At 34.0% G+C, this 72089-nt stretch overlaps 1 pseudogene; it reads left to right on the top strand.

Moving 5' to 3' along the window:
- The first annotated feature begins 42480 nt into the window (after window positions 1–42480).
- On the top strand, window positions 42481–52074 carry LOC141499715 (zinc finger FYVE domain-containing protein 21 pseudogene; annotated as a pseudogene).
- Window positions 52075–72089: the final 20015 nt, after the last annotated feature.

The following is a 72089-nucleotide window of genomic DNA, read 5'->3' as shown; positions in this document are numbered from 1 at the left end:
TGAATCAAAAGGACTATATGGGAACTGATAATCCAACAGTTATTTTATAGACTCTTTCTGGGACTGATCTCAATTGAGCTCTATAAGAAATTGGATAGTGCTAAATCCTATTATATTTGTAAATCCTAGCAATGAACTAAATGAAATAAATATTTTAAATATGAAACATGATAGGATTTGTAATATGAGTATTAACATTTTTATTATTATTATTATCTCTGCAATTAGAGAACTGGGTTTGATCATCTGTACAAGGTAATTTAAGAATGCATTTAACTACATTAGGGAATTTTAATTACTGATTGACTATTTAAAATATTAATATGCAATATAAGACCTCAAGAAATTATAATGGACCTTAAAATTATTTTTCTGATCACTTTTAATGAGTATGATTAATAATAATAATAATAATAATAATAAATGTATATGTGTATATGTATGCATATATTGAAGTATATATTTTATATCAGAGGTCTCTGTATTGATCCCAGCAGCCCTTCTCTCCTCTCAACTGAGGAAAAGAACTGAGAATACATCCCTGGACTTTTTCTTGGGGTTTAGTGGACTGGCCAGAGTCCCTAAATCTCACTACACAAGTGAACTAGTGTGTAATCTTTGTTCTAATGAGAATTGGGTCTGTGTGTGTATCATTTTAAGAACTTGGGGCCTAGTTACTTGCTAGAGAATTTTAATAGTATAAACCATTTGACTTCAGCTAGAAACTACAAAGACAGCATTTTCCTTTATAAATCAAGTTAGTAAATTGGATTTAAACTAGAGAAAGGGTTCTAGATGAATATCTATAGGAAGCTTTTTAAAGCAAGCCACACCTTGTTAGCAGAAAAACAAAAAAGACAGAATGGTATCCTTTTAATTTATCCCTTTAAATTAAATGTAACTACTACAAAATTCAAGCAACCTGCATTGGTAAATTTTACTTAATTTAATGGACTCCTTAAAAGTTCAGCTCAATCATCAGATGTCTGGATCTCAATGGCATAGAAAAGCGGAGCCCTCATTTGTCTTTGAAGTATAGTGGTTTGCAATTGAAGGCATGGATGTTTGTGTATATAAAAATCTTACTTTAACAAAGAGGATGTGGTATTTGGAAACTTTGTGCTAATTTATTGTGATGTTAATTTTAATTAACAACAGTTAATTAATTAATTAAGGGATGTGGGATGTAGCAAGGAAGAGTAGTACCTCTGGTACAAGGGCTGATTTCAACCTTTGATGTACCCCTCAGCTCTTAACTCTCACCTGTGCCATCCTAGTAAACCATTTTGACAGACCGACTAAACCAAGTTGAGGGTAACTGAGGGAGTTTCAAACTCATTGGTGAGTTGTGGGAAGTATCTACCTCAAGCATATGAAATCTTCCACTGGTGGAATGGGTAGATGAGAACACTCCATTGTAGCAGCCATGAAGGCAACTGAAGCAGATGTTGTGAAGTGCTTAGACCTTGGTTAGACATCCAAGGTCATCCACTGCACCTAGAGTCATCATCAATTACCTTGACTCTGTCTTACCACTAGACAATGATGACCTTTAAAGAGAAAATGAGGTAGATGACTTCATGTAACTCTACCTCACTTAAATCCAATTTATGCACACATTGAAAGACATCACCCATGCTTTACTATTTCTCAAATTATTTGGTGATAGACCAGTGATGAAGCAGGTGTGGTCACAACGCTGCACACAGGCAGTCCAGGTCATAGGATTGTTTTCCACTGAAAGCAGCCATGAGATTTGGGGGCACCCTGGATAACTGAGCAGTCCCTTTAAGGAGTGCACTATTCACCTCCTGATGTGAGTGAGGGGCTAGAAAAAGTGCCCTAAAAATTTTCTGCTTCCCCAATGCTGGTCTGATTATTGCAGCAGGCAGGGATCCCACAATGAGGTCAAGACACAAAAAAATAGGCAAAAAATTATTCAAAGATTCCCTTCACCATCAATGAGTGGACCGTACACCCACTCATAGACAACACAGGATCCAATAGACCTGATAGATAAACATATCCAAATGGCAAGTCTGAGTGAAACAAGACTGGCACATGAAGGCTTGCTTATTGAGGTCAGAGTTGTGATACACATTTTTTCTGGAATATTTGCAGTGAAGAGTAGGACTTATGAATCAAGGGTAGGTTTTGCAATCAAAACTAATGTAGTCAACAGTTTTGAATGCCTAACAAAAGGAATGACTGGCTGGCTCATGACAATGAGATTGCCACCTCAGGAAAATGCAATGCTACCATCATCAGTGAACCCTAAAGAAGTCAAAGAAACATTTTATGAAGACAAAAAGAGGATAAGTTTATAATTCTGGGTGACTTTAGTACTAGAGTAGGATCAGATTGCCAGACAGGTAGTACTTGGCAAGAAATATTTGGGAGGAATGGAGTTGAAAACAGAAACAGCAATGGTCACTACTGAAGACTTGCACGTCTCATGACCTTCTCATCACAAAATGTTGTCTTCTGTTTTCCTAAATGCAACAACACTTCCTGAACATGCCCTTGTAGCAAACATTGATAGCTAATAGATTATATGTTTATAAAGAGAAAAGACAGACAGGATGTAAGAGTTACAAAGGCAACGTGTATAGTACAGAGTGCTGGACTGATCACAGACTCATCCTCTCCAAGCTAAATATTCACATTCAACCAAAGGGATGGCCTCAAGGCAAAATAAATATATGAAGAATTAATGTCAAGAGATTAGAGTGTCTCTCCAAGCAGGAATAGTTTGCTGCCAAAACGGAGGGAAAACTGACCCAACACACAGTTGACAACAGAGGAGCAGAAAAAAGAGTGTTCAGCTTTCAGAGATCTCACAAACAGTATTGCATTTGCTCATCTGGGTAGGAACACTTGCAGACATCAAGACTAGTTTGAAAAAAATGACAGGGAAATACAGAAGCTGCTAAATGAAAAACAAGAATTCCACAGGTTTATCAGCCGGATGGCACATCAATTTCTAGGAAGACAACATTTAATTCCATCGAACATAAAGTGCAAGCAATGCTTAGAGAGATGCCAGTCTTGACTCAGTAAAAAGGCAGATGAAATTCATTTTTTATACAGATAATTAATAAACCAAAGTGCTTTTAAGATGCCCTGAAGGCTATTTATGGGTCAAAGTTCTATGGTGCATCTCAATTGCTCAGTACTAATGATCCACATTGATCAACAAAAGGGTCATGATCCTAGAGAGATGGGCTGAACTCTTTCATAGTATTCTTAACAGGCCATCATCAATCAATCAATGCAGAACACTTTGACCATTTACCTCAAGTTAAAGTCCATCAGACCCTAGCTGAAATTTCAACTGAAGAAGAGGTTTTGAATATCATTGGACTCCTTTCAAAGTGCCTGATGCTGATTCTATTCCAGATGAGATCTACAAGATGCAGGTAGGGGGTCCATTGCTGAGCCAAAAGTTGACTGAAATTTTCCAGGATATATGGCATGAAGAGGTTATTCCCCAAGAATTCAAGGATGCCTTCATCATTCATCTCTATATAGGTAAAGGGAATAGATAGTTCCATGGCAATCACAGGGGTATTTCTCTTTTAGTTATTACTGGTAAGATTCTTGCTAGAGTTCTTCTCAATACACTGATCCTTCACCTAGAAGATGGTCACTGCCCTGATAGCCAGTTAGGTTTCAGAAAAAGTTGAAGAACAGTTGATAAGGTGTTTTGACAGCTCCAGGAGAAATGCATTAAATAGAACAAAGGTTTGTGTATAATATTTGTAGATCTGACCAAAGCCTTTGATACTGTCAGTAGTGAGGATTTATGGAAAATTATGTCAAAATTTGGTTGCCCAGGGAAGTTCATCAGTATTGTATGTCAATTTCATGATGAAATGCTTGACTGGATTCTGGATAGTAGATGAACTCTCGAGATTTCCTAGTCACCAACGGAGTGGAACAAGCATGTGTCCTTGCTCCCATATTTTTTACCATGATGTTTTCAGCCATGTTATCGAATGACTTTACTGAGGATGAACACAAGATTGAGGTTAGCTAACACACTGATGGTAAAATTTTCAACTTGAAAAGACTACAAGCCAAAACCAAAGTTCAGGGAGTGTTGGTACATGATTTTCTGTTTGCAGATGATTGTGCATTCATTGTAGCCTCTGAAATTGAGGCGCAACAAAACGTGGATCAATTCTCTGCTGCTTCTACTAATTTTGATCTAACAATTAGCACCAAGAAAACACAAGTGCTGCATCAACCAGCACCAAACTATCCATATGTGGAACGATTGATTACAGCAAATGGAAAAGTTTTGGGTACTGTGGACAAGTTCATTTTCCTTGGTAGTGTCCTTTCCAGGGAAGTACACATTGATAATGAGGCTGATACACACACATTGACAGAGCTAATTCAGTATTTGGGAGGCACCAAGAGAATGTTTGGTAGAGAAAAGGTATTAGACTGAGTAACAAACTGATCTACAGAGTCATTGTGCTGACCTCAATGCTATATGCTTGTGAAACCTGGACAATCTGCCAGCACCATGTCAGAAAACTGAATCACTTCCATTTAAATTGTCTTAGGAAGATTCACCTTAGATCACCTAGCAGGAGAAGATACCAGACACTGAGGCCCTTTCTTCAGCTAAACTGCCTAGCATTCTAACATTTCACCATAGAGTGCAACTATGATGGGCTGGACACATTGTTAGAATGACAGACAAATGCTTGCCAAAAAAACTATTTTATGTAGAACTCACACAGGGCAAATGGTCACAAGGGGTCAGAAGAAGCAATACCCGGACACCCTGAAGGTCTCTCTTAAGAATTTTAGTATTGATTATAAATCATGAGAGACACTGACACAGGACTACCCTGCATGGCATGGCCTTATTGGTGAGGGTGCTGCACTCTATGAGGAAGGCAAAAATTGAAGCATCTTAAAGGAAACACGACATACTGAAGAGTAACTGCCCCAGGTATTCACACAGACTATTTGTATCTGATCTACTGCAGAGAATTCTGAACTTGTATTGATGTGATCAACTTCTGTCCGACACACTGTAATTTGTCTCAGAGTAATATCATTTTGATCTTCTTTGATAATGAAAAACAAGAACCAACCAAGCAATCTTAAAGAGAATTGTGACTTTGAGTACTCTCTTGGGTGAAGTTGTGGAATGTGAGTGAGGTGTTATAATTTATGTGTTCTCTGAATAAGGTAATATTAAAGTTTTTGTATAAGGACTGATTCAAACTAAACTACTGGGAATTTAAAATTGGGTTAATAGCAAACAGAATCAATGAATTAAGGTTTAAATTCATTAATTTTTTTTTTTAGTATTTTTTTTTTGCAAAGCAATGGGGTTAAGTGGCTTGCCCAAGGCCACACAGCTAGGTAATTATTAAGTGTCTGAGGACGGATTTGAACCCAGGTACTCCAGACTCCAAGGCCACTGCACCACCTAGCCGCTCCTAAATTCATTAATTTTTATCAGTTCTGTTGTCAACTTTTGTAACTTCCTTAATTTCCCTTCAACTTTATTTAAAGTTTAAAGATATTGCACCTGTGGTTAATTGGTGATCTTTTGTGAAAATATAACATATTTGTGGTTACTGTAATAGTTTTGAAGTATAAAATTAGAAATAAATAACTTTATAGAGATAATGACAGGGAGTATCAAAGATCATGGCCCCTCTCTGGCATACCTGAAATTTCTAAACAAAGTACTGAATTTTCTATTGATCTGTAGGCTTATGTATAATATCATATAATAATGGAAAGAATGTTTAGTAAAATCTAATAATTCATGTATTACTCAACTTGAAAATCTGGTTGTTTTTACTATTGTCTTGTTACATTTGGAATGAACACAAGTTGAAAATTTAAAGTCACCCAAGTTGTTCTAATGATTTGAAAGAATTATGAAAGCAATGATTTGTATTTAGATCTATTTTAAGTATGGTTAATAATTAAATAGGCTTATTGTAAAGAATTTTCAATTTACAAAAGCAGTTCCAAATGAGATTTAAGATTATTGTATTTTTACCTCCCAAGTTTTGCTTATTATATTTCATTTACAATGAAATACAATTAGGTACATTTGCAGCAATTTATAGAATTAGTTGTAATTTTTCTGTGGATATCTTTGCTGATATTGATCATAATCATGGCATGATATACTCTGATTCCTTTAGAGCTCAAGCTACCTGAAGGTCTGATTGTAGGAAATTTCTATATTACAATGTATTGCTAATTAGTCTGACATCAAACCCTACAGGTTTGACTTTTTAATACTCCAGGTGGACTAGCCTTTGAGGGAATGGCCACCAGAATCAGTTGAGATAGGATTCCCTTATAAGAATGTTTCACCTACCAGACCTGGAGTCTGGCTCATTGAAAAGGATAATCTTTATGACCTCTGGAACAGAGATCCAAATCATACCAGTTACTCATTAATTAAGTAAAAGAGTGAGCCATTGAATCTACCATCATCTAAATCCTTAACAGCTGGCAAGTATTTCATCTTGGCTTTTTCAAGAATTGTGACATCAGGATATGATTCTTTAATCACAACAAGTTTCTTAAGGAAAAGAAACATCAGCATGACTAGTTATGTCAGGATGATGACCTTTGGCCTATTTTAAAATGTTTTAAAAAGAGATTCATTCTTCTGCAAGAGGTTTTTGTTCATTCTAAACATGGCTAAAATTAAAACAGAAAAAATTGTAGCAAATTATCTTTTGTATAATGTGGTGTTCTAAAGTGATTACCCAATACATTTGTTTAATACCTTTCTTGAGCCTTTGGTTACAATCCAATTTGATTTGGTAATCATTAATGAATCCATGTTGTATTGAAATCCATACTCTTATCTTAGTATTCTGATACTGGCTTAGGATCAAGGAGCATGATTTTTATTTTCTATGAACTTCCTGGCTTTTTTTCCTTATTGAGCCTCTTTTTTTTTTTTTAAAGATTTTTGCAAGGCAAATTGGGTAAGGTGGCTTACCCAAGGCCACACAGCTAGGTAATTATTAAGTGTCTGAGTCAGATTTGAATTCAGGTACTCCTGACTCCAGGGCTGGTGCTTTATGCACTGCACCACCTAGCCGCCCCCTCCCATTATTGAGCCTCTTAATTGCCCCTCTTTGGTTTTGTTTGCTTAATCTTTTTCTGAGGTTTGTTTCTACAGACTACAAGCTGTGTATCTCAAATGGTGGCCTCAGTCAACAAAGTTTAGGAGATGCTGTCCCAGCCAAATTGACACTTAGGACTAGATCAATGTCCCTTCCCTTTTCAACTCTGAAGAGGTTCCAGAACAAGAGAACTATGTCCTAATCCCTGAAAGAATTCCAGTCCCCCAAATTTTCTGAGTGGGGATAATATGCAGAAGGAGATATATCTGTTTAGTTTTTAATATTAAGAAAATGTTTTTTGTGCTTGTCTGATGTTTTCAGAAGGCTCCCTCAGCAGCTAGGACTGTAATCAGATGTAAATTCTCTCCTATTGTTCAATGTAACTTCATTGCCTATGTAAATTCACCAAGATAAAAGCAACTTCAACTCATCCCTTTACCCTTTCTCTAGGTTCCTACCTTTCACAATGGTTATCTAACCTCAATCTCTCACAGGGTGTGGAATCCCCTTTTACCTGGATGTATTGCTCATGGGATGTGGGCAAGACTATAAAAATCTGGCCTAAACTCCCCTTGTGGCCAGACTCACTTGGGTCTTAGCCCACTAACCCTTGTGGTTTCTGTACTTTCTCTCTTTCTCTCAGGCACAGTCACCTAGAACTGTTATTCACCCTGTCCTCAAGTAATTTATTATCTATCTAGGAAAAAAAATAATCTGTGAAATAAAAATCGTGAGCTTTTCTATCTCCAGGATTAGTCATGATTTTTTCACTTAATGAGCTCTCATCTTTATGATGGCATCACCAATTTTTCTCACATCAAGAAGATGACTCCAAATCTCAATTCTGATACATATCATCTTTGTGGTCTTTGGCAAATCACTTTTCTGACCTTTTATTTCCTTCTCCATAAATTAAAAGAGTTGGTCAACTAGATGTCCACTCAGGTTTCATATCTAAAGTCTATCATTCAATGACAATGGAAGAGTTAAATGGAGAAGGAAATAAATCCCTAAGGGCTTGGCTGGCAAGGGAAGATTTCATGAGAAAGCTAGACCTTTAACAATGGGAATTTTCAGAGGGATTAAAAGAAAAGGACAAGGATGAGAGGTTTTATGAGAGAGGAACTATCTTGAGCAAAGGAATGCTTGTGGAACTACTCAAACTGAATCCCTAGGACAATTTGGCTGGAGAGAAGTTTGTATACTGCACAATTCCATGAATATATTGGGAATGTCCAGGGTTTTTGGGTCTGTGAGATCAACACTATTATCATAATGATACAGGGAAAAGATGTAGAGAATTGTGAACTAGTAGAAACAAAATTTGCTTCTTAAAGGCACTTAAATCTTTTTAAATTGGATGGAGGTTCCCTACTCTTCAGATGTAAATTGATTACTAAGGAAAAGATGTAGAGAATTATGAATGTAGCAGAAAGAAAATTTCTAATTTTAAAGGCTGTTAAGTCTTGGTAAATTGGGTGGAGGTTCTCTACTCTTGAGATGTAAATTGACTGCCATTATTTCATTGTTTAAATGTAAAATTTGTATCCTGGTCCAATTAGGGAAAAGGGAATTCATCTTTTGCTCTCTACTTAAGGAGCAAGACCATAAAAATCTGGGTTGGACTCAAGGCAAGTCATCTCTGACTCTGACCCAGTCAATTCTGCTTGATCATTTCTCTCTCTCTCTCTCTCTCTCTCTCTCTCCCTTTCTTTTTATTTTGCATTGTAACTTCTTTTAATAAATCTTTATTTTTCTTTCCACATCTGAATTCCCAGGTCTGAGTCATGATTCTTCGAGTGACAGTAATTGAACCCAAGTAACCAACAGCTACAATAATAATAATAGTAATAATACTAAAACATTTTTATTTCTAATAAAGTAAAGATCAATATATTTAATTCACAACAACTGAAGCTATTTCTTGAGTCTGCAGTAGATAGGAAAAAACTACTTGGAATCAGAAAGACCTTCATTCTAACCTTGATTCAGATACTTAACTATCTTTGTGACCATGGGGGAATCATTTTATCTCTCTTTGTCTCAGTTTCAGAATCTGGGAAATCAGAATAATAATAGTACCTGCCTTGCAGGATTGTAGGGAGGATTAAATGAGATAATAAATGAAAAAAACTTGGCAAACTTAACAAGCTATGTGAATAAAAGTTACTGTTAATACTTATTATTTAAATTTTAAGATTGTAAAATGTTCCTTTGATCAAAAAGGTGGAGAATTATTGGTCTATGATAGGGAAAAGGACTGAGAGGCTACCTGGAGACTTCATTTTTGAATACCCTGAAGGACTTCTAATGCCTTATCATCCCTTTGAAAGAGACAGTGAGATGTAGAAAGAAGAGCTCAGCCCTTGAGGTCATGTGGAAATCTGACTTTGAATTCTGATTCTTTCATTTATTAATTCCAAGATCATAGACAAATAATTGAACCTCACTTTGGTAGCAATATTCCATCTATAAAATGGAATTAAGGCTTCCTATAGTAATTACTTCAGGGGTTTCCAAGAGGCTCCAGTGAGGTGATGCATGCCAAATCTAATCTAAAAATGCATTAGCAGCATCAAATGTATTATTGTCTCAGGTAGCAAGGTCAACTATTTTTAATTTTGTCATGATGATGATGATGATGATTATAATGAGGCCTTAAGAACATCCCAAAGGTATTTAATGAATTTCACTCTTCTCTAGCATGACTTTTTATCTTGTCTTTTACAAAAAATAGTTCATACAATTAAGGTGAAATTCAATGTGACAAAATGGTAGAAAAGGAATGAGATAGTTTTCAGATTACATAGATTTTAGATCATGTATAAATTTTAACTTACCCATTGCTTCTCTAAAGTTGAGTTTCTTAAGACTTACCTGAACTTGTGCTGAATGAAATGAGCAGAATAGGATAACAACTATACACAATAACAGCAATATTGTGTGATGATTAGCTATGATCCTTAGGTTTTCTCAGCAATACAATGATCCAAGATAATTACAAAAGGCTCATGATTGAAAATGCTATCCACATTAGAGTAAGAATTATAATCTGAATGTAGATTGAAGAATATTATTTTTTCTTTTTTGTGTGTGATTTTTCCATTTTGTTCTTTTTCTTTCATACATGATTAATGTGGAAATATGTTTAACATGAATATATGAATTTTACCTGTATTTCCCCTATGTATAAGATGCACCTTAATTTTGGTGCCTGAAATTTGAAAAAAATGTATTATACAAAGTTATTGAACTCAAGTTTTATTCATCATAAAATTCAAGGACCTTTTACTCATAGCTTCCAGGCATCTTTTGGACAAGTTTGGTTCATGGATGCATGCTTAGTCCATTCCATTTCATGAACCTGAAGCACCAATTGTGTCCTCTTTTGAACTCAGTCACTTCTTTTTCATCAGCAATTCTTCTTGCCTCCTGCTGAACCATCTTTGTGGAGACAGGAATTCCAATTGCCCTTGGCTCTTCAGTCCATCTCTTCAGTTTCCTCTCTACATCAGGTCATTTGGCTGGCTCTCCTCTCTTGGCCTTCTTCTGTGGGGGTGTTTTCAATGTTTTCAGTAGGGTTCCTTCTTCCTGGAGTGAGTCTCAAATTGTTTTCTCAGTTGGAGAAGGGCCAAATTGACCTTCAGCAGCACAATTTCCATTCACTTTTGCAAACTGGATTACTTTAAACTTGAATTCAGTACTGTGCAAAAAATATTTTCTGAGTCATTTCTGGGCAGAATTGCAAAACATAACCTAATATACTAGTAACAAATGTGAAACAATGAGTGCAAAGACAATAAGTACTAAAAAGTGGAAAGTGCAAGTAAAAAACATCTATAACCATTATAACCAGTTATTAGACCCCAAATTTTTCAGTATGTGTCTTATATATGGAGAAATATGGTATACCTGATTTCTTGCCTTTTTGGGTAGACAGAATGGGGGGAAGGGTGGGAGAAAAATTTAGAACACAAAATCATATTAAAAATGAATGTTGAAAACTATCTTTTTTATATAATTAGAAAAAAATGTTATTTACAAAAAAAATTGAATTTGAGTTTCTTATCCAGTGGTCAGCATATAGAATGCCTATGGAAAATTTGAATCAAAACAATCTTGGCATTTTTATTGTAAATTAATTTAGGAGACAAAAGGAAATCTGATATAGGGAGTTCCTTAAAGAAACTTTGGCAGTGTAAATTTTTTTTTTTTTACTTAAACCTTGAGGCTAGAACTCAGATCAATTCATGGAAGCTACTGGTAGGAAGGATTTTCAGTTCAATTTAAGGAAGAATTTGCTAGTAATTAGAATGAACTTTAAGACAAATAGGCAGCCTCAAGCAGGAGTGAGTTCCCTAGAAGCAGATAGCTTCAACTACGGGCTGAAAAACTAATTATTGGAAACGTCTTTGAGAGCATTCATAATTCAGATAAGGCATTAGAACCAATGATCTCTGGAATTTTTTTGCATAGCCTGCATTCTGAAATTTCTCTCACTGAATTGCAGTTTCTTGAATCCCATACAACTCATTGAATATGAAGCTTTTGATGACTCCTTCCTGAGGAGAATTTATGAAAAAGAATTGGGAACAAAGATTGTGTTCTCTTTGCTGTAGTCCAATAAGACACTTCTTCAAGAAGTTAAGAAGTCACACAGCTTTGAAGAGGGAAAGGACATTAAGGATTCCAGTTTTGACAAGGTTCAAGTTTTCATCTTTATTGGTTCTCTAATGCAAAAAAATAGAGAGGGTCCAGGAAAAAGAGAAAATATTTTTAGTTTTTGAGACATATTATAACTGGAAATGTTTTAGTAATGACGTGTTGGCATTTTGCCTTATACTTCCTGGTAAAGCCTGTGTAATGATATTTTTTATAGCAATTTGGGGTGTTAATATGAATGTTCCAAATACCAACTAAATACTCACCACACTTACAATTTTTAAAAAAATGTATTTTAAAACAGAACTTTTTTTAAGTTATGAAAGGAAGCATGTCATAGTGGTTAGAGAGCTGACCTTAGAGTAAGGAAGGCTTGTGGGTTCAAGTTTTATTTCTAATACATTTTAGTTGTGTGATTCTGATCAAAGTACTGAATCTCTTAGTGCTCTAGGAAATTCTATAGTGCTAAACTGAATAAAAGTTACATTAGTATAGAGTGACTTTCTTAATCTGATGTTTTCTATATACAGGATAGCTGTATCCTTATTTCATGCTTTATATTAAATATAAAATACTCCCAAGTCTTTGTTTAAATGTAAGCCTATTGATAATAGTTATCTGAAGTTACGGACCATAATTCTGTTCTTGATAAACTTCTGGAATTTCAGAGTCCACCTGGGTATCCTATTTTCAATGTATAACAAGAAGTCAATAATTCAGATTTTTATTCATAGTTTATTTTTCAATGTACCTTTTTCATACCTATCACCCTCATCACTTATAACTGCAACAGTTTGATCTCCCTGACACAAATCTCCCTCTCCTATTATGTGCCTGCAGAGCGGATAGACAAAGATGGCAAGTTCTCTCTTTTTCACAGAACTCAAGTGCTTAAATACCCGTCCTTATCCCTGGTTTTCTCTCAATTCTTTAAGTAACCAATCAAGCAGGTACTTACTCTCTCAGGCTAGTACTGCCATACAATGTTGCAACAGTCTCTTACACTACATTTTTCACTTTGTTGATCTGATGATCTTCCTAAAAATGCAGATTTAATCATGTTATACAATGCTCTATAAACTCTAGTGGCTCTTCAGTCACTTTCAGGATCAAATATAAAATTCAGTAATATTCAGGGTGCTTCATAACCCTCTCTTATCTTTTTTTTAGGTTTTTGTAAGGCAATGGGGTTAAGTGGCTTGCCCAAGGCCACACAGGTAGGTAATTATTAAGTGTCTGAGGTCAAATTTGAACTCAGGTAGTCCTGACTCCAGGGCTCATGCTCTATCCACTGTGCCACCTAAGCACCCCACCCTCTCTTATCTTTCCAATTTTCTTAACCTTACATCTTTCTCATAATATAGTCTGCTTTCCAGAGATTTGTTATGTCTCCTTGTTAGTCCTCAAAACAAGATACTTCATCTTTTGACTAAAGGTATTTTTATTATCTGAAATGCTCTCCCTTCTTAACTCTGCCTCCTGACTTCCCTGGCTTCCTTCAAGTCCCACTTAAAAATCTTACTTTCTATAGGAAACCATTTTCTAGTCTATCTTAATGCTAGCCCCTTTCCTCTCTTGCTTATTTCCCATTTATTCTATATATTACTTGTTCAAACACAGTGGTTTACATATTGACTCCCCCCCATTATATTGTGAGCTTATTACAAACAAAAACTTACTTTTAATCAGTTAATACAGTATGTGGAATATAATAGTCCCTTTATAAATGTTTATTGAGTGCCAGAAAGACAACCTTTGCATACTCTAATTCACTGAAGTTTCTCAGGAGTGACTTTTATCCTCTCCCAGTCTTTAGTGAGGCTATGTAGTTGTTCACTAAATGTTCTGAGAAAGAAAAATCTGCCTTCTTCTTTTTAAAATTTCTTTTTTCATTTTTAATTCATTCCTTAACCCCATTCTTAAAATTCAAATTCAATAATAAAATAATAGAAGTTGCAGATAATCACTGACTTTTTTCTCCCTATTGGACTTCTGTCTTCAGTATTTTAGTACAGTCATGATTTTATCAATTTCACTAATCTCTCTGGTGGTATGGATTGCAGTTCTTTTAGATTTCTTCATCCTGCACCATTCTTATTAATGCCATCACACACACACACACACATCTATCTGTCTGTCTGTCTGTCTGTCTATTTATCTATCTATCTATCTCTCTTTCTACATATATGTATGTATATATGCACCTTGGAGCCTGTGTGCTGGGGACTTTTCTCTGAGTCTCTTGATATTTTCTGAGCACCAGACTAGAATCTGAGAATCCACCGATTATTTGTCATTTTCAATAAATAGCAAGCCCCATTTCCTTTCTCATCATATTTCCAGGATAATATTTTATTCCTTGGATGATAGCCTTTACTCTCTTTAAATATAAATCATTATCAGAAACTTGCAACAAACTTATTATTTCCATTATATATCCTTTGGATCAATCACAATTCTTATCAATCAATACATTTCATGAATTTTAGGATGATACCATGGCCAGGAGAGAGGATGTTTAAAAATGCTTAGCTGCCAGGGAGCCACTTGGGAAAACTGAAAGATCTGGATAATTTCCCAAATGAAATTCAACCCTCACTCATCACACACTTTTCACTTCTTGCCTCTGCTCATAATTAATCTGTAGAATCTGTCCAAGATATATGTACTCATGAAATAATGCTGTGGACTGACCTATTCAATAAGCATTATTAAGAATTTTTATTTTTCCTACATGACTTGTCAAGTCCTTTTACTTGATCATTTTCCTCACTGGTTGTCCTGGGCTTGAAACAATCACTAAAATGTCATCTACAATTAGGAGCATGTAGAGAATCTCAGAATCTATAAAAATTGTTCTTAAGCTGGGGGGGTCTATGAACTTATTTGAATTATATAATGATATTTTAATAAAATGTCTTACTTTTGTAATCTTAATGTATTTTATGCATTCAAAACGTTATTCTGAGAAGGTGTCTATAGGTTTGCCAGACCACTTAAGAATTCATAACAAATACATACACAGACATATTAAGAAGTGCTGAACTCTAGGGAATCTCTGCAATTTGGGCTCTGAGAAAGTTATCTTCAAACAGTTCATATTACTGGCAAGGATTTCAGATAGTAATTGAACAAAGTTACCTCTATAGTTGCATTTTCAAGGAATCTATTAATATCTTATATGATGAAGGGACATCTAGGTGGAATCAGGAGTACCTGAATTTAAATCCATCCTCAGGTACTTAATATTACTTTACTATGTGACCTTGGGCAAGTCACTTAATCCCATTACCTTGTAAAAAAACAAAAGAAAAAATATCTTATATTGTGGTAGTCCTAAGAACCTCTCTTTTAGATGACCTGCTTTTAGATAGCCTCCCTCTTTAGTATCCCACTGTGCTGTTCATTTATAGTGATGATTTAAAGTTATTGTGACATTATACAACATTGTTTCCTATAGTCTTTGTTTGTGAAAATGTCTGAATGGGAACTCTGCCCCATTCGTTTTCACTGAAACCCATGACCCTTATATTACTTGACTGACTAAGATGCATTTCTGTGGAGTAGGGAAACACCCAAACATCCCTTTTCATTCTCATCTAGAAGGAAGAATGCTGGCAAAGGTAAACCTGATGCAGAGAACCATGGGCATAGGGAATATTGGGGTCAATTGGAAACAAATTCTGTGGGTCTTTTGTTTGCAAGTTGAGAGGTCTTCCTTCTTCCTTTATCTCTCTGTTAAAACACTCCTTCAGTCTAATAAAAGCTCTGGCCTAACCTCAATCTGATCTAGATTGAATCCTCTTTTGGTTGGACGCTGCTGGGTTGTGCAGGTGCTGGAGGCAGTGTCTGGGACCACCCATACCAGAATCTGGGACCCTTGGACCCCCTCCCCAGGGTATAAACTCTCCAATGCAGTACTTAGGCCACTCCCAGGTGACTACCTCTTTCCATGGACATTGAGGGAGAATTTAAGGAGATTTTAGGAGGGACCGCCATTCTCTCTTTTCCTTTCCAGACTTCTGCTGAGCCTAGCAGCTGGCCTGCCAAGATTAATTAGTAATCTATGTAGTTTTTCCTTAAATTCTCCTTAATTTTCCTATTATTTTCTATTGTGTTGTAACTTCTTTTAATAAATCTCTTTTCTTTTTACATCTGCATTCCTGGGTCATAAAGCGATTCTTCACGGTGTAAAATCAAACAAAATCAAGGAAAACCCTATGAGCAACTTCTTCTCAGGACCATCGAGATCTTCCTTCCATCCTTCTACATAGGCCTGATCATGAACTTGGGGTCCAAGAAACATATAATGGATCTTCCCAATCCTATATTCTGACTTTAGAAATATAGTTGCTTCACTATTTTGAAGGTGTCAGTTGCTGATCTGACTCTATCTATCCCTTGCTCCTTCCATTCTTATAGGTTTTCATTAAACTTTGCATTGAAGTGTGCTATAGTGTGTATATATTTACAATATTAAGCATCTGTTGGAAAGTCTAATTCTTTTATGAAACCTCTTTTAAATTCAAAAACTGTTACAACCAAAGGGACCACATATTCATGTAGTACTTTACTGGAGATCCTGCCATATTTGTTTTTTTGTAGACAATAGAAAGTATTTTATTGGAACAAAATTCAATCCTAAAGTATCCTCCTCCCACTTACTCTCTTTAAGCTCTAATATCCTATGATTTTTTTTTGTATCTTAGAACAATAAGGTATGTGTCTCTATGGGAAATTATCATCAGTCTTTGCTAGCCTTGTATTAGGTCAATCGAAAAGCATTTAATAAATGTTGATTATGTGCCAGTCATTATGCTAGGTGCTAAGTATGATTGGACCAGGGTTTCTTCCTATTCACAACATGGGTTAGTATATTTTTGTTTGTTTGTTTGTAAAACCCCAAAAGATGATAAAACTGATTGCCTCAGGATACTAGGTTTAAGCTGTCCCTCTCTTAACATAACTTCCTAATAGTCTCTGGCCACATCATAATGATCCTGGTCACTGAGGATTAAAAAAAAATGCCCATTCACATAAAGTCAGGACTTTTCAGTTTTAGTGGATATTTCTAGGCTATTTTACCACTATACTGTGTCCTAATACCTAAGGTTTCCATGTGGAGGTAAAGGGATCTCAATAAAGCTAAGAGCTAGAATTTAATTTGTGTGTTTTCTATGCTATGACTAAGTAAACCTCCTTTAGTTAACTGTTGAATCACCTAAGACTTTTGTTCCAATATCAAACCTGAACTAGGACCTAAAGCTTATAGTTATACTTTGTTCTGCATTGATACCATTTGAGATAAATGGATACTGATGGAAGGAAGGAAACCACATCTTTCTAAAAGGTACCATATGCAATGAAGTAATGTCATTATTAAACATATGCACCAAATAGTATAGCATTCAAATTCTTTGATGAGAAGTTAAATAAATTACAGGAAGAGATAGACAGCATACTTCAGCAACAAGCACACTAACAGTTTCTCAAAAAGACATAGCTTGAAAACTAGAGAATAAAGTTATTGTAGTTCTTTTAGTTAGGTTTGTACTAAATTCAGTGCATACTTTGAAGGAACTGGAAAGAAAAACTTAAATTACCAATTTAAAAAAATGTAGAGTTTTAAATATTTGAAGATCTCCTACATACAGTTCACTATGTTCTTAAAATTGTAGGATGATGACATCATGATATATGGAAACTTTCATCAAAGAGGAATGATGCTTCAAAGAATGTGCCTGGGAAGAAAAATAAACAATAAGTGAAATATCCTTTCTTGCAGAAATGTGTGTAGTTTCTAAGACACTGAATTCAGGTAGAATTTTTCATCATCAGAAAACAAAAAAGCTACATAAATAACATGAGTTAGCAGAGAATAGGGAAAGCTTTGTTTAGTCACTGTTAGAATGAATTCATGAAGTACAGTATTTCTAACACTTAGTGACTAAACAAAGGTTTCCCTATTCTCTACTATCTCATGTTATTTATGTAGCTTTTTTGTTTTTAACAATATGACTAATATAGTGATTTGTGTGATTTCACATAGTAATTGCTATTATTCACTCTTTTCTCCTAAATTTATTGCATATGTTTATCTGTGAATATTCCATCTTTGTCACTTTCTATATTTTAGTGACCTTATTTTAATTTCTTCATCATTGGTGATGAGTTTTCACCCTTTTCATTTTTGATTCTGGCATTATTTTTCTTTTTTTGAAAATCATATTAACTAAAATGTTATCTATATTAGTGGTTTTTTTCAAAAAACCTTCAGTTTTATTTATTAGTTCAATAGTTGTCTTAATTTCAATTTCATTAATTTCTCCTTTAATTTTCAGAATATATAATTTGATATTTAATTGAGGAAATTTTTCCAGCTTTTTTAGTTGTATGCCCATTTTACTGATCTTCTCTTTCTCTATTTTCTTTATATAAACATTTAAAGTTATAAGATTTGCCCATATACATATATATATATATATATATATATAATAAATTTTGATATGATATCTCATCATTGTCATTATCTCGGATGAAATTGTTGATATTTCTATGATTTGTTGTTTAAGCCCCTCATTCTTTAAAATTAGGCTATTTAGTTTTCAATGGAAAGATTCATGGCCCTTTATTACATGTAATATTTGTTGCATCATGATCTGAAAAGGATACATTTAACATTTCTGTATTTCTGCATTTGATTGTGACTTAGTACATGGTCAATTTTTGTATGGGTGCAATAGCTGTATCATATTTAAATTTTCTAAAATTCTACTCACCTTCTTAATTTCCTTTTTATATTGTGGTTAGATTTCTTTGAGAGAGGGAGATTTAGATTCCCCATTATACAGTTTTGCTGTCTATCTTTTCCTGTAATTTATTTAGCTTCTCTTCAATGAATTTGATTACTATACTATTTGGTGCATATGTTTAATAATGATATTACTTCATTGCATATGGTACCTTTTAGAAAGATGTGGTTTCCTTCCTTATCCTTTTAATGATATCTATTTTGGTCTTTTGCTTTGTCTGAGATAAGGATTGCTATCCTTGCTTTTTTTAAAATTTCAGATGAAGCAAAATAAATTCTCAAGCCATATACCTTTACCCTTTGTGTATCTCTCTGCCTCAAATGTGTTTCTTGCAACAACATATTTTAGGATTCTGGTTTTAATTCACTCTGTTCTCTGCTTCCATTTTATGGGAGATTTCATCCACTTCACATAAACAATTAAGATTACTCAATTTGTTTCCCTCCATGATATCTCCCCTCACTTATATTTTTCTCTTTCATTTCCTCTTATGTATTCTTAACAATGTTTTGCTTCTAACTGCTGTCTCTTGAGCAGTCCTTTTGTTCCTATCAGGTCTTTTCATTTCTTTCTCTTTTTTCCACCTTTAAGTTTTGTTTTTAACTTTGACTTTACCTTTACTTTCACCTTCCCTTTTATCAGTTCCTTCTTCCCTCTTTTTTCATTAATCCCTACTTCCCCATTTTTAAACCCAATTGGGAAATATAGGTTGGCAAATGTTCTAGAGCCAGATCTGTTGAGAGTAAGATTTATTCAGTTATCACACCCTCCCTTCTTTACCTCAACTATAATAGGTCTTTGAGCTTCTTCTTCATGTGGTGTTATTTATCCTCTAATTCTTCTTCTTCTCCTTGTATAAACCTTTTCTTTTTGTCTTTAATATTTTAACCCTGTCTTGTAATCACCTGACAAGATATATTCCTATTATCTATCCTGATAGAAGTACAATTCTCAAGGTTGAGTAATTGTTTTATAAATAACATCACCTCACAATCACTTCATACCCATAACCTCTGTCGAAGTACACTCCCCCTCATCTGTCCCATTAGAAATTTCCTTCTGATGAACCATAAACATCAAGACATTATAATCAATTTATACCACACCCTCTTTCCAAATGCACTCAATAGAAATACAATCCTCATAAGCTAAAATATCTTATACAGTAAAATCACATCATGATTCATTTATGCCCACTCCATCTAAGTATAATCCCTTGAATTTTAGCTAAAATATCAAGTAAAGTCAGATCATTTCATAATCTATTCATGTCTGAACCTTCTAACATTTTCTCCCTCTGTCCACATGGTAATTTGATCTTTGTTTGTTAAATTATCAAGTGAAGCCAGATCTCTTCATTATCTATGTATGTCCAGACTATTTAAATATACTCCTACTTTCCTACTTTTCCAATGGAAATACAACTCTCTTGAGTTAAAGTATCAAGGAAAGCAAGATGACTTTATGATTCATTTATACCACACCTATGATTTCCTTCAATTATATTCAACCCTCATAAGTTAAAGTATCACCTAAATCATTATCACTTTCATGATCAATACCCTCTTTCTAAATATGCTTCTTTTAACTATCCTAAGAGAAATACTTTCTCAAGAGTTGCAAATATTGTCTTCCCATGGAGGGCTGTATCCAGGTTAATGTCGTTAAATAGCAATTTTTTCCCTTTCTGTCTACCTTTTTATTTCTCCAGTCTTGTACTTGAAAAATAAATTTCTGGTCTTTTTATCAGAAAATTTAGAAATTCCTCTACTTCATTGTATGTCTATCTTTCCCCTGAAAGAATTGCTGAATTTTACAGGGTAGTTCATTCTTACCTGCAATCCAAGCACCTTTTCCCTCCAGAATATCATATTTCAGGCCTTCCCATCCTATAATGTTAAAGCTGATAAGTCTCACATAATCCTACCTGTGCTTCTTTGATATTTAAATTGCTTCTTTTTGACTGCTTGTTGTATATTCTCATTTAACTGAGAGCTCTGTAATTTGGCTACAATATTCCTTGGAGTTTTTGTTTTGAAGTCTCTTTCTTGGGGATCATTGATGCATTTTTTCAAGGACTATCTCTTTTTGTTCCAGGAATTAGGGTAGTTTTCCAAGATAATTTTCTGAAAGATATTTTCCAGGCTCTTTCTTTTTTGATTGAGGCTTGCAGCTAGACTAATAATTTATAAATTATCTTTCCTGGATCTCTTTTCCAGTTTGATCATTTTTTTTCCTATAAGATATTTTTTGATTTTCTTCTATTTTTTCAGCCTTTTCGTATTGATTGATGGAAATCTATTGATGAAAAATCTATTTCTGAGATGTCATTTTTATCATCTCTATCAGAATAGTAGCTTTTTAGTTTTATTTTTTTGGTTTGATTTCTTTTTTTGCTCATTTTGATAGTTGAGCTGTGCTTCTGAGTTTTGGGGAGTATAGTTCCAAGCTTTCTGTACTGAACCTGTCCCTGACATCATTTGCCAAGGTATTTCCTATGCAGTAATTTGTTTCCTCCTTTATGCTAAGACATTGTCTATGCAGAAGTTTGTTCTCTAGCCAGTCCCATATGTTGCACCAGCTTTTCCAGGGCTCAAACTTTGTCTTCCAAGATGGAGTTTGGACCCTCCCTACTGGTCTAGTGCTACACTGGCTTGCTGAACCTTGACCTAAGCTGTTCTATGGCTAAGAGTTCCCCATTGACTTTCTAATTCTCCCAACTACCCTGAATTATACTTCCCTTTTATCCAGGAGAGATAGACATTTACAGAATTTGCTCCATGTTATCTTGAGTGAGGACTTGTTTCATTCTTTTTTCTTTTGTAGCTGTAAGGTCTGTGTAAAGTGTTCATTTAAAGTTTTTTTGGAAAAAGTTCCAGGTACCCCCATCTTGATCACAGAAGTCCTATATCTTAGTAACCTTGAATTCCCTTTTTTTCTATCAAGTGAAGGAGTTAAATTAGATGGCCTTTAGATTCTTTCATTTCAGATGTTATTTTTTTCCTCTGGCCAACTTGTCACATACATCTTCTTTCAACAGCCATTTAAAAAATGTTGAATTCCAAATTCTCTCTTTCTCAATACAGATGCTCCTTCACTCACTGAAAAGGCAGTTTTAAGTACATAACATTTTTCTGGATGAATATTTTGGAATTGTTTTGGATTATTGTATTCCTCAGAGTAACTAAGTACATACCTTTCTTTAGATTTCTATTACTACTTTTTTTTGTATAGATTCTTTTAAAACTTTATTATTTAACTGTCCTTCTGGAGGTCTTTTCATTCTCTTGCCTTTCCCTCTCTAATCTGTTTCTTTTAATCTTTCTTATATAGAAATTTAATCATGGCCATCTTGGTCTATAGTTTTCAGAGGTTCTACAGTATTGCTCAAATAAGTTCAGATGTCTCTTCCTGGCTCTCAGTAACTTGGTACTATACTTTTTGGGTGCATGGAATTCATCCTCATAGCTTTTCATATGCAACCAATATACTAGCAAAACTGGATCTTGCCTAATGAATACCTGTTGTGCTCTCATAGTATCATGTCTTTACTTAAGCATATCCTACTTAAGAATAGCTTATGCTTATCCCATTTTCTTCTGTGGAATTCCTTCCCATCCTTTAAAGTACCTCCTTTTTAGAACCTTTAAAATCACACTTCTATAACTTCATACTTGGACATATTTTGAATTCTTGGATAAATTTATCATGAAGTATATTATCACAGATTAATTCAGGAGAATATTTAGCAAACTAATGAACTGTATTTTAAAGAAAGAAACAGGATTATGAGAAAATGGGGCACAGAATAGGTAAGTTTCTATGCATTAAAAAGGTGAATGATTATAGTATCATAGAAATTTATAAGTAAGAAGCAATCTCAGTGGCCATTTAGTTCAACCTGGTTCCAAAAGGAATTGTTTCTGTAACATACCTGATAAACATAAATTTCTGCTTAAAAATCTCTAATGAGGGCCACCTATGATTTCCTGGACAACTAATTTTATCCTTGGACAGTCTATTAGGGAGTTATGTTATAGGTTCAAATGAGATAACAGGTAAAAATACTTATCAAACAAACCTTATAGGATTATATGTACACATCAGACTGTATATTTAATCTGTTCTTATTGTAATTATTATTAAATAGTTACTTTTAGCCATTAAGTTTGTTAATGTCAATTCCATCCAAGAATAAAAGTTATATGGATAAGGGACTATGATTTATCTCAAATTTTTAATCTTCTTCAGTACCTAATTCAAAACTCACAACACAGAACATGTTTTAAAAAGTTTTGCTTTGTTGTATTTTGTTGTACTGTTCCTTAAAATTTTCCCTTAAATTTTTTCTTTCCTTGATTCTTGAAAAAATTTCCAGCCATGGCCTTTCACATAATTTATCAGCTTAATAATTCCGTTCAGTCTTTCTACCACCAGATTAATAATGTTCTCTCCTTTCTTACATAAACTACCCCCAACCTATCCCTGCCTCCTGCCAGTCCTTATTCATTTTTTCACTGCCTAGATTATCTGCCTCTCTATTTTTCAGATGTTTTCTATCAGAGAGAGAAAAATGGAAAGTCTACAGTAACAAAGACTATATTTTGCCATGAAAAAATAAAATCCTTCAATTGATACCAAATGATTCCTTATTATCCTATTGAGGTGATGTATTCCTGAAAGCAAAGAAGCAAGTCTTTTATATGAAGAAGTGAGGTTAGGAATTTCAGTACCTTGGACAAGATCCAAGAGTAGCACTTAAGTTTTTTCCTTGCTACCTCTGTCTTCCAGCCTAAATTTATATGTACAAATTATAGGAAAATTCCTCTATTCCATCCATAAACAAGTGCTTTAATTTAGCTAAACTTTCAGTCAGCCAGCAATAAAAAGTTAAATGCAAAGCAAGTGATTTGTTCTAGTTGCCAGATAAACCAAGAAAATAGATTGTTCCTTGACTTCAGGGAGTAATGTCACTGAGGGGAGAACTCAACCTATTCCACATTGATTTTTATTTGTCTTTGAGAGGATCTGACTGGGCTTATATGCATTAAGGATAACAAAATCAGCAAATCTGCTGTTTTCTCTGATCAGTAACTCAAGTTCTTAGAGACATAAAATCTTTTAACTTCAATTTGATATGGCCAGTAGTGACAACCCTACATTGAAAGTGAATACATTTGGGGTAGTATATCAGATAATAGGGGCCAATGCACTGAGAGAATTGGACATAGGACTAAGCTAAGTTTCAATGTCAAAGAAAATTTCAATGAAGAGTTATAGTCATAAAAAAGCAGCAAAATTGAACTTAAATATATAGAAAGCAGTGTGTATTACACTTGAAAGAAAAGAAAATGGACATGAGATTAAAAGAATTGACTGACTAATGTGTTGTTGGTGGAATTGTGAACTGATTCAAGCATTCTGGAGAGCAATTTGGAACTCTGCCTAAAGGGCAATAATACTACATATTCTTTGATCCAGCAGTAACCCAAAGAGATAATAAAAAAGGGAAAAGGACTCACATGAACAAAAATATTTATAGCTGCTTTTTTTAAAGTGGTAAAGAAATGGAAATTGAGGAAATGCCATCAGTTGGAGAATGGCTGAACAAATTGTGTTATATGGAATACTATTGTTCTTTAAGAAATCATGAGTGGCCTGACTTCAGAAAAGCTTGGAAAGACTTGCAAACCATTGCTGAGTGAACTGAGCAGAGCCAGAAACTTATACAAACTAACAACAACATTTTGTAATGATCAACTATGATGGATGCAACTTTTCTCAGCAGATCAAAGAGATCAAGGAAAATCCTGAGAGACCTATTAAGGAAAATGTTAAGGAAAATGTCATACACATTCACAGGAAAAAACAAAAACTATGGTTTCTGAATGCAGAGAAAGCATACTATGTTGACTTTTCTAAAATTTATTTTATGTTTTTCCTTTCTTCCTCATGTTTTTCCCCTTACACAGCCTTCTAATATAGTAATATGTTAAATACAATTTTACATATAAAACTTAGATCATATGCATATATGGGGAGAGTGTGGGAAGATAGGGTAGTGGAAAATTTGGAACTCAAAAGTTTGCAAAAAGATGAATGTTAAAAACTATCTTGGTATGTAATTGGAAATAAATAAATAAAAGGATAAACGAATGAATGAATAACATACTCTCTCAAATTTAGAAAAAAGAGATTCAAATGAACATCTCCAAGTCAAAACTGAGATTAAATTTCCCCCATTTCCCCTTAAGGGTCTCTGTTTTTTATCTTTTTCAGGGACAAAAGGGGCATAGGGTCAGAGGGACAATGGTCTTTGAAACATTTGTTCAAATGATAAAATTAAAAGAGACCCAATAAAACTTGTTTCTTGTTTTCCTTCTCATGAGTTAAACCTACTTACTGGTAATCTTCCTTTAAACTTTGCTTAGCTGTAAATGAGGCATATTTTTCCTTTTATAGAAACTACATAAAAGTCATTCAGCAGTGACAGGAAGATTGGTATAAAAGATCAGAATGTGCTAGTCTGCATGTGAACCTTATTATCCCATGGGGAGGATTTCAACTTATTTTGATATTTGCTGGAATGGAGAGAAAAAAAGTTCTATTTAACTTGTCTACAAATTTATGTGGTCCTTTCGTCAGATTTCCTGATTAAGAGGCTCTTTGCTGAAATTAAGGGCTCAGGCATCGCTTGAGGCCTTCTATATTTCTTTGATCTATTTTCCCCTTTCAGGTGAAACCTGTGAATGGCAATATCTGGTGCTCCCCAATGATAGTACCAAGGTATGTCACAGTACAAGATATCTGTAAAAGCACATGGTATCAAACATGAAGTGGATTTTATTTTCACAATAAAAGGAAAAGGATTCACACATACAAACATACATACCTTTATACATGCTATTTATTTATGAGTGTATGTGTATGTGCATTTAGAAGTTACTTGATGGGTAAGAATGCAAGTAATTAAGACAAGACTTGGATGCGTGATGTAAGCTCAGATCCAATAAAAGTTTCAGTCATCAGCTCCTTCCCTATGACTCAGTTTTTCCAAAATGAGAGTTTTACCTAATCCCTAACTGACAATAGTAAGTGAAAGATGAAGGTATCACAAGATCAGAGAAATCATTATTGCTTTTCTTTTCAAATGCTAGATTCTGCCTGGGATTATTAGAGAAATAGTAGATGCAGGATCTTTATGACTTGAGGTATATTTAATTTGCATTTTACAACCTTACCTGCTTTGACCCTTTTATTTCACAACTTTGTTTTTTTGTCCCCACCTAGTTAAATTCTTACTCATTATCCTTAGTATATATTTTTCAGCCAGGGTTGCAGCAAAAGTTGCAGACTAAGTCTGTTACATCTCTTTTCTGATGTGTTCCCTTTGTTTTCTCCATATCCTAGTGAGCTATATAACTCTATTATATGTATTGACTTGAAGAATATGAACTCTGAATGAAAAGGAGGAATGCTATTCATCTTTGGAATATCATCCTTTCTCTTTATTCACCACTGCTTTCTGATCCCAGCCATTATCATGGCCTTTCTAAACAGTATTGCTTGTGCATTTCTGTATCACAGTTTCCTCAATGGTCTTTTTTCATTTTGTACATTATTTATTATGATTGTCTCATTCTAGGCCCAGAAAATTGGGGTAAGCATAATGTAGCTTGTGTGTTTCTATGTTTATTACAAGAGGACTCCTATTCTGCTTCTCCTGCACAATTCTTTTTTAAAAAAAATATGTTATAGTCTAATAATAAAGACAGAATATCTCTCCATTGTCTCTGTTTGAATTACAATTTTAATTTTTTGGAAACTCATATTCTCTGAATCTCAATCATAATAAATTATTGTAAGAAAGATGAGGACTTTGTTTCATGTAGAAGTCCAAGGATCATTGAAAATCACTGTATAGGGTGGCTAGGTGGCACTGGCCCTGGAATCAGGAGTACCTGAATTCAAATCTGGCCTCAGACACTTAATAATTACCTAGCTGTGTGGCTTTGGGCAAGCTACTTAACCTCATTGCCTTTAAAAAAATCACTGTATAATAACCCAAAGGCAATCAAGCTTGCCTTCCATAGCTGCAGTCATCTCATTTTCCATATTGTTCAAGATAATTGTCTTAATGGACTAGTTATATGGATTGTTAATCAATTATATATCTCAGTCTGCACATGTAGATGTAGCTGGATAATGGGGGATTAGAGCAGTGTAGAATCAGAAAGATCCAAGTTCAAATCTGGCCTCAGATGTTGATTATGATTATAACTAATAACTATAATTTGGACAAATCCCTCTGTGTTTTTCCCCCCAGTTTCTTCATCTGGAAACTGGGGATAAAAATACCACCTATCTCTGTCTAGGTGGGAAGAATAAAAGTATTTAGGATAGTACCAAGCACTATATATAGCATAAACAAGAGGTATTCTTTGTTTTTTTTTCTCATCTAAGTATATAGGCCAAAATCATTTGAGTGATTAAAAATTTCATATGGGAAGCTCTTTCATGTTCTAGGGCTTAATGGAGTCAATTGCATCCAAAAATAGGATCATTTGGCACCTCCTCACATACAAGAAATTTTTCTCCCATTTGGGCTATGTGCTCAATATCCTCCTTCATATAACAGATATCAGTAAAGAAATATCTCCCTATCAAAAGATTGCTAACAGCCAGTGATTTAGCCACTGACCATTTTCCTCAAGTTGAAATCAATCCCACTCCAGATGAACATCCAACTGAAGAAGATATGACAAAGTGCCGGTACTGATTCTGTTATAGTAGAGATGTATGTAGAAGTCAGAGGGTTGACCACTCATATAGAAGCTGACTAAAATCTTCCAAATTGTATGCAAAAGCAGGTTTTCCTTCAGGGGATCAAAGATGACTCCATTGTCCATATCTATAAAGGAAAAAGAAATAGCTTGTCCTGTGACAACCAAAGGGGACATCTCTTTTTCAGTCTATGCTGGCAATCGTTGATTCTTTGCTTGGAAAATGGTAATAACACTTGAAAGTCAGTATGAATTCAGAAAAATGATGAGGAATGGTTCATATAGTATTTATTGTTTGACAAATCTGGCAGGAATGCAGGAGCAGAAAAATAAGTATGAATGAAGTTAAGAAGGTGAATAAAATTTTAGAAAACTTAGATATGATAGACCTCTGGAGAAAACTGAGATAGACAAGAATATACACCTATACCAAAATTGATCACGTACTAGGGTATAAAACTTATAATCAAATGCACAAATAATAAACACATACTTTTCAGATCATGATACAAATAAAAATTACATGTAGTAAAGGGCTATGCAAAAATAAACCAAAAATTAACTGGAAGTTAAATAACAATTTTAATGAATGAGTGGATTAAGCTAAAATCATAAAAATAATCAATCATTTCATCTAAGAAAATCATAGCATTGAGTCCTAATATGAAGCTTTATGAGATGCAAGTAAAGCAGTTTTTAGGGGAAAATTTATATCTCTAAATGGTTATATGAATAAAATAGAGAAAAAGGGGATCATTGAATTGAGTATGCAAATTAAAAAATTAGAAAACGAACAAATTAAAGATGTCCAGTTAAATACCTAAATAGAAATTCTGAAAATAAAAGGAGAGATTAATAAAATTGAAAGAAGAAAACCATTGCTCTAATAAATAAAACTTAGAGTTGGCGTTTTGAAAAAAAAATAACAGATAAACCTTTGGTTAATCTGATTTTAAGAAAAGAATACCAAATTACCAGTATAAGAAATGAAAAGGGTGAACTTATCATCAATGAGAAAGAAATTAAAGAGATAATTTGGCACTATTTTGCCCAACTGCATGCCTATGTGAAATGGATGAATATTTACAAAAAAAACCAAACTACTCAGATTAATAGAAGAGAAAATAAAGTACTTAAATAGCACCATTTTAGATAAATAAATTGAAGAAATCATAAATAAATCAATATAGTGATAATACCTAAACCAGGAAGAGTCAAAAAAGACAAAGATAATTATAGATTGATCTCCCTAATGAACATTGAATTAAAAATCTTAAATAAAATTTTAGCAAGTTATTACTAGAATAATACACCGTTGTCAGGTAGGATTTATACCAAGTAGGCAGGGATGGTTTAATATTAGGAAAACAATATAATTGAACATAACAGAAACAAAACCAACAGAAATCATATGATTATCACAATAGGTGCTGAAAAAGCCTTTGACAAAAAACATAAGCATCCATTCTCATTGCAATGCTATAAAGTATAGGAATAAATGGAGTTTTCCTTAAAATAATAAACAGAATCTATCTAAACCTATCAACAAATATTATATGTAATGGGGATGAATCAGGCATTTACAATAAGATGAGGGGTGAAACAAGGTTGCCCATTATCACCATTACTATTCAATATAGTATTAGAAATGTTAACTTTAGCAATAAGGGAAGAAAAATTGAAGGAATTAGAATTGGCAATGAGGAAGCAAAACTTTCACTTTTTTGCAGATTTTCTTTGATAATTATCTTGATTAGAGTAACTAAGTCTTTCATAATTGATCTTCAATTCAATATTGCTGTTACTATCTACATTGTTCTCCTGGTTCTACTCACTTTATTTTACATAGGTTCATATAAGTCTTCCCAGATAGTGCAGAAACCTTTCTGTTCATCACTTCTTTCAGCACAATAGTATTCCATCACAATCATATACCACAACCTCTTCAGTCATTCTCCAATTTTTCTCGTGGCATCTCTGTGGCTTTTTTCCTAGTTAGCTTCCTTCTCTCCTTTTATTCATTATTTCCATGCTTAGTGGCCAGTTCTAGGATCAAACAAAAGAAGCCAAATTTCTTTTCCATAAGAGAACATTTCAAGAACTTGGACACAAATATCTCTTCTTTCAACTCTGAGCAAAGGATTTTCTTCTCTAACCTGTCATCAATTAATTAATCAATTTTAATATAGCATCGTCTCCAGGTATCTCAAAGACTTGGTCAATCTCACTGGATATACTCTGGTTTTAAAATACCCTTCCTAAACATACCTGGACTAACCATTATGGTATAGATATTTTCTGGCCAGGGCAGAGCAAATTGGGTCCTAATGCAAGATACTGCACTTCTCAATGCATCCTAGGATTAAATTAGCTTTACCCCCTACTTACTTTTGACTTCTTTGCATATTATCCTGATGGCTCAACTCTGGATCTTTTTCACATGAAATATTGTCTTGTTATATACCCTTTATTTTGTGCATTCAAGTTTCTGAAGCCAGGACTTCACATTTATTCCTATTCAATTTCACCAGTCTCATTCAAACCAGGTATCTTATTTAAAAGAATTTACGGGATAAGGAAACTATTACTTTCTTGGTATGAATAGGGTTGAAGGAAACTTATGGGAAATTTATGACTCATCTTTTCTCACAGAAGTTTTATCAACTTGGGTCATGGATGCAAATACCCAGAGAGAAAAGAAAATGTGGGATAGTCCTGCATTCTACTACAATTTTTGTCTAGTGCTGTCATCTTTGGACACTTGTGAGAAAGAGTTTAGAAATGCATAGAGATCTGATAAACTATGTTGATTTTTCTTTAGAATTTAAATCTTTGTAATATCATTATAAAAATTTACAGGGGAAAAAAACCTCCAAGTCAGACACTTAAATGAGTGATCATGGGAAGTATTATAATTTCCTTAGAAAATTTTTCTTTCTAATAGTAATGTACTTTGTGTGTGTGTGTGTGTGTGTGTGTGTGTGTGTGTGTGTGTGTGTGTGTGCGCGCGTGCACCTGTGTTTATGGGGCAATGAAGTTAAGAAACTAACCGAAGGTTACACAACTAGAAACTATCATGGGTATGAGGTTGAATTTGAACTCAGGTTCTCCTGATTCCAGGGCTGGTGCTCTATTCACTTTGTCTCCTAGCTGTCTTCTTAGTAAGGGACACTTTAGAGAATAGATTGAAAATTGGAATTATATTCTGTGACATTTAAATTATGTTTTACTTTGCCCATAAGGAAAAGGGACTGAGTCATTTCTAGCATTGGGAAGAAGCAAGATATAGTAAACATAAAATAATCTCTTCCTTTAAATTTAACCTGACTTATTTCCTGAGAAATGCAAAGTCTGAACAAGTTCTAGATGCTACTGCAGCTCTTGCCTACTGCTGCTATCTTTGAATAGTTAGGGATGATGATAAGTGGTTTTTTGCTATTAGCTGGTGTGGCTTAAAACACAACTCTTTTTTCCAGAGAGAAAAAAATGATGATTGATTTAGATGGGGTATGAGTTAGAGGTTAAATGTTATTCTCATGTAAGTTGTTATTTTAAATAAAGATCAATGGTGAAAATACAATTAAAGATAATTGAATATTTCAGGTGTCTAAAGAACATTTTGACTGAGGCAATTAGGATATTTCATAAATATTGTACCATAAAAACCACTGAGTAAAAATTATTTCCATTTTCATAAGGGCCATAAAAAATTAAAACATTAGGAGCAAAGAAGCTGCTTAGCAATTTTTGTTCTGATGAAAATGAGAATGAAAATCAATCAATCAATCAACTATCATTTTACTATTATTTTCCTGGCACCGTGCTAAACACTGTCAAAAGAGTACCTTCCCTCAGAGAACTAGAAACTAGTGGGGAAGGCAAAATGCAAATAGATATATACAGAGCAAGCTATATACAGGATAAATGGATAATAATGAGGAAAGACAGGGGAGGTAATAAACGTTGGGAAAAGTTTCCAGGAAAACAAATTGCAACAACCCTTTTGCCAGGTCCTGTTGGATAAAATCATCAGTTAATTATTGTGCTTCAATATATTGTGGTATATGTATGTGACAGAACATTACTGTTCTTTTTCTTGAAATTTATTTATTTTTGAATTTTACAAATTTTCCCCTAATCTGACTTCCCTCCCCAACTCCCTACAGAAGGCAGTCTGTTGGTTTTTACATTGTTTCCATGCTATACATTGATCTAAATTGAATGTGTTGATGGAAGAATCATATCCTTAAGGAAAAATGAATAAAATAAAATATAAGAGATAGCAAAATTACAAAAATAAGATAAGGTTTTTTTTTTAATTAAACGTAATAGTCTTTGGCCTTTGTTCAAACTCTACAATTCTTTCCCTAGATACAGATGGTATTCTCCATTGCAGAGGTCCCATAATTGTCCCTGATTGTTGCACTTTATAAAATGAGCAAGTCCATTAAGATTGGTCATCAACCCCATGTTGCTCTTATGATGTACAATGTTCTTCTGGTTATGCTCATCTCACTCAGCATCAGTTCATACAAATCCCTCCAGGATTCTCTGAGTTCCCATCCCTCCTGGTTTCTAATAGAACAATAGTGTTCCATAAGGTACATATACCTCAATTTGTTCAGTCATTCCTCAACTGATGGGCGTTCACTCAATTTTCAGTTCTTTGCCACCACAAACAGAGATGCTATGAATATTTTTATACAAGTAATATTTTCACATTTTTTCATGACCTCTTCAGGGTATAGACCCAGTAGTGGTATTGCTGGATCAAAGGGTATGCACATTTTTATTGCCCTTTGGGATTAATTTCAAATTTATCTCCAGAAAGACTGCATGAGTTCACAGCTCCACCAACAATGCATTAGTGTGTGAGATTTCCCACATCCCTTCCAACATTGGTTCTGCCATACTAACTTCCAATTTTCCCAACATTTTTTATTGGAGAGAGTTTTTATCCCAAAAGCTGGACTCTTTGAGTTTATCAAACAGCAAATTGCTATAATCATTTCCTGCTATTGCATCTAGTCAGTTCCACTGATCTACCACTCTATTTCTTTGCCAATACCAGACAGTTTTGATGACTGATGTTTTATAATATAATTTTGGATCTCATAGGGCTAAGTCATCTTCTTTTGTACTATTTTCATTAAATCCCTGGCAATTCTTGACTTTTTTATTTCTCCACATGTATTTACTTACAATTTTTTTTCTAACTCATTAAAGTAATTTTTTGGAATTTTGATTGATAGGGCACTAAATAAATGGTTTAGTTTAGGTAGAATGATCATTTTTATTATATTATCCCAGACTATCCATGAGCGGTGGAAATTTGCTCAGTTTATTCAATCTGATTTTATTTGTGAGAAAAGAGTTTTGTAGTTGTTTATTAGAGTTTCTGAGTCTGCCTTGACAGGTAGACTCCTAAGTATTTTATATTGTCTGAAGTTATTTTGAATGGCATTCTTTTCCTTAGCTCTTGCTGCTGTATCTTGCTAGTGATATATAGAAATGCTGAGGATTTATGAGGGTTTATTTTATATCCTGTTATTTTGCTAAAGTTGCTAATTGTTTCTAGTAGTTTTTCAGATGACTTTTTTAGAATTCTCTAGGCAAACCATCATGTCATCTGCAAAGAGTGATATTTTTCTTTCTTCCTTCCCAATTCTAATTCCTTCAATTTCTTTTTCTTCTCCTATTGCTGAAACCAACATTTCTAACACAATATTTTATAGTAGTGGTGATGTGGGCATCCTTGTTTCACCTCTAATCTTCTTGGGAATGCCTCTAGCTTATCCCCACTCTATATAATTCTTGTTGATGGTTTCAGATAGATACTCCTTATCATTCTAAGGAACAATTCATTTATTCCTTTGCTCTCTAGTGTTTTTAGTAGGAATGGGTGTTGTATTTTGTTAAAGGCTTTTCCAGAATCTATTGATATAACCTGATTTCTAATAGGTTTTTTATTGATATAATTAATTAAACTAACTGTTTTCCTAACATTGAACCAACCTTGCCTTCCTGGGATAAATCCTGCTTTGTCATAGTGTATTATCCTAGTGATAACTTGCGTAATCACTTTGCTAAAATTTTATTTAAGGTTTTTGCATCTATATTCATTAGGGAGATAGTTCTATAACTTTCTTTTTCTGTTTTGACTCTTCCAGGTTTAGGTATCAGCATCATATTGGTGTCATAGAAAGAATAAGGCAGAGTCCCATCCTCACATATTTTGTCAAAGATTTTATATAGATTTGGAACCAATTGTTCCTTAAATATTTGATAGAATTTATCCATGTGGCCTGGGAGATTTTTTTCTTAGGGAGTTCAATAATGGTGTTTTGAATTTCTTTTTCTGAGGTAGGGTTATTTAAGTATTTAATTTCCACTTCATTTAGCTAGGGAAATTTTTAGTTTTCTAAATATTCAGCCATTTAGCTCAGTTTATCAAATTTATAAGAATACAGTTGGGAAAAATAATTCTGCATTGTTACTTCAATTTTCTCCTCATTGGTGATGAGTTCACCTTTTTCATTTATGATACTGGTAATTTGGTTTTTTTCTTTTGTTTTTTTTAATCAAATTAACCCAAGGTTTATTAATTTTATTTGTCTTTTCATAAAACTAAATCTTGGTTTTATTTGCTAATTTTATATTTTCTTACTTTCAACTTAATTAATTTCTCCTTTAATTTTTTAGAATTTCTAATTTGTTATTTAATTGGGGTTTATAATTTGTTCATTCTCTATTTTTTTAGTTGCATGTTTAATTCATTGATTTCCTCTTTCTCCAATTTATTCATGTAAGCATTTAAAGATATAATTTATCCCGACACCTGACTTGGCTATATGTCATAAGTTTTGGTATGTTGTCTTATTATTCTCATTATCTATGATGAAACCATTAATTCTCTCTATAATTTGTTCTTTGATCCACTCATTCTTTAAAATGAGCTTATTTAGTTTCCAATTAGTTTTAGTTTTATCTCTCCCTGACCCATAATTACATGTGATTTTTTATTGCATTATGATCTGAGAAGTATGTTTTCCCTATTTAAGCTTTTTTGCATCTGATTATTAGTATTTTATGCCCTAGTACATTGTCAATTTTTGAGTAAGTGCCCCATTCAACTTTCTTCAAAGGTCTATCATGCCTTGGTTTTCTAATATTCTATTTGCCTCCTTAATTTCCTTCTTGTTTATTTTGTGGTTAGACTTATCTAAATATGAGAGCAGGAGGTTGAGGTCTCCTAAAGTAGAGTTTTGGTGTTTATGTCTTCTTGTAACTCATTCAACTTCTCTAACGATTTGGATTTGATACCATGTGGTGCATACATATTTAGTATTCAAATTACTTCATTGTCTATGGTATCTTTTAGGAAGATATAGTTTACTTTCTTATCTCTTTTAATGAGAACTATTTTTTGGAACTGCTTTGTCTGACATAAGGATTACTATCCCTGCTTTCTTCATTTCAGCTGAAGAAAAATATATTTTGCTCCAACCTTTTACCTTTACTCTGTATGTATCTCTCTGCTTCAGATGAGTTTCTTATAAGCAGCATATTGTATGATTCTAGTTTTAAATCCAGTCTGCTAATCACTTATATTTTCTGGGAGAGTTCATCCCAATTATATTCAAAGTTATAATTACTAACTCTTTATTTTCGTCCATGCTATCTTCCCTCTCTTTATATTTTCCCCCCTTTTTTTCACTTTAAGCACATTTACAGTATTTTGTTTCTGAATATTACCAACTTTAGTGTTTTCTCCATGGTATTCAATCCCCCTCCCCTTTCTTTCCCATTTCTCTTTGCCACTTTTTCATTCTGTTAGTTCTGTTTTTCCTCACCTCTCCCCCTTTCCCCTTTTAATACTTTGAAGGTAAGATAAGTTTCTCACCTTAACTGAGTGTGTGTATAACTTTAGGACCAATTTGATGAGAGTAAGATTCAGGCAGTTCTCAACTCCTTTTTTCCCCTTCTATTGCAATAGGTCCTTTGCACCTCTTTATGTAATCTAATTCACTCCATTCAATTTCCTCCATCTTCTCAACTCTTTACTGTCCTTCCTTTTAAGAAGATATTGTTTTTAAATCAATCCATCAGAGTCACGGATAAGTCATGAGTGTCTATCTTGTCTGTTTAAGTATATTCTCTCTAATACAGTAACAATCTTGAGAGTTGTGAGAATCTTTCTCCCATGTGGGGATATAGTCAGTGTCATCTTATTGGATAGCAGTTTTTTCTTTACCCTTTTTAAGCCTTTTCATGTATCTCCTGAATCTCCTGTTTGATGTCCAAATTTTCTATTTTGTTTTGATCTTTTCATCAGGAAGAGTTGGAAGTCTCCGATTATTGTTAAATGTCCATCTTTTCCCTTAGAAGAAAAGCCTCAATTTTGCTGGATAGTGGATTTTTGGCTGAATTTCAAGCTCCCTTGCTCTTCAGACTATCACATTCCAGGCCCTTTGATCCCTTAATTTTGATTCAGTCAGGTCCTGTGTAATCCTTACTGTGGCTCCTTGGTATCTTAGTTGTTTCTTTCTGGCTGCTTTTATTTGATAGTTATGGAATTTGGCCACAATATTCCTTGGTGTTTTCATTTCCAGAGGGAATTGATGTATTCTTTCAATAACTATTTTGCCTTCCTGTCCGATTATATCAAGGCAGTTTTCTATCACTAAATCCTGTAATATTAAGTCCAGGCTTTTTTTTTCTTTTCAAGAAGTCCAATGATTCTTAGTTTGTCTCTCCTGGTTTTATTCTCAAAGTCAGTGGTTTTGCCAATTAGGTATTTTGCATTTTCTTTTATTTTTTGATTTTTTTTTTGTTTTGTTTAACAGATTCTTGCTGTCTCATGAAGTCATTTGTTTCCACAGATTCCATTGTTTTAGAGAAGAAATTTATTCATTCAACTTTTGCAACTCTTTTTTCAATTCATCAATTCTATTTTTGAAGGAGTTTTCCATTTGTTTAAGTGCAGTTTTGTGAGAATTATTTTCTTTTTTTCATTTATCCAATTGAATATTTGAGAGAATTATTTTCTTTTTGCATTTGTCCAATTGTATTTAGCAAGGATTTGTTTTCTTGTGAGATTTAAAAAAAATTTTATTTATTCTAAGGCAATGTGGTTAAGAGTGACTTGCCTAACGTCACAAAACTAGGCAATTATTAAATGTCTGAGGATGGATTTGAGCTCAGGTAATCCTGACTCCAGGGTTGGTGCTCTATCCACTGCCCCACACCCCACATGATGTTAATTTTCTCTTACAAGGTAATCATTTTCTCTTGAGTTTCTTTTCCCCATTTTTCCAATTGATTTTTAAACTCCTTCCTGTTTTCTTCTAAGACATTTTTCTCGACTGGAGACCAATTCAGTTTCTCCTCAGATGTTCTAGATCTCTCTGGGTTAGCATCTGTGTTTACAAATTATTTTTCAATGGGCCCCCTTTCCACTGGTCTTTCTTCATTTTCTTAGAATCTTGTGTTGGGGGATGGGCTGGCTCACAGAGGTTTGGTTTTGAAAACCCTAGAGGCTTTGTTTACGGGGTTTAGTAACTCCAAGTGGGACAGTCAGTAGTGGGTACTGGTTGCTTTCTCTGGAGTGTCTGTGACCTTGATTTAAGGCCCTGTCCCTAGGCCTGGAGAGGGTGGGAGGGAACAGCAGGATCTGAATTATCATTGAATAATGTGGGCTGAGCCCTGGGGTGAGAATGTTAATCTCCTTATTCAGGTGAGGGAGCTCTACTGCCCACACCTGAGCCTGGTGTGATGGTGGTAGAGTTGTTAGAGTGTTTTTTCTGGAAAGAGGATTCTGCTGTAAAAATGGAGCTCACAGCTTCATCTGAGTGTATCCATGTCCAGCTGCACTCTCCACCTCTCTGTGCTGGAACTTGCCCTCCAGCCCCACTGGGGCTTCCCAGACCTCTCCTCCTATAACCAAAGACTGCATGGTATTGGGCCTTAGCTCCCACAGTGAAAGCCTCCATGGTTGATCTTAAGTTAGTCCCATTCTCACCCTGCTGCCGGCTGGCTCTCTGCTCTCTGCCCCCAACTCACCCACATTTCCTGGAGACAAACCTTGAGGTAGATGTTCTTCTCTTAGTTTGTCTTTCTGGGTTTTGTCGATTGGATTTCTGTTAAGAGGCTTCTTTCATATTATTTCTGAGGGGAAGCCAGGAAACCTCAGCACAGTGCCTGTCTTCTCTCCTCCATCTTGGCCAGAAGTCTCAACATTATTGTTCTTAAGAAATCATGAGGGCTGGGATTTCAGAAAAACCTCAAAAGACTTGCATGAATTGATGCATAGTGAAGTGAGCAAAACCAAAATAACATTATACACACTAATAACAACATGGGCTGATGATGATGGACTTGGTCATTTCAGCAGGACAATAATCAAAGACAATTTTAAAAGACTTATAATGGAAAATATGATCTACATCCAGAGAAGGAACTGTGGAGTTTAAATGAAGGCCAAAGCTTATTGTCTTCAATTTTTAAAGCTTCTTCTATAGTATGTCATTTTTTTCTCTCTAACGTTTTCTTTCTTCTCTCACAACATGATTAATATGTATCCATGTTTAGCATGGTTATAAATGTAGAGCCTATATTAGATTCTGTCAGGGAGAGAGAAGGACTGGAGGGAGAAAAATTTAAAGCTCAAAACCTTGCAAAAAATGATGGGTTGCATGCAATTGGAAAAAATAAATAAGATATTCTAATAAGATTATAGTGCTTAAGTCATATTTTAGAGGGGGGTTTTTGGTATTTAAAACACACATACTTATATACTTGTAGGTAATTGATTGAACTTAAACACTTGTCCTACAGCCTATAATCTAAATTCTCCTGTTAATAGGATGTGAGAATAAACTAGACTACCAAAGATGCCTCCTGGAGAGCAAGTAAAAAAGATAGTAGAGAAAAAATGAGGGGGGTGAAATATGTGCTCTTGAAAAGGAACCCCAGGGATTTGTTATTCACTAAGAATTCTCTTAAAATAACTTTTAAAATCTTGCAAGTTTGAAATGTCAGAATTGTCACAGTGCTATAAAATGTTCTGATTTTTTCAAGTATGATGATAAATTATGCATAAAATCAGTTTCTTTCATATTTGCATATTTTTTACTTACAAAACTCTACCCCTTCCTGGGAGACATGGTACTTGACTAGGTGAAGGTTTATGGTTTTTCAACTGATTTTCTGTGGAAATAGCTTCATGTTCTCAGTTTCAACAAACCTGGGGCAAGCCCCAGGTTCGACAATTTGTAGCTCTACTAGCCCAGGAAGAGAAAAAGCTGAAATGAAATCAGCCTTTAAAGAGAGTGGGGAAAGAGGAGTATTCAGAGGTTTTTCATGCATGGCTAAGGTAAACTGCTAGCAAAACTTGGAAAGAAGGAGAAAAGAAGGCAAAAGGAGTCTCATGGCCGCTTTAAGTGGAGCAGTGGCTGGTGCCCCATATTTGATTTGTTTGTGTAAACCCAGTAGTGATGTTCTTCATCTGAATGAATAAGGTGAAAGAACCTTATGACTGCTTTATTTCAGATACTTGGTTGCCAAGAAGCAGGATCACAGAGATAAACAAAACTGGTTGAGAAACAAATTATTGGCAATCTCTCTACTGCTCCAGCCCTCTTTACATTTTCATTTTTTAAACTATAATAATCTATTAAAGAATATACTTATTTTATATTATTTGTCATGAATATCTGAAGTCATTGTTGCTGGTGTTGCTTTGTTTGTGGCATGACAACACAATGGAAATCACACAAGAGAAAAAGCATTTTCCCATAAGCTCCAAGTCCATTCTTGGAGAGTTAATGTCCTATAACTGGTGACATAAACACAAGGCATTTCATTACTACATTACTAAGTGCAGAATCACTATGAATGTGAGCCCTGTTGCATAAATTTGCTTTAAATATGTGAGTCAAGGTTACATTGAATTTCAATTAGTTTCAAAGTTCCATTTCTCAGTTTGACTTATTATCTGAAGTTTTCTTTTATCTGTGATACTTGAAGACTTCTCTAATTCTTTCTAGGAATATATTAGATTTCCTCAGGTAGCCATAGGGCCTGCCAAACAAACTGGGAATTGGCAGTATATGAAAAGAAAATTCTGAGGTGTCCAGATGTTAAAAAATATTTTTTGCTTTTTTTTTCAGGTCCACAGATTCTATGTGGTGAGCTGCACCAACAATGTAATGTCTCAGTAGCTTATAGGTCCATTCCCACCCTGATTTTCTTTGGCTTATATTCTTTTCTTACAGAAAATCACTTGGCAATAATAATATGCAGTACTTATTTGTGATGATATATTTTGCAATACGACCATTTTTTATGATGAGGTTTGAGACTTTCACAATATTCACGCTTTTGTTTTTGGCTTTTTCTTCAGTCTGATTTTTATTACAAATGTCAGAAAAATGAAAACTTCTGCCTATACTGGTTTAATGTGCAATGCCTGCCACTGCGGTTTATCTGTAAGTTATATTTTATGGTCTACCTCTGTAGGAAACTATTTTTGGGATGCCAAATTTCCTAACCAATAATTAATGAAATTAATATTTAAATAATAGACCAAACATTACACTCCACTAAAATCCTTCTCCAATCACTCCTTTAGAACATTTCAATTCAACACCTTAAACATTAATTGTGGGCAACCACTATACTAGGTGCTAGGTAATATAAAGTCAAAAAATGAAACAAGTTATCTCTTGGGAGATAGTTTTTACTGTTTCATCTTGGGGATGATCTTGTGTTTACAAAGCACATAGTAGTATATTTCAAGTCTAGAAGTTCTTTAAGAGACAGAAGAGCTTCCAGCATTCTAAATACGTCTATTGTGCTAAAACAAAACAAAACAAAAAAACCATACTCTATAAACCTTTTGAGGGCCATCAGGTGATAATTTCTTTGAATAGCATAAATTATTGGATTCTATATAATATTGCATGAAGGGTTTACCAATAAAACCACATCACAGGATTATAAAGAACATATGGACAGTATGATACCATGGAATCAGTACTGGGTTCAAATCTTTCTTCTGGTGCTTTCTATACAAATGGTTGAATCTTTTAATCTCTTTGAATCTCAGCTATTTCATTTGAAAAGTTTTTTACTAGGCAACCTCTTAAATTCCTTCTAGCTCTTGACCTGTTATTGTCTCCTTCAAATTAGTCACTTTGGAAAAGTGAGGTATCATTCTAATTGAGAAAGCAAGCAAATGTATCAACTATGTGAAAAGTCATACAAATCATATTTCTAAATTAGCTATGTTGTAAAAAAAGAAAAAAAAGAAAGTTAGTGAGAAAACATGCTTTGATCTGCATTCAGATATCTTTAGTTCTATTTCTAGATGTAGATGAAATTTTTCTTTGTGAATTTTGTGAAATTATATGTGATAATTTTATTGTTAGAGTAGCAGTCATTCATTATTTATCACGTCACAATGTTGTTGTTGTTGTGTACAATATTTTCTGGATTCTCCTCACTGTATATCAGTTTATCTAAGTCTTATTTGATATTTATAAAAACAATCCTACTCAATATTTCTTATAGTATCATAGCATTTCTTACAGAATCATATACAATTTGTTCAACCCAATTGTTAGTCATTCCTTCAGTTTCCAATTTTTTATCATTTCAAAGAGAGTTGCTAGAAATATTTTATGCATATATGGTAACCTTTTCCCTTGATTTTCTTATTATTCTTGACCATTTGTTCTTCCAGACAAATTTTGTTATTATTTATTCTAATTCTATCAAATAATGTTTTGGTAGTTTGATTGGTATGGCACTGAATAAGTAATCAAAACAATCTACTACTTTTTCTGCAACTATTAAGACAATTTACATAATTTTGGTTATTTTTTTATTATTGATTTGACCAATTGTTCTTAATATGGAACCAGGTATGCATTCCTGGCATGTATCTCCTCTGGTCATTATATCTAACTTTGTGATATACTACTGTAATCTGCTCCCTAGTATTTTATTTAAAAATGTTTACCTCAATACTTATTAAGGATATTGTTTATAGTTTTCTTTCTCTGTTTTTACTGTCTGTGGTTGATGTATAAAACCATATTTGTGCAATAGAACGGATATGCTAAGACTCTTTTACCTAATATGGAACAAGAATAAATTATTCCTTAAATATCTGAAAGAATTAACTTGTGAATCCAACTGGTTCTACGGAATTTTTTCTTAGGAAATTCATCGATAGCTTGCTCAATTTCTTTTTTCTAAGATAGGATTACTTGATTATTCTATTTCCTCTTCTGTTGCTCTTGGAAATTTATGTATTTGTTTATTCATTTCACTTGTATTGACAGATTTATTATCACATAATTGTGTAAAATAGCTTCTTGCAATAAATTTGATTTCATCTTTTTTGGTGGTGTATTTACTTTTTTTAATTTTAAAAACTGATAATTTGGCTTTCTTTTTTCTTTTCTCTTTTCAAATTAAATTCAACAATGCTTTATCTATTTTATGATTTTTCCCATAAAACTAGATGCTGATTTTATTTTTGTTTTTGCTTTCAATTTTCTTAATCTCTCCCTGTAATTTTCAGAACCTTTATTTGGTATTAGAGATTTTTTATATTCTCTCTCTCTCTCCTCTCTCTCTCTCTCTCTTTTAGTTGTATACCCAAATAATCATTCATTATTTTTCATTTATGTAATTTTTTGAGACAACTATTTTCATTCTGAAAATTTTGATGTTATCTCATATTCATTACTTTAATGAGATTATTCTTTTTTTGATTTGTTCTTTAACCCATTTGTTCTTTAGAATTGTATTATTTTATGTTTAATTAATATTTTATCTATGCTCCCAAGGCCCAATATTGAATGTAATTTTGTTGTGATTTGAAAAAGATCCTTTTAATATTTCTTCTTTTCTACATTTGTTTGGGAGATTTTTATTCACTTAATCCAATGTTGTACAGGTGTCATGAAGAACTGAAAAAAATATACTGCTTCATATTTCCATATAATTTTCTCCAGGCATTTATTATACCTAGTTTTTCAAGCACTCTGTTCATCTCCTTAATTTCTTACTTATTTATTTTGTTAAAAGTTATCTAGTATGTCCTCCTCGTCTGTGGCGGCCGCCGCGGGGGCGGCCCTGCGCCCCGACAGCAAGAAGCTGGTGCGCTCGCCCAGCGGGCTGCGCATGGTCCCCGAGCACCGGGCCTTCGGCAGCCCTTTTGGCCTCGAAGAACCCCAGTGGGTGCCGGACAAGGAGTGTCCAAGATGTATGCAGTGTGACATCAAGTTTGACTTCATAACCAGAAAGCATTACTGTCGCCGCTGTGGAAAGTGTTTCTGTGATAAATGCTGCAGCAAAAAAGTACCCTTGCCTCAGATGCGCTTTGTGGACCCAGTACAACAGTGCTTCGAGTGTGTGCTTGTGTCTCAGAAAGAAATGGAATTCTATGACAAGCAACTCAAAGTGCTCATGAGTGGAGCTACTTTCTGTGTAACACTAGGAACATCAGAAAAATCTGAAATGATGATTTGTCGCCTTTCTAATAATCAGAGATACCTGTTTCTGGATGGAGATAGCCATTATGAAATTGAAATTGCTCAAATTTCAACTGTCCAAATACTAACCGATGGCTTTATTCCTGGAGGAGGCAATGCTAGAGCGACTGGTATGGTTCTCCAGTACAAAGAGCCAGGAGCTCAGGCTGTGACCCAGATGAAGTTCACTGCCAGCGAAGACTCTAACAAAAAGCAGTCAGCTACCTGGTTAGCAGCCATGCATAAGGCCACCAAACTGCTCTATGAATCGTGGGACCGGGACCAATGATCGTGGAAGTATTTGAGAAGCTCTGTGAGACTTCCTATATGTTCATAACTGATTAATTCTGTAAGTGCTGGGAAATGCAATCAAAGTGTTTGGAAAAACCTAAGTGTTCATTGATCTAGTGCAATATGTATACAGTTCATTAATGCTTTAAAATGCAGCTTCACATTTGACTTTGTATATTTTATCTCACTGGTACTTATGGGCCAAAAGAGAAGAATCTGACTTACACTACTGTAAACTATCAGGTATTTTTAAGATAATCTGTTCAATGTTTATATAATATATATTGGGTTTACTATAGATTCCTTACTAGTAGGTCATTTCAGTGTCCTTTTTGCATTCTTATGGGAGTAAATCACTCAGGATTTTTGCTTTATATTTGAAGTTAATATATTCTGATGTTGAGCTATTCTTTGCCAACAAAATCTGCCTTAGATTGTTTTATATAATGTTCTTTTATTATGTCACTAATTGGACCTCCTAAACAAACTTTTGATACTTTCTGAAAGTTTGTAGCTTTTATGGTCCAGGTTTTATACTTTACCTGATTAAATGATTGTACAGCAATTTGTGCATAAAACATGATTAAAAACTATTTTGAAAAATTCAAAAAAAAGAGTTATCTAGTTCTGAGAGGTGAAAGTTGAACTCTTCCACTAGTTTAATTTTTATTGTTTTCTTCTGTAACTTGTTTAAGTTCCTTTAATAATTTGAATATTATAGCATTTGATGCAAAAATGTTTACTACTGATGCTACCTCATTGTCTATTTTTTAGGACAATGCAGTTTTCTTGCTTATGTCTCTTACTTGGGTCTATTTTTATTTTTGTTTTGCTTTAGATTTTAATTGTTAGCCCCAATTCTTTTTTTTTTACTTCAGACGAAGCAAAATAGATTCTGCTGTAGTACCTTATCTCAATTCTGTCTTTCTGTTTCTTATGTTCTCTTGCATATGTGCTTCTTTTTTTTATTTTATTTGCTTTTTTGCAAGGCAATGGAGATAAGTGATTTGCGCAAGGTCACACAGCTAAGTAAATATTTTGTGTCTGGGGTTGAATTTGAAATCAGATCCTCTTGACCCTGGGGTTGGTGCCCTATCCACTGCATCACCTAGCTACCCCATTCATATGTGTTTCTTATAAACAATATATAGTTGGATATATTGTAAATAATATATTATTTGATGCATTTTATTACCCAATTCATTTTTCTATCTGTTTCTGTTTTATGGATGAGTGATGGCAAAAATTTTAATGTACAGTTCTGGGCTATGCATTCTCTCATTTTGCCTCCTTCCTCAAGGTGTCTGTTGCTGGACTGTATTTGGAAACATCCTCTAAAAGGGAATAAAAGGATATCTTTTACTGGGAGCCCCCAGATTAGATCATTTCTCAAGTATAGTGCAATGTATTTCAGGCTCCATATATACACTAATAGCCACAATTTCCACTATTCTATAATTGTGTCCTATGTGCTTAACTTTTATACTTCTTTAAAGTCAACTGTCTGATAAACCTGAAACATTAAGAGGCTCTTAAAAGAGAATATTTTAAACAGTAGAGTGTCAGATGCACATACAACTCTGAAATTTCTTCCTGGAAATGAGAAAAATTTAAACAGGTAATTATAGAACTATGTGTTCCGTTCAGACAGAGACCACTTCCCAAGGAAGTCATGGTTTCAAAAAACAAAACAAAGCAAAACAAAGAACACTTAAACAACCCCATATTTCAAGCTTCTGGTACCATTTTACTAATATTGTTTTGGCTTAGAATCTGACCCTTTTTTATAGTAACTTATTTTTTTTTAGAAAGGGAGGAAAATATGTGATTGTATTCCCTTTTCTGATAATTCAGTTGTTTTCTGCCTTTCTAAGAGAGTTATAACTGAAAATTTGGAGGTAATTCAGTATTGTAGGAATACCTGAGCATTTATTGTAAGCATAAAATTGACAAGTATTAGATACCACCTAAAACCATTGGGGAATAGGTCCAGGAGGAAGAACACTGTTACCAGACATATATGGGTAGTGGTGTAACATGGGGATCATGAGTTACTCTCACATGGTTAAACCCTCACCAAACTTGATCCCTATAGGCCTACCCTTTATACATGTGTTTTGACTATATGCTCCCTATATGTGTCTTCATTTCCACTGCTAGGGGGATATGTTTATGGGAAAATAAGTCCATAGTTTACAGCACAAAATACCTTATTATAGTTTTTCGTTCTATGCCATTTTATTTAATGTTTCTTCTTTGATTAAGTTGTGTCTGCTGACTAAGAAAACTCACACCTCAATAGTCACTATAGTAGATGCTAAACCATAGAGCACCATATGGTACTAGGATTTCCTTATGTGAGATAAAGATGCCCCTGAGTGCTCTTTTAATAATTTCCATAATATAAAACTACATATTTTAATTTGATTCATAGTTTCTACATCATTATAATAATTTACTCAAGAGAGGAGTGTAAAGGATTGGCTGTTTTTTTCCAATTCTGCCTAGAACTTTAATTCCTATCCCTGGGATCATGAAGTCTAACTGATGAACTTTTACCTTATCTCATCCAGACTAAATCTAATGCTCCACTTTTTGGTCATTTCTATGCCATGCCACCTTCAACCCTGTGAACTATTTAAAAAATTTCCTCAATGGACATTCTGCTTCTCATCTCTCCCATCTTTATTCTATCCTCCATATCAAAAGAATCTCTCTAAAGGACAACTATATCTATATATCTGTGCTGTCTTTTTCAATGACTTCCTATTGTCTCTAGAATAAAATACAAAAATCTCTACTTGACATTTAAAACTTTTCTGGATGCCACTCCAATGTACCTTTTTGGGCTTCATATTACTTCCCTTTATATGCTACATATTTCAGTAACACTTGCTATTTTCTTATCTCAGTGTTCCATTTATGATTTCTATGTTGATTTTTTCCTTTCAAGAAGGTGTTTTAATGAAGGGAACCAAATCTAAATAGACTCTGAGGAAGGTTGCTTTTCTTTTAGACTGAGGGGAAAGACACCTGTTAGTATCCAAAAACTCTATATATAACAATGGAATGACCTGTCTCATTTTTGTCCTTAGTGCCTTATCACAAAATTGGAAATCTAGTTCAATAACTAAATGAAGTAGGAACCTCTGCTATGAGATCCTCAAAAATGGGTTACTGAGTTTCTGTTGGAAGATCCACAGCAATAGAAACATCATTCATTACCTTGTGAAACAATTTAATTTTATTTTTTGAACTGTCAATATTAAAGGCCCCTTTTATATGTTGATTCAAATTGCAACAACCTGTGTTTCTTTCATTAGGTTGTCCTATAAAGTTAATGAAAATAAATATGATCTTCCTTCTATCTGATCATCTTTTAAATATTTGAATATAAATATAATGCCCTCCCCCTGGTTTTACTTCCTTAGAGTAAACAACCTTAGTTTCAGCAATCCAAGATTGTAACTTGTGGTTTTGGGTGTCCTCAAAATCTTGGTTATCCTCCTCCGAATGCACTTTGTATTCCTTTGTTAAAAAATTGGGAGCCTCATACCTATAATGACTAATCTGTAAACCTGTTTAACACAAATGTGTGTGTACAGTATTAACCGGTTTGCCACTGAGGGGAGGAGAGGGGAGTGGGAAAGGAGAGTAGAATTAAAATTTGTAGCTAAAAATATACATAGGCATATGGATGAATATTGAAAAACTTTCATAACATGTATTTGTAAAAATAAAATATTAATTAAAAATGGGAACCATTGATGATTTTAGAAAAATGGAGTGACTTGATCAAATAATTGAATTAGCAGATTATTTAAAAAATGGAGGAGTAGGTTATTTAGGAAAGTATTGCAATATTCTAAGTAGAAGGTTTTATGAAAGTCTAAACTTCAATGGTGGTGCTAGATGTGAGGGACATTGTATAGATCAAGTGAAGAGACTATGGTTACTGATTAAATGGAAGTAGGGAAAAACAGGAAGGAATCAAAGATGATTCTGAAGTTCTAACATGAACTATTTAGGAATGCTGTTACTATAACAAAGAAACAAAAAAGGGAGAAATTTATAGATTAGATATGTTGAACCTGAAATTGTAGCACACAGCTCACAGTTATCAGGGTTGGTTAGCCAGGAATATAGGACAGAAGTTATAGTTGAAAAATAGAGATTTCATAGTCTTCTGTGCCACAGAAGGGAGCATTGATGCTTTGGGTATAAAGGAAATGTGAAACGGAGAGAGTGTAGAGAGAGAAAAAAAGAGAGGTCTAAGAAAAGATCTTTGGGGAATACTCAAGTTAAGGTGTTAGGAAGGGAAAAGCATAGGAAGAAGAATGACCAAAAAAGAAAGAAAAGGAATTGCCAGAGGGGTAGAATGAGTCAAGTGAAAATACAGTACTGTGCATGTCAAACAAGGAGATAATTCCAGGAAGCAAATGCCCACTAATATTGAATACTTCAGAAAGATAAGAAAAATTAAGAAATTTTAAGAGGAATAATCAAAATGGCAAAACAGTAGCAGAAATAAGTCCATTATATGAGCAATCCAAATATAATATTCCTATTTTATGAAACAGTATTTCAATAGCTCAATAAATAATTTCTTCTTTTTTTTTTTTTAAAAGAAAGAGTTGGTAATGTGAAGTAATGGAAAGAGTTCTGGATTTAGAATAAAAGAATTGGTTGGAGCCCCAGTTCTGCTACTTATTGCTTATGTGATCTTGGACAAATCATTTAATTTTTTGTGCCTCAGTTTTCTTAAAAGTAAAAAAAAATTTTTTTCCAAGTGACAAGAAACCATTTGAAATTTAAAGCTATGATACAAGGAGCCTGAGTTTAGACATGGTTGGCCAGAACATTTGCTGAACCCTTCAGACTTGAAATGATAAACTAACCTTCTCAGACAGAAAATGAGCCAAAAACTTCAGCAAGATCTTAATATCCAGTAAATCTTGTCTATATAAATATTAAAACAAACACTTAGGTTTATTCAAATAAATGAGTGAATTGCTGGATGTCCAAGAGAAACTTCAGTGTACCTTTTGAAAAATTTAGGACTAGACAGAGAGAGACAGAGACAGAGAAAAAGAGGCAGAGAGAGAGAGAGAGAGGAGAGAGACAGAGAGAGACACAGAGCGAGAGAGAGACAGAGAGAGAGAGACAAGAGAGAGAGACAGAGAGAGAAACTCATTTTTTGGAATGAGGAAGAACCAATATTAGCAAGTTCATTCTGGAATCCCGTGTGATGAAAGGCTGAGCAGGAATCTTGAGTAATCAATCCAATTTCATATTTGAAAGGTTCTAATTTACTTCAATACTTCCAAAAGCCACTGTCAAGCTCAAGGTTATGAAATAGTTCCTTATCCTTAAAAAGAAAAAAAGAAAAGAAAAAAAAGAAAATGAAAACTGTTTTCAATTATAAATATCATAGAAACCTCCAGACTTTTAAAATTAGAGAATTTATAGCAAACTTATTTCATAAAATCATTATCGTTATATAAGTTGGTTTAATTAGAAAAATAACTTATGAAATAATGAGTATCTCACAAAGATATTAGAGCTTTCTGCAAACTGGATACAATTTAACAAGAAGGTAAAGATGCTATATCTTGGCATTTTTAGGTCCTCCAAGTTCTGACTAGAATTTCCTTTTCTATTATTTCACTTAGTCCCATTATTTCCATTACTATGCATATTTCTTTCAGGGAAGCAGCTTGGTGGTGGGTTTGGAGTTCAGAAGTCCCTAGGTTCAAATCCTACCCAATCCTTAAGGTTTGGTGTGATGCTGTGCTAGTCACTTGTTCTTTTTGGTTTTCATTTTCCTTCTCTGACAAATGCAGGAGGTTTTTACACTAGATGACCCTTTTGGTCTCTTCCAGCTTAATTGGATGATTTGAAATAGAATACTCCCATTTAAAATATTCTTCAGTCCAGACAATTGGAGTTAAGATTTTTGTCATTCATTTCCCCATCTCTATGCATTTCAAAAGAGAGTCTCCAGTTCAGAACTACTCAAAGATAGAGATTCACCATAAAAATTTAAATTAACAGTTCATTTAAATAACACCTTACTAAGCATAAAAGAAGGAAATAAGCATTTATTAACTATCTACTCTGTACTAGGTACTGATAAGTGTTTTATAAGGAAGAGGTCCGATCTCGTATTTGGAGCTTCTGCAGGTATTTTCTCTTTAATTTTCCACTTCATTTGCTGCACAGTACATTAGTTAGAACCTTGCCATTGGCTGCTGACCTGCTATTGAATGTACACAAAAAATATTCCAATGACAAGCATTATCTCTGCTTTTTTCACTGTCTTTATCTCTTTGTCTCTATATCTCTGTCCATCTTTACCTCTCTCTCTCTCTCTCTCTCTCTCTCTCTCTCTCTCTCTCTCTCTCTCTGTCTTTCTCTGCTTCTTACTAGCTATGTGACCCTGAGCACATCACTTTATCTTCTTTGTTTCAGTTTCCTCATCTGGAAAATGAGCCAGAGAAGGAAATGCCAAACCTCTCCAATATCTCTGCCAAGAAAATCCCAAATGGGGTCACAAAGATTCAGACATGACTGAACTAACTGACCAACAACAACAACAACAACAAGCAATAGCAACCGTAATAGCAGTGTCAGGATAATGGAACAATTTTAGTTTCAACAGGATTCAGGGCCATCTGGAGAAAATCATTACAATTGTACAATACAGTATAATATTGAATAAGATCTACCTTCAATGATATCCCCTTCTCCTAATTTTTCAAAATTCCTTTGGTATTTGTTCAGTTCACTCCAGCCAGGAAATAAAGAACATGGTGACAGAGTAAATGATGGTGTCCAGAACGTGATGTCACACAGAGCAGGATGGCGTCCAGAACATAATGGCTTTCTCTTCAAGGTATTCTGGGATCACATATTATAATGCAAGTTATTGTCACTTGCCAAATATGGTCCTATTTCTCAGTTCCTTTTATTTTTTTTTACTAGTTTTAGTCAGATTTATGCATTTTAGAGAAAGTATGATAAAATGTAAAGAATGTGGATTGGCAACCAGAAAAATTCAAGGTTTACTGTTGGCTTTGCTACTAACTAGCGAGGGGACTTCGAGCATGTCAGATTCTCTCTTTGAGTTTACTTTCTGAACCATAAAATGAATCATTGGAATAGACAATTATTAAGGTAACTTTTAGTCCTTTCATTCTAAGAATAAAAAATCAGACTGACTGTTTCTTATTCTAACTAAAAATCATTGTAAAATAATATAGAATTGATTGGATTTCCTTATTTCAAGCAAAACTCTAATTTATTTTACTAAATCCTATAGTAACAAAAGTGAGGGATTGATTTTAGTGGGAAATAGCAAGTTTTACATAAGAAATTTTCCATAGTAAATTCCTGAGGAGATGCTGAATTTCTCAAAATACCCCTTCCCCAAATTTCTGGATTCTAGAGATGAGAGGACAAGTATTTATTTCATTATTCATTAGGAATAAACATCATATCAAAAAAAAACCTAATGGAGTAATACCCTAAAATAGAAAAAGATAATTTTTTAAAAAACTTATAAAAATCTTATTTTGTGTTATTTTTAGGAATCACCAGTCTCAATTATAGAATATGTCAAAGAGAAAACAATCTAATTACTTAAAATTTTAACTATATTATCAAGTTCAATTTCTCTTAAAATTGCTACTCTATACACCTCCAAGGAATGAATGGATTAGATAATTTTGCAAGATGATATTAATAGTTTTTATGTAGGGAATACCATTTAAATATTTGTTTTTTTTTATACTTTGTATGTTGAAATTTTTCAAATCAATTCTTTGGAATGAAGAGCTATTTTTACCTACATTGATCAAGGCACAATACTAGGGGATAGATATTAAAAATAAAAAAAAATTCTACAATCAAGAAGTTTATACTGTATTAGAGGGATGAATACAAAAGATTGAATTATATGCAAATTGACTCAAAGTCATTTCTACAGGATTATAGTGCTAATAAATGATAAAGGTCTCATGTAAGAGGCAACCTCTAAGCTATCCTTTGAAGGAAACTAAGGATTCTATAATTCATACATGCAATTTTCAGTCATAGGGGTTTACTCATGTAAAGGTATAGAGATTTAAATTGGAACATCTTGTATCATGAACAGCTAGAAGGTGATTTTTTTTGCAAGACAATGGGATTGAGTGACTTGCCTAAAGTCAAACAGCTAAGTGAGTTTAAATATTTGAGGCTGAATTTGAACTCAGTTCCTCCTAACTCTAGGGCCAGTGCTCTATTCACTGCTCTACCTCCCTGAAGGTCATTTTTTTATTGAAATGGTTAATGGATGAAGGAAAATCATATGAAATATGTGTAGGAATTTAAGTAGGATCCAGACTGTGAAATACTGCAGATTTTGTTTTATGCTAAGGACAATAGGAATCCATTGAAGATTTTGAAAAAAGAGGAGGGTGATATGGTCAGACATGCTTTAGCAATATCAATTTGGTAACTGTAGAAGATTGATGGGGGGGCTGACAATAGGATAACTAAATTAATAGAGTTATAATAGTACACACCCAAGTTGATGAACAACTGACTCAGATTAGTGTACATATGAATGAAGAGAAGGGGATGGAGGTGAAAGTTAAAGAGGCAGATCATTATAATAAAAGAAATTGAAAGAGTTTTGAGAGAGAAGAAAGACTCTTGAAGGAACTTTTAGATTTAAATGTAGTGGGTTAGAAGAAGTATCACTGATAAATATAGAAAAACTTGGAAGAGTTGTTTTCTGAAATATGAGTTTCATTTTGGACATGGGGAAGATTGTTGCTCATCAAATCATTTTTCCAAATATAGTGCACAGATAAACTCCAAATCAGCTCTTATCAAATACATTTAAATTAATTGGTTCTATATATCTACTTAACTTCACACTGTATATATATATATATATATATATATATATATATATATGCAAATGAAATCTTATTTAACTCTATCTGTATTCATAGTCATAGCTGCACTTTACATTAATTTCATCTATCTTTTGAAACATTCTAGAGATTCTTAGAGAGTTTCTTTTTAAACCACCAATTCATTATAAGACGAATCAAAAATAACTCATGTTAATTCTGCTTTTATACTATTGTTTCAGTCTTTTCAGGCATCTCTGAATTTCTGTGACTTTTTTGGAGTTTTCTTGGCAAAGATTCCATTTCCTTTTCCATCTCATTTTCCAGATGAGAAAAATAAGGCAAACAGGATTAAGTGACTTGCCCAGGATCACACAGCTAGTCTGAAGTTGAATCTGTGGACCCAGGAAGAATGAGTTCTGTATTGCAGGACTATATATATATATACATATATATATACATATATATATGTATATATATATGTATATATATATATATATTATATATAATATATATATTGCATCTTTCAGAAGATCTTACCTTTTGAGTTTCTCAAATATAAAAAGAAAATGATGCTCTAGAAAAATAAATAAAATATTTGAATTATTGTCTAATAGCAAATATTTAAAGTCTGATATGTGAAACAGGTGATAGTGACTTTGAAGTAGTTACCACTGTGATCTGAACTGCGCCAAGTAACTTCTTACTTTCTCCACCCAAAACTAGGTCTTTTTAAAAGTTCACATAAGAGAAATGTATTTTTTCTTTCATTGCTCAGATGTATTGGCTAGTTAATCACTAACATTTATTTGTCAACTATATTCCCCAAAAATGTAGGTAATGGGGGTGGGAAGAAGTATATACTTACCATAAAATTCTGTGTGCCAAGGCAGCACATTAACAAATTATAAAGTCACCTCATGAGGCAAATAGGTCAAAGAGTGGGCAAACCATTGAACCAGGGCTAACGAACTTCAAAGATTATCTTCCAACCCCTTCCCTTTTTAGATAAGGAAAGTGAAGCCCACAGTGACCAGCTCAAAATCATAAAGCCAATAAACTGTAAGAAAAAAAGATCAGGAAAGCAGTATCTTTGACTCAAGTTAGTGCTCTTTCCACATGATGTTTACATTTGTCCTTCATTATTGAAGAATATTATGACATCAGTGAAATGATGCCATGACAAGAATGTGAATTGAATTTGAGTGAGCGGACCATCAGCCTCACTTTCTCCTCCAGAGCTCTCTGGGTCCAGTGGTCAGTTATGAATCAAGATGACTGGAAATTGCCTTGAATGTGAAGAAATCAGGATCAAGTGACTTACCCAAAGTCATACAACTTAAAGTATCAAATATCTGAGGTTGGATTTGAACTCACATCCTTCTGACTCCTGTACTGGTGCTTTATCTATTGCACAACTTAGCTATCACTTCTTCTGTACCAAGAGACTTATTGGTATGAAAAGGAGGACCCAAATATCAAGGGAAAAAATGGTTGAAGATTAAGGGTTCAAAATCCAAGACAGCAGTAGGAAACATGGAGATTTGAATGAATCAGGGAAGGGAAAAACGATGTCTGGACCAAGAAAAGATTTAGCAATAGAGGCAAATCTTCCCCTCAGACCCTAAGCTTTTAGATGGTTTCAATTGCAGCAGTACTGAATTTCAAGAAGATTACTGATTCAGGTGGATGCATGTTATTATTGTTATTATTTTTAAACTGAAAAGTAGTTTATTTTTGCAAAGTCATGTAGATAGTTTTCAAAATGAATTTTTATAAAATTATTTTGAGTTCCAATTTTTTCTCCCTCCCTCCTTTTTCTTCCTTCTCCAAGGGGCAGCAATCAATCTGATATGGGTTTTATATGTAGAATCACGTAAAACTTTTTTCATATTAGTCATGTTATGAAAGAAGAATCAGAACAAAAGGAAAAATACCATGAGCAAAAAAACAAAAAAGAATGAAAATAGGATCCTTCAATCTGTTTTTTCAGACTCCAGAGTTCTTTCCCTGGATGTGGTTAGCATTTTCCATCATTGATTTTTTTTTTGGAATTGTCTTGGATCATTGTACTGCTGAGAAGAGAAAATCTATAAATAGTTGGATGTAAGCATTTGGGAGTAATCAATGAAGTTAAGACTTTGTGGGTAAAGGAAAAAAAGAGCCCATTGGAGTCAAATCCTGTCATAGCCAAAAAGGAGTGAGATTCATATTCTCACTTTTTATCTATAGATATGAAAAATTATGAGAAATTTGATGATTTCTAGCATGCTGGGAATCAGACTTATCCTGATTTTATGAGCTCAAGATGATACTAAATCCAGTCACAGTTAAAGGTCATGAGGTGAGAAGAATCAGTTCTACAATGTGTTAGAGAGAGGGAGGGAACTCTTTGTGAATATAAATGGTGAAATTTATTAAATCATTCTGAAGCCAAAAATTGCATCATGCACATGAAATATTTAAAGCGCTACTTATTAAACTCATAAGATTATAGTTTTCTGATCTATCTTGTGTATTTGAACCTCCCTGACTGGTTGAAAAGCCAAATACTCCTGAGAAAGAAACTTGTCATTACTGACGCTGAGCAAAGCTACTAAGACTTATTAATAATTTACACTCAGTCCCTGGTGATCAAAAATAAAGAGTAAAGAAACTAGCCTCTGATAGCAAAGAAGGATTGTCTATTGTGTATCTGCAAAATTTAAAATCATATCACAGCAAAATGGAGGAGAAAATTGGTTTTGAGTTCTGACTGCTAGTGACTACCTATGGGACTTGAAAAATTAAATCACATCTCTGAAACTTAGGTTAAGGGGGTTAGAGCAGATAGACTTGAAGGTCCTCTCCAGCTCTGATAGTTTGCATTTCCACGAAAATGAGATAAAATTTATCTAGAGATGGAGAATTTGAAAGAAGTTTATTGGTAAAGAAAAAAAATAATGAGATGCTATAGAATGTAATGTTTTTAGCTAATCATGTAAAGAGGTCCCTAGGGGCAACTTAGTGACATAGTGGATAGACTGTTTGCCCTGGGGTCAGGAGAACCTGAATTTAAATCCATCCTCAGACACTTTCTACATCAGTGTGACCTTGGACAAATCATGTAACTCTGCTTGCCTCAGTTTCCTCATTTGTAAAATGAATTGGAAAAAAGAAATGACAAGCCACTCTAGTACCTTTGCAAAGGAGAGTTGGATATGATTGAAATGACTCGACAACAACAGATACATTTCTGCTCTTATTTACAGAGAGTAAACAGAATGTTGAATAATTGAATTATGCTTAAGGAAAATCATTACTGGGGTAAAGGAAGATCTGAATATCATAAAGTGTTTATAAGAAAGTTCCAAAACTCCATCACCTCCTCCATGAACCTGAATGTTAGCAGGAGTGACATGTTGGTAATTGTTTCCTAACCAAATCTCTGAAGAAAAAAATGCATACAACATAATTTTAAGATTAATCTGCATTATTAACATTTCCCCCATTATTTTTCTCAATTCTAGAAATCAACAAAATTATATATAAGAACCTGCTGTTTAGTATTTTCTATTGACTGTGGAATAAAAACTCACAACAAATATTGACTTTTAAAAAAGTTCTTCTCAAGTCAAATTTCATTTATTGTATTAGGTAAAATTTTAACTTATCTTTCTTAGAAGATCATCCACATTATCTATGATAGGTTGTTTGGCCCCAAACCAAATTACAATAACTGACATTTATACATTACTCATTAGGCTATGAACTTCAGAATCATTTATTTCCTCCAATAATCCTGGGAGGTAGGTGCTATTATTATTGTTATTATTATTATTGCTATTATTATTATTATATTTTTGTATGTAAAAAGGCTGATAAAATTCTTTAATATGTTACAATTACAAGCATTTTCAACCTTGTCAATTCTTAATTTGTAATTACTAGTGGTAATAACTAAATCTCAATTTTCATAAGGGTTTCATTATTTTCAGTTGACAACATTAAAAAAATATCATAATGATACTATGACTGCTCACTTTGTTAGTTCAATTAACATGCCAAATCAATTCCATTTTTTTCTTAACTCCCAACCAATGTGGCTTAAGGTGTTTTCTTATACTCCCTTAATTTTTTTGTCCCTTTATTGTTATTTCTTTTTTTTTTGTTAACAGAATTTTCCCCAATTACATGCAAACATACTTTTCAATATTCATTGTTGTGAGATTTTGAGTTCCACATTTTCCAAATTCCTTCCTTTCTCCCTCCCCAAGACAGAAAATAATCTGATATAAGTTTTGTATGTGCAATCATGTTAAACATTTCCTTATTAGTCATGTTGTGAAAGAAGAAGAAAAAGAGAGAAACATGAGAAAAAAATCAAAAAGCAAATTTCAATTAGTGAAAATAATATGCTTTGGTCTATATTCAGATTATCATATTTCTTTGTTTGGATGTGGAGGACATTTTTCATCACAAATCTTTTGGAATTGTCTTTGATCACTATATTACTGGGAAGAACTAAGTCTATTATTGTTGATCATATCACAAAGTTGCCTTTAAAATATATAATATTCTTCTGATCTAGTCACTTCACTCAGTTCATATAAGTTTTTCCAGGTCTTTCTGAAATCTGCCTGCTTATTATTTCTTATAGAACAATTGTATTTCATTACATTCATACAAAACAGCTTTTTCAGCCAGTCCCCAATTGATGGGCATCCCCTCAATTTTCAATTGTTTGTCACAAACAAGTAGAAATTGAGGAGCTACTCATCAATTGGGGCATGATTGAACAGATTGTGGTAAGTGATTATGATGAAATACTATTTTGTTAAAAGAAATGTCAAGGAAGGGCCAAAATAGGGATGTGAAATTAGGAAGCTCCCAAAGTTTTTCTGGAACAACTTTAAATGAAGCCTCTAAACATACCTTAATGTGATAGAACCCACAGAAAAACAGAGTGAAACAAATTCCCAGCTCAAGTTATCATAGAGGAACTTCAGTCAAGGTCTGTCTCACTTGGGTCAAAGGGAATTATTACAGTATAGGTAAGAGAACCAGAAAGCCAGTAGGAGTCTTTTAGCCACTGCACAGGTCTGGACTCATCAAGTCAGTGGTGCAGCAGGTCAACAATGCTAGCTTGGAAGGCAAAGTTCCAGCCCCAAGAATGCAGGGGCAATGGGGAAGACTGAGTTGGGCTCCTTAGCTCAAGCTAAGGATCTGAGTACATCTGAAAATATCTAGCATCTGAAAAACCATAGATAACACCAGAGGCAAGTGGTAAATCAGAGACCAGATCTTGAGTATGAGCACAAAAATTCTGCTTTTTTTCTTGGGACTGTGCCTCAGCTTCAGGAGTCAAACTCAATTATCAAAATGAGCAAAAAATCCCCCCCCCCCAATAAAGAGAAAACCAGAGACAGCTACTATTCTGAGAGGGACAATAAAAATGCCATCTCAGTGGAGGAAAGTAATGACAAACTACCTACATGTGATGCCTCAAAAGGATTTTCAAAATAGTCTGAAATATAAAAAGACCTCTTAGACAATTTAAAAAAGCATGTTAAAAATCAAAGAAGAGAGGAAGAAGCAAAATAGAAAAAGGAATGAAAGTCATGCAGTAGAATTATGCCTAATTGACTGAAGAAAACAATATCATTAAAAGTAAAATTGGTCAAATGGAAAAAGAAATCAACTCCTTTAAAAATAAAAATGGCCCACTGAAAAAGGAATGTAACTTAAGTAAAATTAACCAACTGGAAAAGGAAACACAAAAGCAAACTGAAGAAAATAAAATTCTAAAAATTAGAATTGGACAAATGGAAACTAATGACTCTGTGAGAAATCATCAAATAAAACCAAAAGACTGAAAAAAATAGAAGAAAATGTAAGGTATGTCTTAAGAAAAAGAACTGTGCTGGAAAATAGATCTAGAAGAGATAATTTACGAATTATTGGTCTACTGTGATCAGAAAAATAGACTAGATGATATCAAGAAAAATATCATGGAAAGTAACCCCAATATCCTAGGCAAGAAGATAAAATAGTCCTTAAAAGAATACATAAATCACTCCCAGAAAGAGACCCTAAAATAAAAACTCCTAGGAATATTAAATAAAAATTTCAGAATTCGCAAGTAGAGGAGAAAATACAAGTTGCCCAGAAGAAACAAAACAAATATTAAAAGCATTAGAGCATAATTAACACCACAAATACCAGGGAGACAAAAATCAGGATTACACAGGATTTATCAGCTTCAGTGTCAAAGGTCAGAGGTCCTGGAGTATGATATTCCTGAGGGCAAATGACATTAAATTACAACCAAGAATCAACTACCCTGTAAAATGTAGTATATTCTTGCAGGATTTTCAATTAAATAGAGTACTTTCAAACTCACCTAATAAAAGATCATAACTGAACAAAAAATTATCTTCAAATACAATATTCAAGATGTGTAAATAGGTAAAATAAAAAGAAAAATAAATATTAAACAATATGATTATGGGGAAATGTTAATAAATAAGACTAAATGGGAAGATAATACCTATGAATCTTGAGAACTGAATTTCTCTTAGGACAGTTGAAAGGGACAAAATTAGAGGGTGTGGGTATTTCTATTAGAACAACTGGAGGGAGAAAACATGGACAGAAGTTATGGGTATAAATTGATCAAGATATGTTGGTTTAGCTCATGAGGAATGTATTTCTATTGGGATAGCTAGAGGGAGGGCACTCAAACAGAAGTTGTGAGTATAAACTAATTAAGATGAGATGATGTATATTTATGGCTCTTGGCAATTGTATTTCCTATTAGGACAATTGGAGGGAGTATACTTTGACAGAGGATGTGGGTACAAGACAGGTGTCAAACAATTAAGTTTTGGAAAAAAAAAGGATTATATTGGGAAAAGAAGATGGAAGCATTAGAGCATAATTAACACACAAGAAGAGGCACAGAGGACCTGTTATCATAGAAGAAAGGAGGCAGAGTGTAAACACTGAATAAATCTTCCTCAATGGAATCTGACTCAAAGAGGGAATGACATACATTCCCAAATGGGTTGCAAAATATATCCTACCCTTCAGAAAAGTAGAAGGGAATAGAGGAAAGGACAGTGTAAATCAGGTAGCAGTCAAAAGAAAAATATTGGTTAGGAGGGATAAGGGGAGAAAGAAAAGTATAAAAAAGGGGAAGATAAAAATGGAGGGAAAGAAAAAAATGCATAAATAAAACCAATGCAACCAAGTTTAGAAGGAATCAGGAAGCTGGGAAAAAATTTTTACAGTTAGTGTTTCTGTAAGATATAATTAGTGGAAGGACACTGGAAAAGCCTTAAAAGACTTGCATGAACTAATCCTGAGTTAAGAAAATAGAATCAGAAAAAAACATTGTATACATGAACAGCAATATTGTAAGATGATCAGCTAGGATGGATTCAGCTCCTCTCAGAAATTCAGGGATCAGGGACAATTCTGAGAGACTTGTTATGGAAAATGCCATCCATATCTAGAGAAGAAACAATGGAAGATTAATGCAGAGCAAAGCATACTATATTCACTTTTTAAAATTTCTTTTATGTTGTTTTTTTCTCTCTCATAAGCTTTTCCCCTTTGATTTTAATTCTTCTTTCACAGCTTGCCTAATATGGAACTGAGTTAAACATAATTATACATGTATAGTCTATATCAAATTGTTTGCTGTCATGGAGAGGAGATAGGGAAGCAAAGGTGGTAGAAAAATGTGGAACTCAAACATTCGTAAAAGGAGGAATGTTGAAAATTATCTTTACATGTAATTGGAAAATATAAAAACTTGTAGAAGGCTAAGAATAAACATCATCATCATCATCATCATCAACAACAACAACAAAAATAAATGACAATTTTCTGAATGACAATTCAGAAAACAATATGGCTGGTTCTCTATGAACTAATGCAAAGTGAAGGAGAAGAACTGGAAGATCATTGTGCATAATATCAGCATTATTTTCATGATAATCAGCTGTGAGAGACTTGGCTAATCTGATCAATCCAAGACATTTACAAAGGACTTAGAATGAAAAATGCTCTCCACTTCTAGAGAGAGAACTACTGAATTGTGAATGCAGATTGAAGCACGATTTTCATGCTTATATTTGCTTTTTTTTGTTATATGTGATAAGGGATTATACATTGGTATATGCTGCTTGTCAGCTCAGTGGGGCAAAGGTAGGAGTGAGGGAGAGAATTTGAACTAAAATTTAAAAGGAAAAGAATGTTAAAAATAAATACTTAAAAAGATGCAAACTCTGAAGTCAAGAACTATCTTTCTTTTTGCTTATATTTATATTCTCAATTTTAAATATATCACTTAGTACAGAGAAAGTGCTTAATAAGTATTTGTTGATTAATTGGTTGATTGATAAAAGATTTGAGATAACCTTCCCCAACTTCCTTCCTTTTTTAAATAAGGAATTTGAGGCACAGATAAATGGAATGTTTTTCCCAAGTCACATAGCTAATTGATGGTAGAGCTGGGACTAGAACTCATCTCTACCCATTCCTAGACTGGTGTTAATCCTATTTCACCATAGTGCATGTAGCTGAGTGAGAGGGGAAAATCCACTTTGTGCTCACATGCCCTTCAAAAACTTCTTGAAAGTTTATTTTATATGCTCACTCATAATAATATCTATGTTGGAGAGGGAAGCAAATTAGGTCCAGGAGTCAAATGACATGAAGTATTAGACCTGATACAAGGGGAAAAATGAATTCCTCATATCCCAGAACTGCAGGAGAACTGCCATGGATTATAATTGTTCCCAAAGAAATCTTGCTAGGAATTCATAATCCACATGACCAAGTACTTGTCATCTGGACCAAGGTCATACTCAGAATGGTAGCTTCTGGTGAATGTAAATTGAATTTGATGGATTCTGAGATTCTCCCATGTCTTTTTTAAAAGCAATGTGTGAAGTCTGGGAAGTTGATTTTCCTTTTATGCATGTCCTTGGTGACTACCCAAGGGATCTTTTTTTTTTTCTTAAGATAATACACATAATATTTGGAAAGGAGGAGAAGTTGCAAAGGAAAATGATTAATGCTGCACAGGAACCCTATGAACTCTTCATTTTTAGTCAGGTTTTCCATTATTCAGGTTACTTGAGTCTGCAAGTTTTGGATCGATACCCAAACCTGTGGGGCACAGATATTCTGACAAGCAGTTTATTTAGTTCAGAGAACAAGCCTATAGACATGGTGATCCATTACTGCCATTATTCTAAAACATGTACTGAGAATTAGATGTGTGCACAACACCATCCTGCTCTCTGTTTTCAATATATATATATATATATATATATATATATATATATATCTTAAGAAAATTGAAATGCTTCATACTTAAGATGATAGATTCTTATGAATAGTAGAATATGCAAATATATTGACCCATTTTGACCTTGGAGAAGAGTTGAAAAATGTACTCCTCTTCCTTCTTTGCAGATGTGGGTGACTATGGGCATAAAATATTTCACATTGTCTTAAGCAAGGCTGATATATTGGTTACTTTATATGACCTGGGTTTTTTCTTTCTTAAATTTTTTTGTAAGAGATGTTGAGCTGGGTAGAGAGTAGTAGAGAAATATATTGGAATATGAAAGTTATGTGAAAGAAAAAGAGAGTAGTAGTAGTAGTAGTAGTAGTAGTAGTAGTAGTAGTAGTAGTAGTAATAATAATAATAATAATAATAATAATAATAATAATGATAATAAAACAAAACCTTCCACAGAAAGATAGTGAATAGGTGACTTAGTGATTTGTCATTTTCAGTGGTAGAAGGAATAAATTCACATACTTCAGTTCTTCTAATTTGGAAAGGGAAGGTGCTTTGAGGTGTAGACATGAAGCTATTTTCCTGGCAAAATAAATTATTTTGGATTGAGATCAGATGAAGATATTGCCAATCCAATTGACGATACTTTTGTCTCTGAGTAGTTGGGATAAAAATGGAAAAAATTTATGTTCTTGCTAATCAACTGAAAAGTGAGCTTACTCAAGTGATCCTTGAGTAATTGAAGAATAGATCAGGGAAATCACACTTATTACTTGCTTGTCATGAAGGTGATCTCCAGTCTTTGTGAATGGCTATTTCCAGGTTCCAAGAGAGGAGACCCAGCATGGTATAGTAGCTATAGGACTAAACCTGGAGTTAGGGAAAACCAGGTTCAAATCCTGCTTCTGACATATTAGCTTTGTGACTTTGAGGAAGTCACATTACCTCTCTCTGCACTCAGACAATATTAAGAATACTAATTGCAGAATAGCTGCCAATCTGCCTTGTTAATGGGAGTTTCTTCCACCAATGAAATCATAGGTCCCAGATATAACAAACTGCAAACACAATAATTTATTACAGAAAGCAACCTAAAATCTTCTTTTATTACCTAACTCCTTGATCACCCTCATTAGTAAATCTCCCACAATTCACATGCTAATGGTAATTGTCACCAAACGAGACGTCAAAACAATCTTTGAGGATGATTTGACCATATTATTTGTGTGGTCTACAAGGACCACAGCTTGAAGGAAACTTCACAAGTCCTATGGGTTCATTCATTTAATATCTCAGAGCAAATGCTCTAAAGGCAATTCCTTTGCCATCTGTGATCACATATGCATGAGGCAAAATATTATTCAGAAACAGAATACACCATTCCAAGAAACAGACTTTGGGGGAGGGGCAATAAACACCAAAATGTGTTCCCAGGATGAGAAATTCTCTGTGAAAGCATTAGCCAATAGACTTTTAAAAATATTTTTAAAAGGAGATCTAGCCTCTGATTAGAACTCAGTGCAGCTGCTGCTGTTTTGAGATAGAAGTCATCTGTAATTACTCACATTTTTCAAATGTGGCAGTTGAGTCAAGAGCTTAGGCTTGAATCAGCAGATTCCAATTTCATACATTTGGAGAATATTGGATTGGTTTCAAACACTTACTTCCTGCCTGGTAATTATCCACAAGTTGAACTTCATTGGATTTAGAGAGAAAATCAGAAAAATCTTGACTGAAAATTTTTTTAAGTCCTTTATGCTTTGCTCCCCCTCACTTGCACCCTAAAAATAGTATTACCAAAGTTATTATAATTTATCTTTACATTTATTTGGTCTAGACCTAGGCTGGTGTTGGTGTAGGTAACTCTTAGTGAGGAAATTACCTCCAACAATATATATGCAGCTTGAAGCTTTTGAGGTGAGGTGAAGTAACTTACTCAGGGTCATTCAGTTAAGTTTATTTCTGAGGCAGAGCTTGAATGAAGATCTCCTAACTCAGTTTAGCTTGCTTTTGCAGCATGAAGTATATATTTCTATAATGTTGTAAGGTTTTCAGAGGGAAGCTAGGTGGCACAGTGGATACAGCACTGGACTTGGAATCAGGAAGTCCTAAGTTCAAATTCCACCTTAGACATTAGTTATAAGACCCTGGGCAAATAACTTAACCTTGTTTGTCTCAGTTTCCTCATCTGTAGAATGAATTGGAGTAGGCAATGGCAAATCATTCCAGTATCTTTGCCCAGGAAACCCCAAATGGGATCCCAAAGAATCAGACACCACTGAAACAACTACATAACAACAAAAAGAAATGTTTTTACAATACTTTCTTCTCAACAACTCTGTTCTGAAGATAATATAAGTATTAACTCTATGTTGTAAGTGAAGATCCTGAGGTTCAGAGAGGCCAACTTAGAGAAGTTAGATAACTTGCCCAAAGTTTCTCAGCTAATATATAACAGCTGAAATGCTAGTCCATATCTTTACATACCAAGCCCAGTGGTCCTTCTACTATTCTCTATAGCCAGTAATGGAGATATCTAATGTATATTTCTCTAAGGGCTGGAATAATGGCACTATATTTTTGAAAAGACCTAAAGAGCTGAGTTTTAAAAGGGAACATAAGCATTCTGTAGTTGAGATATTGTATATGGAAATGATTTGGATTTCTAGATTAAAAAAGTATATAGTATGAAGGGCAAAAAGGTTCAAGGGGAAAGAAATGTCTGCACTTGCTTTGATTGATAAGAATCAATAGGATTGTGAAATCCAATGGAGTTGCATATTTGACCTGGGAAATGGACATTTTTTGAAAACTTTCTATTTCTACCTTTTGAAATTTACCAGATAGATGGATTTTCCCCTTTTCATTGGCCCCAGCTTTCCTTACTCCCTCTCTCCATTCCTTCCACCCCTATGTACAATACCTGATTTGATTTTCTATGTCCTCACAACCTCCTTTATATAACCCCTATTAAATATAGTAAATTGCTATAAAGTTGGGAAATAACAAAGTCCTCTTAGAAATCCTTATTTAAATATTTGAGATTCTTTTTGGTATTCTTCCCATAAGATTATTCACAATTCAATTTCATCTCTCCTTCTCTTCTTATCTCTCCTTTATCATTGATATCATTTTCTCTCAGCATACTTGTACATGCATGGGCACACACAAATGCATATACTTAATTTGTTACTGTTAATGAGAACTCAAAGAAATGGATCTCTATTGGTGGAATTTCAGAAACTGGCAATATGAGGTAACAACAGCAATAATTATGATAGCCATCATTTATAGAGTGCTAACTGCATATCAGTCAGTATGCTAAGCTGTTTACAATTATTGTCTTGCTTGATCCTCACAACAACCCTGGGAGGCAGGTGCTATTATTGTCCTTACTTTACAGACTAGGAAACTGAGGGTGGCGCAAGGCACTAAGTGCCTAAGGTCAGAAGCCAATTGCCTTCCTTCAGGTTATTTCACAATGATGACAACCTGCTCAGAATATAAAAAAAATAGTTACTATTGATGGAATTCCATGTCTCTGTGATTCCCAAATGAGAACTCTTTGTTGGCTGCTTCAGATGCTGTGTGGATCTTTTCTTATGCCATGAAATGATTGTGGCTTTTGGGACTTGGCTCCTGTGTAAGTCTGGCCTTCTTCATGGAGAAGAGTTATGACAAAATAGGAGCATTCTGTTGTTGAGTCCAGAGCACCGAGACAGAATTGCATAGGGAGGGAGTGAAAAGATTGCTAATAAATGTCTTGCCTTTTATTCCCCTAGTCTCTTAGGTAACCAGCAATGTAAGCAACATTCCAGGGAGAATAGAACTGCTCTTGGGGAAGGCTTATTAGGTTAAGAGCTAGCTGCATTTTTAAAGTGGCAAGTTCTTTAGTTTAATCTTATTTATTACTGTTTTGTCTTCCTCTCATATCTCCCTGAACTAGGTTACTTAGGCAGCTGTCTTTGTTTTCTCATATCTTGAACTGCTTCTTGCATAAATTGAGTGCAGTTGTATATAGTATTCTCAGAATGGACCATTATGTATTGGACCATTTTTATAGAATCCCCAGAATGTCTGAGTTAAAAGGGACTTCAAAGGTCTTCTATTCAACTGATCACAATCAGAAATGCTTCTACTATATATAAATAGTCTTTGCTTAAAGATACTCTAGGAAAGGGGAAGCCCACAAACTTTTGGGCAATCCATTCTCATTATGGAGAGCATATGCTTAAAAATCCTGTCTTTAAGCCTAAATTTTCTTCCTTACAAAAAAATGGGTATGATATCTTGTCCCAAGCTATTATCTTTCCAGTTATTTCTTCTATAGCTCTCATTTCTTTGCAAATTTCCCCCCTAGTATTTGCATTTCATTTTTAAAATAATTTTAGTTCTTAAAAATCTTCAATTTTTCCAGTTGAACTTATTTTTAAAATATATTTTTTCTTTGAAATCTTGTTTGTAGGTGTTTTGAAGTTATTATCTTCTTTAGAGTCTATTTATTATCTCTGTCACCATAAAAGCTCTTTCTTAAAAACTAATAAATTAAGAAAGCTTCAGAATTTATGTTAGGGGCTTCTCTGTGCACTTGTTGAGGTAAAGTCTGGGATGAACTTGTGTTCTCTAGAATTTTACTACTGCTTTCTTTGAATATGGAGTACTGTGTTAGTCTAAGATCTCAGGAACTGTTACTCAGATTGGGGACTTGCAAGCTTTCAGTAATTTGAATTTCTGATCAAGACAAATAGTAATCACTGATCATTTAATTTCATATTTCATTTTGATGAGGCCCTGGGTTGTAACCAGTAATGATTAGCTCACACAGTTCCTATGCACCCCATTTGAAAAGCCAATGTAAAACTTATTCTTTAAGTGGCTAGACTATGATAATACATATCTATAGAAACAGACTGAGGTTTGCACAATCACTTTGTGTAGTTTTACTCAATTATATTGCATGTGAGGACAGCTAGTTGGTGTACTGACCCTGGAGTCAGGAAGACCCAAGTTCAAATCTGGTTTCAGACATTTAATAATTACTTATTTGTGTGACTTTGGGCAAGTCATTTAGCCCCATTGCCATGTTCTTCCCCCCAAAAAAACCCTCACAAATTTATAATTACATTTATCTCTACTAAATATTACTTATTTTCAAGCTCATTCATTTTAAAAATATGATGATGCAAGAAACAGGTCATTCTATTCAGTGTTGTGGCAAATAAACACATAAATATGTAAATTATAATAGGAATTATCACATGGACACATTATTTTCTCTGTTTTGACTCTGGCTTAGAATGTATTCTATTCTATATATTTTTAGTCTTCTTGGAATAAGATTTTTGTAATACCGTCTACATGAAATCTTTCATGAATCCTCCCCTTCCATATGTTTATATATATATATATATATATCTATATATCTCTCTCTCTATATATATATATATATATATATATATGTATAGGCATTTAATACATACTTGTTGATTGGTTGAAGCAAGGTCTAAACTAACAGTTTTCCTAGTATTGAACCAACCCTGCATTCCTGGGATAAATCCTTCTTTATCATAATGTATTATTCAAGTGACAACTTGCTGTAATTGCTTTACTAAGATTTTATTGAATATTTTTGCATTATGGAGATAGATCTATAATTTTCTTTCTTTGTTTTGACTCTTCTTGGTTTATCAGCCCATGTTGCTGTCATAGAAAGAGTTAGGCAGAGTTCTGATTTCACCTATTTTTCCAAAGAGTTTATATAGAATTGTACCTTCAATGTTTGATAGAATTCACTTGTGAATCCAACTGGCCCTGGAGAGTTTTTCTTAGGGAGTTCAATAATGGCTTGTTGAATTTTTTTTCTGAAATAGGGTTATTTAGTTATTTAATTTCTTCTTTACTTAATGTGGGTAACTATAATTTTGTAGATATTCATCCATTTCACTTAGATTATCAAATTTATTGACATACAGGTGGGCAAATATAATTCCAAATTATTACTTTAATTTCTTCCTCATTGTTGGTGAGTTCACCTTTTTAATTTATTATAGTAGCAATTTGGTTTTCTACTTTCTTTGTTTAAATCAAATTAACCAGAGGTTTATCAATTTTATTTATTTCCTAAAACCAACTCAATTTTATTTATTAGTTCAATAGTTTTTTTTTTTTTTTGCTTTTGGTTCGGTTAAGTTCCCCTTTAATTTTTAGAATTTCTATTTTTTTATTTAATTCGGGTTTTTAATTTGTTCCTTCTCTAATTTTTTTAGTTATATGTTTACTTCATTGATTTCCTCTTACTCCAATTTATCCATCTAAGCTTTTAAAGATATAATATATCCCCTGACAGCTGTCTTGGTCATATGCCATAAGTTTTGGTATGTTATCTTGTTTTTGTCACTATCAAAGATAAATGATTAATTCTCTCTATAATTTGTTGTTTATCCACTCATTCTTTATAATGAGGTTATTTAATTTGCAATTGGTTTTAGGTCTGTCTCTCCATGGCCCATTATTGCATTATGATCTGAGAAGGTTGTATTCACTATTTCTGCCTTTCTGCATTTGATTATTAGGTTTCTTTGGGTTTTTTCCTTTTAGTTTTTTTTTTTTTCAAGGCAATGGGGTTAAGTGGTTTGCCTAAAGCCACACAGCTAGATAATTATTAAGTGTCTGAGGCCAGATTTGAACTCCTGACTCCAGGGCCAGTGCTCTATCCACTGCACCACCTAGCTGACCCTTATTGGGTTTCTTTGGCCTAGTACATAGTCAATTTTTTAAGTGTCATATATTGCAGGAAATAAAGTATATTCCTTTCTATCCCTATTCAACTTTCACCAAAGGTCTATTATGTATAGTTTTTTTTTAACATACTATTTACTTCCTTAACTTCCTTCTTATTTATTTTATCATTAGATTTCTCTAAATCTGAGAGTGGGAGGTTGAGGTCTCTCACCAGTAGAGTTTTGCTGTCTATGTCTTCCTGTAACTCTTTCAACTTTTCCTCTGAAAATTTGGATGCTATACCACTTGGTGCATATATATTTAGTATTGAAATTGCTTCATTGTTTATGGTACCTTTTAGGAGGATATGGTTTTCTTCCTCATCTCTTTTAATGAGATCTATTTTTGCTGTTGCTCTGAGATAAGTATTGCTACCCCTGCTTTTTTTCACTTCAGCTGAAGAAAATATATTTTGCTCCAACCTTTTACCTTCACTCTGTATATATCTCTCTCTGCTTCAAATGAGTTTCTCGTAAACAGTATGTTGTAGTATTCTGGTTTTTTAATCCAGTGTGCTATTTGCTTACATTTTATCAGAGAGTTTATCACATTCACATTCAGAGTTATAATTACTCTTTATTGCCCTCCATGCTATCTTCCATCGGGTTATATTTCTTCACCTTTTTTTTCATTTTATCCATATTTCCTATTATTTTGTTTCTGAATACCATCACCTTCAGTGTGTTTGCCCCCTTGTATCCAACCACCTCCTCTTTCTTTCCATTTTCCATTTGCCCCTTTTCCCTTCTGTTAGTTCCTCTTTTCCTCCCTGCCCTGACACTTTCCATTTTTTAATACTTGAAAGGTAGGATAAGTTTCTTAACTAATTGAGTGTTGTGTATGTTAACTTTAAGCCAAATCTGATGAGAGAAAAATTCAGGCAGATTACACTTCCTCCCTTGTTCCTCTTGCAATAGATCTTTTGTACCTCCTGTCTCTTTACTGTACCCTCTTTTTAAGGAGATTTTGTTTTTAAGTCGTTCTATGAGAGTCACAGATAAGTCATGAGTTTCCATTAATTTTGGCTAAGTATATTCTGTCTAATCAAGTTACAGTTCTCAAGAGTTATGAGGATCTTTCTCCCAGTGGGGATGTATAGCCAGTTTCATCTTATTGAATAGCAGTTTTTTTCTTTAACCTTTTTTTTTAACCTTTTCATGTGTCTCTTGAGTCTCCTGTTTGAAGTCAAAATTTTCTATTTAGCTCTGCTCTTTTCATCAGGAAAAGTTGGAAGTCTTCTATTTTTAAATGACCATCTTTTCCCCCTGAAAGAGAAGACTCAGTTTTGCTGGACAGTGGATTCTTGGTTACATTCAAAGATCCTTTGCTCTTTGGAATATCTCATTCTAGGCCCTTGAATACCTTAATGTTGATGCAGTCAGGTCCTGTGTAATCCTTACTGTGCCTCCATGGTATCTATATTGTTTCTTTCTGGCTGCTTGCAGGATTTTCTCTTTTATCTCATAATTCTGGAATTTGGCCACAATATTCCTTGGTGTTTTCATTTTAGGATCCCCTTTTCCAGAGGGGATCAATGCATTCTTTCAATAACACTTTTGCCTTCTGGTTCCACGATATCAGGGCAGTTTTCCATCATTAAGTCCTATAAAATTGAGTCCAGGCTTTTTCCCCTTCAATGTTTTCAGGAAGCCCAATGATTTCTAAGTTGTCTCTCCTGAATTTTTCTCAAAGTCAGTGGTTTTGTTCGTGTAGTAGTTTACAGTTTCTTCCATTTAAAAAAGTTTTTTGGTTTTATTTAACAGATTCCTGTTGTCTCATGAAATCATTAGTTTCCACAGATTCCATTCTTTTTCTTTAGAAAAGAATTTTCTTCATTTACAATTTGCAAATCCTTTCCCAATTGGTCAATTCTATTTTTGCAGGAGTTTTCCATTTGCCTAGTTGAGGTTTTGAAAGAATTATTTTCTTTTTGTATTTGTCCAATTATTTTTTCCAAGGATTTGTTTTCTTGTTCTGAGATGTTAATTTTCTCTTGTAAAGTGTAAATTTTCTCTTGTGTTTCTTTTCCCCATTTTTCCAACTGATTTTTAAACTCCTTCCTGATTTCTTCTAGGATGTCTTTCTAGAATGGAGACTAATTCATATTCCCCTCCAAAATTCTAGCTCTCTCTGGGTTAGGATCTTTGCCTTCAAAGTAATTTTCAATTGGTCCCCCTTTCTGTTGGCCATTCTTCATTTCCCTAAGATTTTATGTTGGGGGAGGGGCTGGCTCACAGATGTATGGTGTTGAAAATCCTCGAGGCTTTGCTCACTGTGTTTAGTAACTCCAAGTGGGCTGCCAGTAGGGGTCTTTGGTTATTTTCTTTGGAGTTTCTGTGACCTTGATTTGAGGCCCTCTCCCTAGGCCTGGAGGGGCAGGGACAGTAGCAGCATCTGAATTCTCCTTGGACAATGTGGTCTGAGCCCTGGTGTGAGAATCTCCCTATTCAGCTAAGGGAGCTCTGCTATCCACACCTGAGCCTGGGGTGGTGGTGGTGGCCGGGCTGTTACTGTATTTGTTCTGGGAATATGGCTCCACTGAAAGTACGGAGCCCAGGACCCAAGCCAAGCAGATCAATGTCCAGATGTACTCTGCAACACTCTGTGCTGGAACTTTCCCTCTAGCCCCACTGGGGCTCCCCAGATCACTGCTCCCATGGCCCAAGCCTCAGCAGCTTAGGTTGGGCCTTTGGCTTCACCCTGCTGCCACCCCTGGCTGGCTCACTACTCTTTGCCCCCAGCTGGCCCATGCTCCCCTGAGACAGACTTTGCTGGGAGATGTTCTTCTCCTAGCTTCAAATTTCTGTTAAGAGGTTTCTTTCATATTATTTTTGAGGGAAAGCCAGGAGACCTTAGCATAGTGCCTGATTTCTCTCCACTATCTTGGCCTGAAATTGTGAAATATGCTTTTAAAAAAAGAAAATATGGAAGGGAGTAGGATCAAAGGTACATGCAGGGACACTGGTCTCAGTAAGCAAAAGAGCTACTTAATCATCTGCAATAGTGAGTGATGATATTAGTAATGTGAGGAAGAGGGAAGAAAAAGGACTCAATGAATGGTTTAAATATTTTAGTGAAGATAACAGCAGAGAGAGTGAAGATATGAAATAGTTAAGGAGGTTTTGAAAGAAGAAAAATGAGCAGCAGTTGTTCTTGTAGGTCATATAAGTAATCAAAATGGGCAAAGCAATATATTTGTCTAGTGCAGGCCCTAGTTGAGATTTGGCATAAATTCAAAATGTACTACAACAATAATCCAATTTAATCCAGCATGCATTCATTGAACTCCTACTTTGTTCAAGAGAAAGCAAACACTGTATGTCTACAAATAGAAGAAACTTGAAAGAGAGTAAACTTTAATAATCATAGACTATTTGATGAGACAAACCACTTAGGTGTGAGTTGAAGAAGCTATTATGAATGCTATTATATTTTAATTTCTGTTCAATTCATAGAAATATGACCTTCTTATGACTATCCGAGTAGATACCTTTCTTTATAATTTTGCAGAACTCTGGGGAATATTAAAGACCTATCAGATTAGCAATTCATCTTCAAAAGTTTTTTGCATACTTGCTACATTCAAATAGAATTTAGGCTAACTAATCTCAACTGGGTCCTCATTTAGCATTGTACCAGGTGTACAAAATTTTAAAGAAGATCATTTATGAAAAAGCAAAGGGCTCAAGGATACTGATAGATAATTTGTTTTTTCCATTCAATAATATTTTTGTACTTTTTTCCTCTGATTTTGTTCTCTACTTCTCTGGTCTTCTCATATGTTCCCTGTCCTCAAGGAACTTGCTATCAAATGGGATATATGATATAAAAGCTTTATATATATATAGTATGTATTGGATGAATAGAAAATAATATAAATAAGAC

Source organism: Macrotis lagotis, chromosome X, assembly GCF_037893015.1.
Source record: "Macrotis lagotis isolate mMagLag1 chromosome X, bilby.v1.9.chrom.fasta, whole genome shotgun sequence".
Classification (NCBI taxonomy): Eukaryota; Metazoa; Chordata; class Mammalia; order Peramelemorphia; family Peramelidae; genus Macrotis; species Macrotis lagotis.
This window is presented reverse-complemented; position numbering and strand designations above follow the sequence as displayed.